The 72,089-nt window shown below is 44.1% G+C and overlaps 1 protein-coding gene across 1 annotated transcript; it reads left to right on the top strand.

The window, feature by feature from the left end:
- Positions 1–11,991: 11,991 nt before the first annotated feature.
- LOC132657110 (grainyhead-like protein 2 homolog) lies at positions 11,992–63,783 on the top strand. The gene is made up of 10 exons (XM_060393329.1): positions 11,992–12,054; positions 12,952–13,116; positions 31,799–31,957; positions 39,984–40,071; positions 40,448–40,587; positions 42,816–42,847; positions 49,074–49,168; positions 52,130–52,215; positions 61,883–61,947; positions 63,669–63,783. The coding sequence occupies exons 1-10, from the start codon at positions 11,992–11,994 to the stop codon at positions 63,781–63,783; spliced, it is 1,008 nt and encodes a 335-aa protein (XP_060249312.1).
- The last annotated feature ends 8,306 nt before the right edge of the window (positions 63,784–72,089 follow it).

Here is a 72,089-nt window from a genome sequence, read left to right as displayed (position 1 = left end):
CTAAAATGTGATATATTACACTGTACAGCACAGAAACAAGTTTCTGACAGAAGAACAAAAACGCAAAACACTACTTTGTAAACTAAATCACGTGTGTTGCTGGCTCATTTAGGAATAAAGGCTATTGGAAATGTGGTATATCACACTGTACAGCACAGGAACAAGTTTCCAACGAAAGAACAGAAAAGCAAAGCACTACTTTGTAAACTAATTCACATATGTGTCACCTCTTCAATTATTATAACAGGAAAACTGAAAAGTGATATAACGCACTGTACAGCACAGGAACAAGTTTCCAATGAAAGAACAGAAAGGCAAAGCACTACTTTGTTAACTATTTCACATACGTGTTGCCTGTTCAATTATTATAACAGGAAAACTGAAAAGTGATATAACGCACTGTACAGCACAGGAACAAGTTTCGAACGAAAGAACAGAAAAGCAAAGCACTACTTTGTAAACTAGATCACATGTGTGTCGCTCGCTCAATTAGGAATACAGGAAAACTGAAAAGTGATATATCGAATTGTACTGCAAAGAAACATGTTTTCATCAAAAGAACTGAAACACAACGCACAACTCTGTAAACTAATCCACATACGGGTCGCCTGTTCAATTATTATAACAGGAAAATTGAAAAGTGATATAACCCTTACCCTAAATCTAACCCCCTTTTCCAACGAAAGAATATAAACGCAAAGCAGTACTTTGTAAACTAAATCACATGTGTGTCACTCGCTCAATTAGGAATACAGGAAAACAGAAAAGTGATATATAGCACTGTACAGCACAGGAACAAGTTTCCAACGAAAGAAAAGAAAAGCAATGCACTACTTTGTAAAGTAATTCACATGTGTGTTGCTCGCTCAATTAGGAATACAGGAAAACTGAAAAGTGATATAACCCTAACCCTAATCCTGACCCTGACCATGACCCTGACCCTGATCCTGATCCTGACCCTGACCCTAATCCTAACCCTAACCCTAACCCTAACCCTAAACCCCTAACCCTAACCCTAACTCTAACCCTAACCCTAACCGTAACCATACCCTATCCCTTACACTATCCCTAACCCTAACCCTAACCCTAACTTGTTCCCAGGAACAAGTTTCCAATGAAAGAACATAAACGCAAAGCACTACTTTGTAAACTAAATCACATGTGTGTTGCTCACTCAATTAAGAATACAGGAAAACTGAAAAGTGATATATCACACTGTACCGCACAGGAACAAGTTTCCATCGAAAGAAAAGAAAAGCAAAGCACTAGTTTTAAACGGAATCACATGTGTGTCGCTCACTCAATTAGGAATACAGGAAAACTGAAAAGTGTTATCTCACAGTGTACAGCACAGAAACAAGTTTCCATCGAAAGAACAATCAGTTCCCATCATGTAGAAATATAAATTATCACCAATGCACAATTTTTATCTTTATTCTTTCAGAAAACACTCAAAGGTACCAGGTTCTTTTGTGTGGTCCGTAGCTTAATGTTGTAGACTAGCAACAAAATAGTTATAAATTTAAAACTCTCTGAGTCATAGAGACCAGTGGGAAGTTTTATGTCCAGCCAAGTTTAGGTGTGTTCTTGTAACCCATGGTATATAAAAGGCTCATATGTATTTGCAGGTATATGTTTGTACACAAGATGTGAACTATCACTGATGTTCAAGTTTGCAGGTAAAGATGTGTGTGTGTGTGTGTGTGTATGTGTGTGTGTGTGTACTCGTGTGTGCATGCATGCATGTATGATCCAAAATCAGTCTTTCTGCTTTATATACTGTGCCCACTCTCTGGCCCCAGGACTAGAGCTTCAAATGATATTAAAAAAAAGAAAGCATGGAAGATAATAATAGTCTATAATATAAAATGTTTTTTCTTTTAATATTGTTATTGTCTGAAATCTGTAACTTTGTCCTATATAGTTCCTGCCCTAAAAAATGAGACCAAACACAAGATAAACATTAGGTTTAGTGCAAAGAGAATCCTAGAAAGGATGTCATTTTCAATCATACCAGGAAGGCTATTATAATAAGTTATGGAGAGTAGATAGCAATGACATAATTGATTGCTACAGTTTAAGAACACTGGGGGGTGGGCAGAAGGGGCTGGTGTGATGGCTCAGCTGTTAAAAGCATGTCTGCTCTTCCAGAGGTCCTAAGTTCAATTCCCAGCAACCACATGGTGGCTCACAACCATCTATATACTGGAATCTGATGCCTTCTTCTGGCATGCCCATATACATGCAAATAGAGCACTCATATACAATAAATAAATAAAATCTTTAAAATTTAAACTTCAGAGAGTCACTCAGTGTTGGTCACATTATATATTCATAATTTTACCCATAAACAATTTGGAGTGTGTATTGAAAAGGTGCACACTTGAAAGATTTCATGTCACAAAAAGCCAAAGGGGTTTGGATTGGTGTGTAGACAGACCTTTGTAGGTGCTGGTCACAGCTTGGCTTTTTGTCACCTAGTAAGGTGGTAGTGTTTTGGGTTGTAGGCTCATGCTTTAGAAACCCAGCCTCTGACCTCTGTGCTATTGTGTTTGAGGTAGGGATAGTTAGATGAGGTCATGAGTGCTTCTCTGATGCTGTAAGACAATAAAGCCTCTGAGCTGCCTTCTTCCCTCTGTTACCATGTGTCATCCACCCTATGATGATGTAGTAAGGAGGCTCTTACAGGCTCTTCTTTTGGGCTTCTCAGCCTTGAAAGCCACAAGTTTTTAAGCAATGTACTAAAGCATGTGGTATTTAGTTACACTAACAGAAAACAGACTAAGACGCACACCAAGTGGTAGAATTGGAGAGGTATGTAATGTGCTTATGTGTTTCTTACTCTGAGAGGCACGGCTTACAGACAAAGGTTTAGGGGTTTCTGCAGTATTGTGTGTATTCAACCCTGGGCCTACCTCACACATGGCTTTTAAGGGACCATGAGCAAGTGATGAAATGATTCGGTGATTGTCAAGAGCCAGCTCAAGTGTCAACATACTCAAGGACACCCAAGTTACTCATGACTTGTTAGAGTGCTCTGAAGAAGATAATGAGCTTGTTGGAAAATTCTTACATGAGTCACACAGGCTTTCAAATGCTGCTTTTTGATTTAGAAGAACAGGGAGAAAAATCTCAACACGTTTAGAAAGGTTTGTGTTTCTTCCATCTTTTTCAAATCAGAGTTGAGTGTTGCTCAGACAAGCCCCTCTCCTTTGTGAGTTGACCTGCCCAGGCTTGCAGATGTGGCACACAGAGGTTTCAGGACAGGTGGGTCAGTATGACTGTTGTCCACAATGGAGAAGCAGCTGTACATTCTTTAGACACTGTCTCTGATGTCAGAGGTAACTCACTGAGGGTCATGGAGAAGAGGTCATATGCCCAGCTAAAAGCTTCCTTCCTGTATCTATCACCCTGAGCATGGGCCTGTTGAATCATAGCTCCCAAACATATCAACCATGCCACATTCTCACAGCGTCTGATGAAGCTGATGTGGCTGTGCACAGAATTGGCACAGTTCCCAGATTCATCTCTAGCATTCCACCTTCATTATTTCACTAGTCCAGACAGAATCTATAGCTTCTAGAAGAGTGCCATCTTCTGTATTAATTATACCACACTGTTTAATCTCCAACAATATACATATAATAATTAAAAGCGGTAGTTATAATTCTCCAAGCACATGAGGCTTAATTAAGGTGCAGGAGCCTCAGCCTTCAAAAGTCTGAATTAAAACAAGACACCCAATTAACAGACCACTGATTATCTGCAAAAGATAAAAGCAAAAGATAGCAAAAGGATTCACTCACCATCATACCTCCTTCAAAATTAAAAATAGTTGCATCCCATAATTTCTATGTGAAATATAACTTGCAAGAAATGAGTAAAGAAAGCAAATATGTGGGCATACTCATCATTTTTCCACAGCACCAGTGCCTTTGGTTTTCTTAGATGGGCTAGCTTGACCTTCTCACTCAGCCTTCTCATGCTAGCAAGTTCTAAAAATATTTTCTTGTTGAAGAAAACATTTCAGCATTCCCTGCCAAAGTACCCTATTCCTGCCTTCCCTTGTAAGTAACTTCCCACAGTCCCCAAATGCCCAGTTTCCTTTCCTCCTTCACCATACATTCCCTCAGCACCTCATAAAGCAGTTGCCATTGAAGTATGTGCTTCAATATCTGCTGATGATTTATGGTTGAAATTGCAGTTAAAAATGCGGCTGTTGGTATCAGACAGAACTGAATTCAAATCATAGTTAATTAGTTACCAGATTTTTTGACTTCCATAAACAGTTTGGCTTCTCCCTATGAGAAAACATACTGATTGCTACCTCAGGAATTATTCCAAAAACAGACCTCATCATTGGCACAAGGCCTGTCCAGCATGAACATGTATGTTCTTAACTAGACCACAGTTATCATTCCAGGAGTCTTTGGGTCTGACTGCCAAGAGATGACAGTGGTTTTATCAGAAGGAAACAATATCTTTGAGTCCACTCTAGGTACAAGGATAGACCTCTTGGAGTGAGTCTAAGTGTTCCTGGTTAGATAAGTCCTCCGCCATTGTATAGCCTTGTGTCTGTTCATCAAGAAAAAAAAAGGTTTTTTTTTTTTTGTTTTTTTTGTTTTTTTTTTTTTTTTTTTGGTGGGGAAGAATAGACCATTACATGGACCTCATGAATAAAGACTAATGTATATATATATATTTTTTTACTTTTTCCCAAACAGGGTTTTTCTGTGTATCGTTGGCTGTCCTGGACTCTTTGTAGACCAGGCTGGGCTTGATCGCCTAGAGATCCACCTGCTTCTGTCTCCCTGAGTGCTGGGATTATAGGCGTGCACCACCAACTAATGTGCTTTCTAAGAGCATGGTGGTGAAAACCAGAAGTACCCAAAAGATCCATTCCATTTTACAACAGAGTCAAGACTTCTCAAGTGTAGGAACCCCACCAGCCCCACATGAGAGTTGGCAGAAATGTAGTCTTGGCCTCACTCCATGCTCATGACTGAGAATATCTGGCAGTGGCCTATGTCTCACCAAAGCCCTATGCTGGCCTCCAACATTTGAAAATGTGCTTCTCAGATAGTCTTTAAACCCCGAGAATCCATGAATTACCATACTGCTCTGGGGCATCCTGACACACCCTGGATGATGTCTGTGGCTGTGTATTTCCATACTACTTGGCCTGACTTGGATGTTCCACCTACTTGGATGTTCAGGACATGATAACCTCAGACTGGAGATGTGGCTTTATGGCTGGCACCATGGCATCAATGGGATTAGTTTCATTAGAATTACTCCTTCCCGTGATTCCACTTATTTCAACATGACTTACTAGCTGAGCATTTAGTGATTGTCCTTTTGAGTGTAAATTATCATAATTAATAAGAACTGCCTTCATCCTATTTTTCTGTTTTTGTTGGGTAAGAAATAGAGAAAAGAACATTCAAGACTTCTTTGAAAAATCAGGCAGATTTAGAATAATTATCTTGTTTGTTTATGTTTATGTATTTAGTTGTGTTCTATTTTCTATATTGCAAGAGCTATAAGACTAGGGGCCTAGTGAGGACATTTCCTGGCACAGAATGAGCATTTTGGTTGGCATATTTATTGGTTGAGTGCCATATTAGAAGACTCTGGTGTGTTTCTATATGACAAGTGGTATGAAATTCTTTTTCTTTTTTTCAGCCCTTTTTGGGGGAAATTAAAACTGGAAAAATGAAGCCTTGTGATGTAGGACTCCACAGTGTCAATCTAAGCACCTTTCTTGTCTTAACTTCTAGATGTGACATTTCTTCTTTACAGCTGATCTTACCTGCTCTTTTCTCAAACAACTATAAGATTATCTTGCAAGGGATTAGTGAAGAAATCATGGAATTCAAATTTAAATTTGGCTTTCTTCTCTCTCTCATAGAGGAAGCCTGCAGAAAGCACAGGTGTGCATTCGTGATCGTCCCAAACATAAAGCCTTTTTAGAAACTGTAAGGGGTAATGTTCTTTTCTTTTGATTTTCCCCCTCATTTGCCTTTGAGTATTTATTTTAAAATCATGACTACCCTAAGAGAAAAGTGTATCAAGAATAAAATTAGAAAAGCCAAAATAAATGAATGAACTTACAAAAATAAAAATAATAAGAAGAAATGCAAATAGCCAGAGAACAAGAATGACTATTCAATGCCTTTAGCAATCAAGGAATTTCAGATTAAAATAATGTTTTGAATATTAGTTTGGAAAAAAGACAATCTGAGAAGAAAAGACATAATTGCCCTAAGTGTAAATTGTTCCTCCCTGGACCAGTGTGGCAAAATTAATCAGCCTTAAAATTATAGCTGGGTCTAGTGGCTCAGATCCCTAACCTCAGCACTTGAGAGGTAGCAGCAGGCAATCTCTGTGAGTTCCAGGCTAGCCAGGAATACACAGTGAGACCTTGTTTCAACAGAACAAAACAAAGTAAGAAACAAAAAAACTTATTTCCGGAAATATGCTTTTTTAAAATGTCTTTTGTTTTAATGCTAGCTGTTGAGCCCAAGTTCTCCTAGCCCTTGCTCTACCAGCAAGCTATACTTCTGCCCCTGAGAATTTACTTTAATAAAATATAATTAAATTTAAATGAAATTTAGCTGTAAAAAGAAGTGAAACACTGGGGTAGAGCAGCAGACTGTCAGCTGTCAGCTGAGTGACCAATAAGAATAAAGCCATGACACATGGTCTGATACAATCGTATAATTTTACAGAAGGTTTTACATATGGAAGACACCAGAGATGAGCCAAGCAAAACAATATAGCAATGAAAAAGATGTTTATTAATCATTGTATAAAAATATCTACATGTTTGGAGAAAAGGAGCTAGATGAGAGATAAGAGCACATAGATAAAGTTTAAAGGCAGTTAATTGTGGGTTAGTAGACTGTGGTTGTCCTTAATTTTTTTTATTTATTCATGGTCTCTGACTTTCCTATGTTGAATATACATACTTTTATGCTAAAAGTTTATGTGCTTTGTTTAAAATATAAAGGTTTGGAGTTGGATATGACAGCTCAAACCTGTAATCTCAGCATTCAGGACAAGTTTAACCAGCTTGGGTTATGCTTGTGGAACTGTGTCTCAAGGCACAGAGAAACAAAACAATGCCAAAAAAGAAAAGAAACATCTTGCTTTGAGGTTTCTCTAGGCAAGACCACTGGAGTGAGTGAAAAGGAAATAAGTTAGCACTCTCCACAAGAAGATTCTAGGCTGGCTAGGTGCATGTGGGCAGATATTTGTATGTAGGGTAGATGAAATGAAGACACAGCATTCAGCAAATGGCTTTGAACCCCTCAGGGATCATAGAAAGCAGAGGTGATCCGAGAAAGAGGGGGAAATAGAATTCAGACTGAGGCTAGACCAGCCAGTGTTGGGAGCCGCCGCGTGAATGTTTCGCCGGCAGAAACGCACGCGACCACAGGAATCCTTCCGCAGTAAACTTTATTAGTCACGCGATGAAGAGGGGAGAGAGGCCGCCCTGCCACCTCGTGGGCGCGGGCGGCTTCCCGAGGGCCACGGCCCCGGGCGGGGAAACGGGGAAGGAAGAGATCGAAGGAGAGGGCGGTCCCCGGAGTAGCGCTGTTTATATAAGCCCGGGTCCACCTGAGTGACGTGTCAATACCCTGATTGGCTGCTCACTCTTACCGGCATGCCTACGCAATTCTTAGCGTGCTTACGCAATCTTTAGCGTGTATACGCATCTACGCATGCACCCTGGAGGTTTAAGTTTTGAGGGCGAGATGTCAGCGCCACCCAGTAGCATCTGAGTCTCGGCTCTCCACATCTCCCTTTTTGTTATAAATAAATGAAAACTGCCTAAAAGCCTATAAGCACGGTACAAGAGGGCCCTAAGCTCGATCAAGCAAACTCCTTCTTTGGGGAGTAAGCGATCAAAAGCTTTAGATTACTCCCTTACCCCACCAGGTGCAATGGAAACAAGTCCTCTGGGTGCAGGGGCTAGGGGAGAAGATTTTTAAAAGGAGGTGACACTCATTCCCGTGCAATGGAATAAAATTCCAGGGAGTGCAAGAGCTGTCACCCTCCTGTCTAGGTACCACATCTCAGAAAGGAGGTGACACTCATTCCCGTGCAATGGAATAAAATTCCAGGGAGTGCAAGAGCTGTCACCCTCCTGTCTAGGTACCACATCTCAGAAAGGAGGTGACACTCATTCCCGTGCAATGGAATAAAATTCCAGGGAGTGCAAGAGCTGTCACCCTCCTGTCTAGGTACCATAACCGTTTAGGCAAAGGCAACATTAACCTGGATCACTCATCGACTCAGTGCAATGGGTGAAACCCCTGAGGTGCATCGACTGAGTGTCACAGTCTGTTTTAATTTTTTAACATGGATAACCAAATTTTTGGGAGACGATCCTTGTTCCAAGGGTGCTAGTGCTTGCGCGATTGCGACCTAGTCACGTTTGTTTTGGGTATAGAGTTTGCAGAACAACCAGAGTAAAAAACACTAAGCCACGACACAATGCTACACCAAACATTCCGACCCCCACCCAATCTGAAGTAAGAAAAGGCAGAAGAAACCCAGGGTAAAGCCAGTCTGTGGGCAATGAATCCACTCGAGTAGAATTAGTGGTCCTCCTCGCTGTCCTTGATTCTTTCAGCAGTAGCAGGTGTGTCTGTTGGAAGATCATCTTCAGCTGTCACGAGCTTTCGCGTGAGGCGCTCTGGTACCCAGAATGGATTGTTTTCTTCCTGTGGAAAAACACAGACAGCTCCCCTGGATCTTATTAAAATAGGATCCGGGCCTTTCCACTGTCCAGTTAAGACATCCTTCCATATAATCATCTCCTTGGGCCTGTTAGGCCCTGAACAGTGGCGATCAGCAGCCGAATGGCCTTGACTGTCCAAATTTAAAAAATTGAGAGTGAAGAGTGCCAGTGAAACCGTCACTCGTGGCACTGAGGGCAGAGCCTCCTGGACTCCTCCCCTTTGTTTTATTAAATAGGATTTTAGGGTGCGGTGAGCACGTTCAATGATGCCCTGGCTTTGGGGGTTGTAGGGGAGCCCTGTGAGATGGGTTATTTCCATCTGATGACAAAACTGTTTAAATTTTTGAGAAGTATAGGCTGGCCCATTGTCAGTTTTTAGAATTTTGGGCTTTCCCCAGGCACTCCATGCCTCTAGGCAATGTTGAATAACATGGGCTGCCTTTTCTCCAGTCAGGGGAGAAGCAAACATAACTCCAGAGCAAGTATCAACAGAAACATGCAAGTATTGAAGTTTACCAAAAAATGAAATGTGGGTGACATCCATCTGCCACACTTGTAGTGGACAGATTCCTTTGGGATTAATCCCAACATGAGGCACAGGTAAGAACTGACAGCAATTTTGACATTGGGTAACAATATCTCTAGCTTCCTTTCTAGTTATGTTAAATCGATTACGCAATGTCTCAGCTGTAACATGAAATCTTTTATGAAACTCCTTAGCCAATTCTAAATTTGAAAGGAGGGCAAATGCAATCATCTTTGTGGCTCGATCTGCCAGGTCGTTTCCACGGGACATGGGCCCCGGTAGACCGGAATGAGCCCTGATGTGTGTAATAAAAACAGGGTATCTTCTGGTAATTAAGGCAAACTGAATCTTTTGAAAAATTTTTGCAAGCTTGCTAGACGCTTTAATTAATCCAGCAGCCTCTAAGATTTTGGTTGCATTTACCACATAACTAGAATCAGAAACAATATTTAAGGGACCTGGAAATTTTTTCAAAACTTCTAACACCACTAAACATTCCACAATTTGAGGCGAGGTCTCATGATATTGCTTAGAAATAACTTTATTATTAACCACATAAGCTCCTATTCCTGTTTTTGACCCATCTGTATAGACTACCAGTCCATCCCGAAGTGGCTTTTGGGACGTTACATGCGGGAAGACTACCTCCTGAGTTAAGGCAAATTGCAAAATAGGATGTTTTGGGTAATGATTATCAATTGAACCACTAAAAGAGGTAACCAGCACCGCCCAAATATCAGAGGTAGCAGTTAATACCTGAACTTGGTGAGCCGTATAAGGCACTATTAAAGACTTTGGCTCCCTCCCAAAGTATGTAATGGCTGTTTTTAACCCACGAAGTGCGAGTTGAGCGACTGCATCCGGATACCATTTAATAATTTTTGTAGGAGAGGCATTGAGATGAACCCACACTAAGGACCCACCTTGCCATAATACAGCAGTTGGCAAATGTTTAGTTTTAATGACACACAGGTCAAAGGCCTTAGTTTTATCTACACGTTTTAATTGGGCATCCTGTAAAGCATTTTCTACCACTCGCAGAGCGTGGCTTGCAGCCGGTGTTAAGGCTCTGGGTGAAGAAATATGAACATCCCCTTTCAAAATATCAAATAGGGGCTTTAATTTAGCAGAAGGAATCTTTAAATAAAATTGAACAGCACCTGAACAGAATGGTGGCAAACTCATAGCTTTACCCTCTTTATCTCCGGACCAGTATGGTGGCTGGCCACGTGTAACTGAACTCAGCTGGAAACCCTAAACTTAGCTGGAAACCCTAAACAAACATGGCAGCCAAACTACAGCTTTATGTGTCTTTAATTGCTGAACCATTATGGCGGCAGGCCATGTGTTAGCATTAGCAGGCTGCGACTGACAACACCAAGTACAGCCACTAGGTGTTGCTGATACAGTAAACACTGTGGAGCATCTATAATCCCCCACAACCAAAATTTTTTAATGATTAAACAAGCTTTAAAATTAACTGCTTAACAGAACAATTTTAAACTGTAAAAATTATTTTAGCCATATCAAACCTATTAGCTAGAATTTTTTTTTTTTTCTTAAAAGAGCATAAAAACATTTTGTAATGAACAATCACCAGTCTTTTAAATGAATTATATGGAGAGCACATGGGAGGCAGGGGCCTCCTAGCCTGAAATCAAAGATGGCGCCGGCCACGTGGGGACCGCTGACATACCCAAGGTCCCGCCCATTTTTCCCAAAGCCAAGATGGCTGCGCCCAGTTGCCAGCCACGTGGAAGCCTCTGATGAAAGCCAAGATGGCTGCGCCCAGGCATTTAGCGGGAATTTTAATCTTATTGGATAAAGAGGCCTTTTTATTGGGTTTTTTCTTTTTCTTTTACCTCTTATTACCAGGGCGTCCTTTCCCTGACCTCTCTCTTCCGTGGCTTTAACGTCCACAGAAGGGCCTTTTTTCTTAGAGACGTCCCTATCTCTATCCATTGGGACCCTTAACCTCATCTCACGTCCTGATTCTGGCATGTTGTCTTGCAACCCCCCTATCCTTAACCTTCTGTTACTCCTCTTTCTCCCGAGGCAGTCCTTGAATTTGCACGAGACCAAAAAAAGGAAAGCTATGGCGGCTATCACAGCAGAGAAGGTCATAAGGGCTTCCGCTAGCCGAAATGAGAAACGGGATAAGTCGAGATCGAACATGTCTTTCAGGACAAACCTTAATGTTGCGGTTCTGAATTCCTCCCCGCTAAAGGGGGCCCTCCTTACCCAGCAATGTTCCGGGGTTTCAGCACCAGATGTTGGGAGCCGCCGCGTGAATGTTTCGCCGGCAGAAACGCACGCGACCACAGGAATCCTTCCGCAGTAAACTTTATTAGTCACGCGATGAAGAGGGGAGAGAGGCCGCCCTGCCACCTCGTGGGCGCGGGCGGCTTCCCGAGGGCCACGGCCCCGGGCGGGGAAACGGGGAAGGAAGAGATCGAAGGAGAGGGCGGTCCCCGGAGTAGCGCTGTTTATATAAGCCCGGGTCCACCTGAGTGACGTGTCAATACCCTGATTGGCTGCTCACTCTTACCGGCATGCCTACGCAATTCTTAGCGTGCTTACGCAATCTTTAGCGTGTATACGCATCTACGCATGCACCCTGGAGGTTTAAGTTTTGAGGGCGAGATGTCAGCGCCACCCAGTAGCATCTGAGTCTCGGCTCTCCACAAGCCAGCCTATCCCAGGGAGTCTGGAGAGCATGAGGTGGGTTTTCCTGCACCATTCCGCTCCCAGCAATAAGGAATCTTCCTGCAGTGCTGAGGTACCAGTTTCATCATTGGAGATAAGCAAATTGGGCTTTTCTGTGTAGCCCAACATGCCCATAACAGTACACAGCACCCATGCTGATCTCTATTGACTCCATGGGGAGTCTAATGGGATGACAGGGAATAGCTACATACCATAAGGGAATAAATACCTACTCTATAAGGGAGTCACTACATACTGTATGAGGGAATAGACACATACTATAAGGGAATAGATAACATATTGTGTAAGGAGTGACCATAGGACAGAGCCCAAAGTGGTCAGGTGATGACAGCCAAGTGAGATTAATGCAACACTCTGGAGTACTAAGATAAGTTTTAGAAATGTCCTTCTTTGGCATGGGGGTGCCTCAGTGTAGTGTGTGCTTAGTGTGTGTTTGATCTCTATCACCATCACTGCTCATGGAAAGCCTTCACTCTACTGCAGTTCCTTTAGTGACATCACCTGACTGGCAGAATATTTTGCTTCTAAAAATTGTCCCTGTGTGTGTATTGGGGGAGCGGGGGATGGCTGTCAAAAAAGTGGGAAGTAGGAAGGTGAACAGAAAAAAAAGACCTAATAATCAAATCAGATAAAGACATGGTTCACATAGATTTACTCTTAATAAAAAGACGTGAGTAAATTTTTTTTCAGCCGTAGAATTCTGTAAGCAGAAATATGTAGCTTGTCACACTGCAAAATAGGCAAATCCAAAACTTTACCATTGACAAATAATGTGTCATCGAGGGACTCTTACTTTAGTGTACAAGCATGTGTACGTGCATGGGTGCATATGTATGTGTGTGGCGTGTAAGTGTTTTGAGCCAGGGTCTCATGTACTGGCCAAGGCTGGTCTCTGTTACAAGGATGACCCAGAACTCTAGATCCTCTTGTCTTTACCTCCCGAGTGCAGGGATTAGAGGCCTGTGCCTCTCCTCCTGGCTACCACCCTGCTAAGCCCTTTTTCTCTTTCACTGTCATAGCTGACTACAAGGAGAGCTTCAACACCATTGGAAACATTGAAGAGATCGCGTACAATGCTGTTTCCTTCACCTGGGATGTGAATGAAGAGGCAAAGGTTAGTGAAACCTACCATGGCTCTTAATGAATGAAGACTCTTGTTCAAAACCCTGTGTAGTGTTTTCCTAGAAACTTGAGTCAAAAAGAAGAAAACGAGCATGGTCCCTTTCTTATTTTATTTATTTATTTAGTTATTTGTTTATCTATCATCTGTGTATCTATCTATGTATCTGTATGTATGTATGTATCTGTCTGTCTATTTTGGTTTTTAAAGACTGAGTTTCTCTGTGTAACAGCCTTGGTTCTCCTGGAACTCTCTTTGTAGACCAGGCCAGCCTTGAATTCACAAAGATTCAACTGCCTCTTCCTCCCAAGCACTGGGGCCCTGCTATATTCCCTTTTAGAGGATTCATGCCTTTGTCCTTTTGTTGTGGGGTGTGAGCTTCTGCTCTGAAAAAATGTGATGAGCTGCCATGTTGCCCCTCCTCAGTTCTTCAGGCCACATGTTCCAGTCTAGAACTTGCATCTAACACTTGGAGTCTCGTAAGCCCCCGGCTTCTCTATGCCACCATCAGGAAGCTTGTATCTTCACAGTAGCGACATACAGCTTCAGTAGGTGAAGGAGCAGAGCTCCAGAAGTAGGGCTTCCAATCACCTTCACCATGATGACTTTGAAACACTTCTTTGTTGACTGACCCTCTTCTGTTTCTTTGGGTGTAAGTGTAGCTGAGACATGCAGGGGTAAGTAATGTCTCTGACAAACAGGCATCAAGGACAGATGCCTGCCCTACCTTGGTTTGGATAAGGAAGTGTTTCCACAGATAGCCCTGTTTGCTCTCTAGCCACAGGTCTGTTTTGAAGGCCCCAAAGCTCATTCTGGGTCTCAGTGTCTTATTCTTCAGCCTCATTTTGCACTTAAAGGATGTTTCAGATAAAACCTAAGCTTGTTTTCTGCTTCAGTTGTGTACCTGTGTACCGGCTGGAGAGTGTTAGAAGACTTTGTCTTTCATCTCAGGAGGAGGTCAATGTAAACAAGGCTGTCAATGCTTCATTGTCCTCAGCGGGAAGGCTGGGTGAGAGAGGAAACTGGCTGGGAGTTTGCAAGCAGGCTTTCCAGAAGAAAATGAATTGCTCAGTGTCTCATTCCGCTCATGTATAAAACAATGTAGGTGAAACTGGCTTTAGGCCCAAGAAAGCTGACCCAAATGGGCATTCAGTGACAAGTCAGACGTGCAGCCTGGAGAATGTTCCAGAGAAGGGAACAGGCCCTACTACAAGATGCTTCACACAGAACTTCAGGCAAAATGTGTCTCTGGCATGCCTGCACACACCATGTGCTCTTGGCTGCCTGAGACCTCTCCAACTCTCTCCCTACTCCTGAGACTGTCACAGCTTACTGAGGTTGTCTGCGCCATTCCACGGCTCCTGCCACCTATCTTTCTTTAGCCTGTGCTGGCCCCTGCTCTTTATGTTTCTCTTTGAGGCTAGACTATTGCACAAAAGGGGTTTGTGTTAGGGCACAGTACTGGGATGTGCTGGAATCTCTGGCAGTCAAAACAAATGTCTCTACAGGCATCTTACTAGGCTTTGGGGGATATCGATCCAGCAAGGGATCCAGTAACCAATCAGCAGTGTGACCAGGGGGAGGCCATATCCACTTCATGGTTACTGAGAAGAAAAATGGGATTTTGCCACAGAAGACGTCCTAGAGTGTTAAAGCTAGCTCTAAACATGCACCACAGTCCTCTCCGTATTTTCAGTATTACAGTCTGCTGTAATGGATGGTAGAGACAAGTGAGTTAAGGGCTGTTTCAGTAGGGACCTTTGAAAGAGAAGTGGACATCCCAAGAGACAGGCTCCATGGAAGCTGATGGAATAGTTGATTTGGGGCTACACTAGCTGATCTTGCAGCCAGTTCATTCTACACCACTCACTTGCCATATACAAGTGCTCACTTTATGTATGCATGGATGGATACATGTATGTCTGTGTGCATGAGTGTGCACATGTGTGCCTGTCTGTATGTGAGTTTGCACATATGTGCACAGGTATACTTCTAGGCACACATACTGGTTTTCTGTAGACATTGGCAAATGGTCTTGGACAATATTTTATGATACTTCCTGCAGTAGTGTTTGTTTTATTTCCTTAATACCTATTTTTAGTGAATGTCTTTTGTTTTAAGTGATAAGTAAGCTTTTTAATGTTACAAATGGTTATTACTGATTTTATAGTAAGTAGACTGCAAAAGAAACACTAGGATAGCAGTTGTGGGAAAGACTGTCAGCTAAACAGGGAGAATTGGTGATATCATACAGAAAATGTTTTCTTTTCGGGGGTTGCTGTTACGTTTATACCCAACAGATATCTGCAGGCTTCAGGAGGGGGTCTCAGCAGCTCAGTCTATATCACAGGATGTTTGGGATTTTTTTTTTGGTGGCCAGAAAACACAGACCTATGGTCCACAAAGCACATGTGTTAATATTGTGCATTTATGAATTATTCTAAATTTTAACATTTTCACCCATGTTTAAAAATAAAGAGTTTTTAGTTTGTTTGTAACATTTTTTTTGGAGATAGGGTCTCCCTGTGCTACCTTCTGGGGTGTGGTATTATAGGCCTAAACTATAATACCAGGCTTCATCATTATCATCATCATCACTATTGTTGTTGTTATCATTATTATTATTGTTATTATTATTATTATTATTAGATGCAGGTTTTTTAATTATTTTGATAATTAAGAATTCTAGAGGCACTGGGCCTAAGTTTGCAAGGTTGTAAGTGGCTTTCATGATGAGTGACATTATCCTAGTGCTATTCTGTTCTGGAACTTTCTCTGCCCAGCCCTGGGTATACATTTGAATTTTTACGCACTATGGCATCCACCCGAGGTTCAGGTCTTTGTTAGCTACCACTGTTGGGAGGTAGCAACACAATGAGATTTAAAATGTTTCTCATGTGTATGTGCCAAGTACTTTACCCACTGGGCCTTCTCCTTAGCCCCTCTTCTAATGTTGTGTTTATTGTTTGTGTGTGCGCACACTCCTGTGTGGTCCTTAAAATTGACCCCAGGACTTCCCATGTGCTAGGCAAGTGCTCTGCTTCTGAGGACCTTACACAGCCCTGCCTCTTAGCCCTGCATCTATCTTTCCTCTGGAGCAAGCAGGAGAAAGGAGAGGACACCAACACTGAGTTATTTAGCTTCCTTTAGTAATGAACAACATTTGGCCAGGAATGTTCTCAAGTTCTGTGGTGGTCCCAGGCTCTGGCCATGGTCCCAAGCTGGCTGCCTGCTTCAGGCCTAGTGGCTGCAAGGTTCCACCTCTCAGAGCCGGTTTTTCCGGTTGTGCCACAGTGGCTTTCTGTTAGGTGACTCAAGCAGGCTAAATAGTCTTGGACAGGACCTGTTCCCCTCGGGGTCTGTGCAGTCTGGAGGACCATGCACTGTGCATTGTCTCAGGTTCTTGGTGTGTAGATGGTGGAGTTCTGAGTGTCCCCACTGCCCCCACAGGTGGGCATGGGTGCAGGTGCAGGTGCAGCAGAAGGCACCTGCAGTGAGGTACAGCTGTGGCCTAGACCTGGCACCAGAGTTTCCAGCATTTGTGTTTATTTTTTCTGGGGACAGGGGTGGTTTTTAAGCCAAGCTGTGTGGCCCAGACTGGCTCAGAACTCACAGCAATCCTCCTGTCTCAGCCTTCCAAATGCTGGTATTACAGGCATTGCCAGCTTCCAGCATCTCATGTCCCCTTCCTCAGTTTTATTTGCTGAGCTGTGGAATGGTGGGGAGTCAGGGTAAACACTCCACAGATGCCTGAGGTCCCACCCAGAGGGTTATGATGGGACAGCTTCTGAGCCTTACTTTCTCACATGACTCTCATCTGCAGGGCATTCCGATTTTAAGTTTCTCTTTAAAGTCAAACACTGGTACTAGAAAGCAGGTTTGCCAAGCACAAATTTCCAAGATGGTGATTTTTCACACAAGACTGTTGAGTCATTCAAGAGTAGTGAGCTTGGAGTACTGGTTCAGAGCATCTCTGCGACGGTGACATCACCCACACGGTGCAGCCCTAACTGCAGCTCTTTCTCAGGTTTCCAGGGAGAGTTCAAATGCCCCATGCCTCTTCAGTGTTGCTCTCTCTTCCATAGTGATTCCAAGGTTAACCTAGTCCCTGAGTGCTAGGATGTCTGTCATGGAGACCATACAGGAGACCAGCGTGAGCATTAGAGTGCTGCAGAATTCCTTGCACTCTTTGCCTTGTTACCATATTAGGAGACCAGCACACTACACCCTTTGTTTTGTGTTTGCGCCTTCCTACTCTAGCAAATGCTAGGATGAGGGAGGTCACCCCCTCCCCAGTCTTTAAAAAAAATCCCTCTTCAGCCAATATTTTAATTCAGTAAAAAATATTTCTCAATAGGGATTGAGCATAGCAAAAGTCCTCCCTCTTGATTAGTTTCTTTAGGTGTACAGATTTTAGTAGGTTTATCCTATATTATATGTCTATATGAGTGCAATCCCTATCCAGAAAGGCAAAGAGGATGAACATCAGAAGAAGGAGAAAAGAGACCTCTGAAAGGCTCTGCCCTGTACACTATCAAAGCAGATACTGAGACTTATTGCCAACCTTTGGGCAGAGTGCAGGGAATCTTATGAAGGAAGTGGGAGACAGTAAGATCTGGAGAGGACAGGAGCTCCACAAGGAGAGCAACAGAACCAAAAAATCTGAGCACAGAGGTCTTTCCTGAGACATACTCCAACCAAGGACCATGCATGGAGATTACCTAAGACCCCTACACAGATAATAGCCCATGGCAGTTCAGTGTCCAAGTGGAGTTCCATAGTAATAGGAACAGGGACTGTCTCTGACATGAACTGATTGGCCTGCTCTTTGATCATCTCCTCCTGAGTGGGGAGCAGCCTTACCAGGCCACAGAAGAAGACAATGCAGTCACTCCTGATGAGACCTAATAGAATAGGATCAGAAGGAAGGAAAAGAAGACCTCCCCTAAGAGTGGACTTGGGGAGGGGCATGCATGCAGAGGGGGGAGGAAGGGAGGGATTGGGACAGAAGGAGGGAGGGAACCACAGGGGGGATACAAAATAAATAAAGTGTAATTAATAAAGAATTAAAAAATATTTCTCCTTCACCACCACTAAAGACGAGTCTATTACATCTTTCTTTAGAAAAATTTTTGTTTACTGTCTATTATTATTATTAATGTGTTTCTCTGTGTGAGCCTGGGTGCACAGGAGTGAGGACATGCATATAGAGCTCAGAGGACACTTTCCCAGAGTTGTATCTCTCTTTGTACCTTGCTCTGAGTCAGGGTCTCTTGTCTCTGTCACCCTCCACAGTCCAGGCAGGAGGACATAAACTTCCTGTCTCTGCGTCCCATCTCTCAGGAGGACTGTGGGATTACAGACACTCCAGCATCCCTAACTCCCTATCTAGGTTGTGGGAACAGGTCTCAGATTGCCAAGCTTGTGTGGCAAGTACTTTTGCCCACTAAGACATCTTGTTGGCCTTTCTTTTGACAAGTCTTAAAGAAAAACCTGCCAGGCTGTGGTGGTACATGCCTTTAATCCCAGTACTGGGGAGGTAGAGGCAGACCGATATATTTATGAGTTTGAGGACAGAGCTAGTTCCAGGAGAGCCAGGGCTAAATGGTGAAACCCCATCTTGAAACAAACAAACAAAAGCAACCTAAAATAATTCAGTAATATTAAGCTGGCATAGTAGGGTATTCTTTGCTGCCTTTGGATTTAGCGTCTCTGCCTGTCAGGGTAGAACAAGGCTTCCTGTTTGATGCTGTCTGTCCTGTTTGCCTGAATACCTTCCACTAGCTGCAATTAAGGACTTGATGTGTCCCATTCATCCCTTTATTATTAGATTACCAGTGAATGTTCTTCCAGTCTCAGGAAGAGAGTTTCAGAAACATGTCTGTATCAACAGATGTTTAGGATGCAACTGGATGTACAGGGCTAAGAGATGTCATGGAGGACATTTCTCTGCATCTCAACTTCCAATTTGCATCCCAGTCCTGCAAGATTAGGTAGATGGAAGGGCGGATGCTACCCTCAGGCTCCTGTCCTACCCATCCTCATGGAAGCAAATCATCCATTACAATGAGACCAAAAAAAAGTGCTATAATTTTCCTTTTCCAATAATTGCAGAGTGCAACTTACACGGGCCCAGGAGGGAAGATGGGCATCAGCTTCGCCTCCTCAGCAAAGCGGATTAAATGACTCTTCCTGCTTGGCCACAGGCCCCATGTTTAACATCCTCAGCCCCACAGCAGCTGGCCCCCAGAAAAGCTGGTGTGCTGTTTTAACACTTCAGAGCCCAGAGCTTTCCTTATCCTTATGCCCTGGAGCATTACTTGTTTGTATCATAAAAACCATTGTTAATCCCATCACTCAGGAGGCAGAGGCCAGGTGGATCTCTGTGGTTTGAGTCCAGCCTGGTCCACATAGTGAGTTTCAGGATAGCCAGGACTACACAGAGAAACCCTGTCTTGAAAAACCAAAAAGAACTACCACCACCAACAATAACAAAACCCCAAACCATTGACCAGAATGGACGTAGCTACTACTTCAGATATTTTGCTCTCTTCAGCTGAGTGCTTGTATGTGTGTAGACTAACTTGACATCAACAATCTCTGCTGAATGTGTGTGTACGTGCCCACTCACACATGCGTGCTCTGAATAGCCTAACATTAGCGGGTCTTTCTACTCTGTACACACTAAAGAGCAGCATTTCCCAAGACTGCAGTTCTGAGGTATTTAACTGGGTTCTTTCTACCTTTACACATTTATTCTCTATCTACTCACCTCTCTAGCTCTTTCTCTGGTATCCTGAAATTTATTTTCACATTTATGGGCTTGTGTTTTTCTTTTATACTTTTTTCCTGTCATGAATAGTAGAGACTTTTTGTTCTTTTCCTTTTGTTCAAAACCATGCAAGAGGCCCAGCATGTAACACACAAACAAAACTAAGATGGAGATTATTTTCAGAGAAGATGAAGGTATGTGCAACTTAAGCAATCAAATAAGCAAACACACTGCAAGTTGTTCTGACCTTCACACACACCCCACAGGAGAGAGAGGAGGAGGAGGAATGGAGAGAGAGAGAGGATTTAGAATAAAAAGTTGTCTGTAAGCTTGTACCTGTAGAAACCCATCAGGTGATTGTGGCCATGGCGTGCTGACATTTCCCCTGAGCCCTGCTTCCTTACTAGTCTACTTCTAATTAATGTTAAGTATCTGAGTTTGCTCTAATATTTAAAAGATGTCATCTAAAGCTGAGGCTGTTTTTTGAGGAGTGGTTGTTGAGATGGCTGGCTGATGACAACTGAAGATAAGAGGTCTTCATCCATCTGTAAATCTGTCTCTGAGGAAGACGAAAGCCAATGGGAAGCAGTGCCTAGCAGCACCTGTACTATAGGGTAAGTAGGCAGAGTCAGTGTGTAGAGATCTGAGGACCTGTGTCCTGTAGAGCAACTTCCCTTGTCTCTCCTCCTGTGTGTTGGTTTCTTCCTTCAGGTGCTCCTCTCTCAAGGTGCAGCTAGTGGTGAGCAAGCCCCGCCCAGTCCCTGCATGTGAGCCAGGAATGGACAGTACAGTCCCTCTGAGTTTAAGAGACAGCTTGTTAACAGAGCAGGTCTGTGATGGCAGTGACATTTCACTACAAGAAAGCAGTGAATTGGGGAGAACAGAATTTTTTAATCTTGTACAACTTTATAGTTACTTTAGGTGAGTGAGATTATGCTAATTAAAAGCTATCCTTAAACTCAGTACCTATCATGTCTCAGGTTTGCTATTTCTTTTCTTCCTCCTCCTCTTTCACTTTTTCATTTTAATTTTTATTTGGGTGTGTGTGTTTGTATGCATTTCCCATAGAGGCCAAAAGAGGCTGTCAGATTCCCCTTGAACTGGAGTTATAGGCAGTTGTAAACTTCCAAACATGGGTGCTAGGAACCAAGTTTGGATCCTCTGGAAGAGCACTGAATGTACTTACTTGCTGAATCATTTTTCCAGCCTCATCTAGCTGTCTCTTTTCCAGTATTTCTTTTTTCATCTGAGATGTCTAGCAGGTGCTGTTGTTGAGTCAAGCTTTCATATAGCAGAGGCTGGCTGTGATCTCTTGATAATCCTGCCACCATTGCCCAGTGCTGGAATTACAGGCTTGTGCAATCACACCCTGCTTTATTGGTGCTCTGTGTCAAGTACAGTGCTCTTAGAAAGCTAAACTTCTGGGTCTGGAGATGACTTAGTGGTTAAGAGCACTAGTCTTGTAGAGGACCCAAGTTCTATTTCCAGCACTCACATGGTGGCTCACAACCATCTGTGACTCCAGCTTTGAAGGGTCTGATGCTTCTAAACTCATAGAGCCTGGGCCATGCAAATGGTATACATACATACATACACACACACACCACATACACACACCACACACACACATGCAAAACACTTCTGTTCATAGAATAAAATGCATAAATCTGAAAAGTAATTTACAAAAATCTAAATTTGGTAGTCATGGTGTACCTTCCTAGGGCATGCTTCTAAATGGACTCTCCCTTGAACTCTTCCTTGAACTCCTGGACACCAGAGGAGGGGACAAGATGTGCAAACATTGGTTTTTAGAATGCACAGAGAGAGCGAATGGACTGCCTAAAGGATGCCATAGTTCCGGGTGAGCAAGGTTCATAACTTTGCTGGTTCCCTACCCCACAGCATCAACAGGAAGTTGATGCCTTTTCTTAGGGAGCTTCTACGGCAGTTAAAAGATAAAGCCGTTTGTGCAGAAGTTACCATTCACTTAGACTAAGTTAGTATTTTGCTTAACTTAGGCCGATTTTAAGCAGGTTATCTGATAGAGAATATTATAGGGCATCCCATGGTCTCAAAAGTAAAGAGAGCACTGGGAGAGGCTCCTGGGAGAGGTCTCAGAAGGATTGAGTTACACACAGCCGAGCAGGGCAAATGGCGTTTTTCTGTGTTTGCTGGGGCATGGTGTGGGCAGAGGGAGCTTTAAAAGGGAAAGACAAACATTTGCTGGAGTCTGTGGTATTGAACTTAAACAAAGCCTTGCCTTTGTTCCTCTTTTATAAGGTAAGGGCTGACAGGAAAACTGGAGCTAATGCTTGTGAACAAGGAGTAATCTTTGGATGGCATCTCACCGAAGATATCAGTTGATCTTTTGTTAGTGTGGAGCAGCCATGGTCTCTGCCCTGCATTCTACTTACGGCTCTGAACTTCACAGCTATAAGCTATTGTGTTGTGCAGAGAATTGGATTACACACTTGGATTTCATGACATAATGGTGTGTGCCTGTGTGCACAATGACTAATATTTGTTCAGCAATTACTATATATCAGGCACCCTGCTAGGCCTTTATACGTATTATCCAATTATTCGTGTTTCTAAGCAGGTGACAGCTTTCATCTGAGGAGTGAGTTGAAGTTAGTAGTTTACCTCAGTAACACAGCAAATGCACAACAGAGCCAACCAAGTCTAGGCTGAGCACAGTCCTTCCATAGTGCTGGTCTATGTTGGGAGGACTGTGAAGGAACATCTCCACTCTCACGGCCAGGGAGACAAGGGTATATTTGAGGCAGCAGATGAGATACCAGTTTTGAGAGATGGGATTCCTGGCCAGGCACAGGTCCTGCTCTCAGAGAAGCTAAGACAGGCCTGGAACTAAGGTGAACTTCCAAGACTCTTGCCTCCACCTCCCAGCACTGGTATCACAGGCAGGAACCACTGAGGCATGGCTTTTTCTTCTCCACTTTCAGCTGGAGAAAACAACTTAAGCAGCAAATTTATGTTCCTGTGTACAGTTGTATACAAAAACCACACAGACATTCACAGTGGCATTGGTTATAAACTAAAAGCTGGAAACAGCCTAATTGGGGGGGGGGGATTTCTCATTCTATATGTAAGCATTTTTAAAGAGACACAGCTATCAGATTTCATCATTATGTGGGAAAAGTGAGAATTGGGAATATGTGTTCTCTTCTGCCCTTTGCAGAATAGGACAGAACTCACATTTGCATAGTACACTGAGGTACTTGACTGGGGAGCAAGGGCGGGAGAGTGTTTGCAGTTTTGCTTTTGGTGCCTTTTGAGTTTTGTATTGGATTAGAGCATTACAAAGTTTTTAGATCTGGGGATGTGGCTAAGTTGCTAGGCTGCTCACCTAGTATGTGCAAAGCCCAGGTTTTGATCACCAGCCACACACATACCAGGAATATATGAGGCCCTATCCAGAGAGGGTGTGATAGAGAGAAAGAGAGGACAAGAAAGCAAAACCACCAAAAAGTTGACTGAATTTACACTTAAATTCCCACAACAGGGAGCTTGTCAATGTGTGAAGCAGTCACTGTTAGGCAGTGTCCAAGGCCCTCCTCATCCTAGTATGCTGCTGTGTAAGATCCAATGGGGTGGCAGAGCTGAACAGTGAAAATTGGAGATGAATGGACTCTCTGGCCTAGACATCCCTCCTGCTAATGCTAAGTTCTGTGGAGAAGTAGACTTAATCATTTTATTTTATTTTATTTTATTTTATTTTATTTTATTTTATTTTATTTTATTTTATTTTTTGGTGAGACAGGGTTTCTCTGTGTTGTTCTGGCTGTCTTGGAACTCACTATTTAGACTGGGATGTCCTTGAACTAAAAATCCCACCTTCCTCTGCGTCCCAGTGCTGGGATTAAAGGCATGCACCACCAGTCAGCCGATTTGATATTTTAAAAATAAATTTACCTTGATTTAATGTTTGTTTAATCATTGAGGCTTATAAACTGGAGTCATCTGAGGTTGGCTTTAAAAACTCCCTGAGGAAAAATTTGGCCAGGATAGGGTAGTGTCCCCCTGAAAGAGCAGGGTTGGGGGCCCCTGTGGTGCAGTAGAGCTACCTGAGCAGTGCACAGGGGTGGCCTGCTTGACTGCTCTGGCTCTGAGGAAGAACAGTTACAAAGATGAGCATCATGGAGGTTGGCTGTGGGCTGTGGTGGGTGGCGAGGTTGGGGAAGCTCCTTACTTTTGCTTGTATGGCTCCTTTCCGGTTGAAAAGTATGGCCTCATTTAAATACCATAGCACCAAAGTGGGGATTATTAGAGCTTCTCAAAAGACAGGGTCTGCAAGAAGGAGGGCTGGCTGAAGGAGCTTCCTTCTGCTCCTTCCTTCCTTCCTTCCTTCCTTCCTTCCTTCCTTCCTTCCTTCCTTCCTTCCTTCCTTCCCTCCTTCTCCCTTTCTCTTTCTTTCTTTTTTTCATTCTTTCATTCTCTCTCTCTGTTTTTGTTCAAGACTTTCACCCTGCTCTCAGCTGTAGAGAAAGCTGGCATCTTCTAACCCCCTCACTGCAGGTGACCCCACTTACCACATGCATTGGAGGTTGTAGCCGAAGCCTCTGGCTCCCTGGGGAGCCCTGTGCCCTTTCACTACTAGCCTGCCTGGCCCAGGTTCGTCTTACATTTTTAATGTTTCTCTCACCTACTCTGGAAGGGTGTGAACCCTGCCACTCCGGAGCCCCACTGCTTTTCTCAGGTCTCACTGGGCCTCTTACTGGGTACTGTGGCCCACACCTACTTGTCCCACTTGACGCATGACACACAGGCCCCAGGGCAGCTTCGACACTGATTCCAGGGATCTCCGCATCCCGCAGCCTTTGTTCTCACCCCTGATTCCTACAGGAAGCCTTCCCAGTTAAGCTCTTTACTTCTTTGCAAGTTCTCATAGCAAGTATGGTTTGTATTGTTCAACTAATTATGCTTGTTCCACAACACTGACTAGAACTGGGCATGAGCAGTGCTCTTGTCCCAGGAGCAGGGCCTGCTGTTAGAGAGCCTCTGTGCTTCTCATCTGTAGCCCTTCCAAGGGTGTGAGCATGTGTGGATAGGGAGGTGGTTAGCTGGACGGACAGACAGACAATCATGCTGAGTATGTTGTTGGTCTTATCGTAGCTATACTGCTACCTCAGTCACTAGGTAGGTAAATGGGCACGCAGACACGCTGTCAGGTAGCTTCAGAGGGTATATCCGGTCAGCAGTGACCCACTGTGTTGTCTTGACAACTTCAGCTACTCTGTCAGTCTCAGCTTCTAGGTACTATTATGAAAGCACGATTGTGCATAAAGGAAAAATGCATATTTGGAAAAAAATTATGTTTCTTAACTCATTGAGTAAATACTTGATGAGGAACCTGATGAGCAACTTGATGAGGAATACTTGATGAGGAGCCTGGCAGAATGAAGCTGACCTGAGACAGAGAAATGGCCTTTTGGGCTTTTGCCCTCATGGAACAGGTAACTAAACACATTAAATTCAAATACTATTCAGTGTATGAAGAAAACAGAAAAGAGAAATGCAGTCAAGTATGCCTCTGGATGGGAAGGAGAGAAAAGTAACTCTGGCTTGTGTGTCTGAAGAGTTAGTATTGAACTGAAGTCTCAAAGGGGGCGGGGTAGTCGTCCAGTCGTCCAGTGTGGATCTGCAGAGACAGCAGACCGAAGTGCCCTGAAATGGACCAGATTTGACGTGCTCTGAAAACAACAACAAAAAACACACTGGTGGTGGAAAAACAGAAAAACCATGGCAGGGTAGAATGTGAGAGCAACTCAAATGTTCATCTGTGTGTATTCAGACGCACTTGTAGCATGTGTAAAAAATAAATACATTGTAAGAATGAAAGATAAAACAAAAAAAAAGAAATACAGTAATCATATCTACAAGTGCTGTATAATCGGAGGCTTCAGGAAATCCTGAACAAAACAGCAAAGGGGCCTGAGAGCAGGTGTGGGGGCTGGTCTTGCCTTGCTATCCTCACCTCTGAGCACACTGCCAGCACAGGAGGATGCTTGTCACTGCTGGGTGAGTCACAGCGTGAAGTGAGCGATAGCTCACATTTTATTATGTTCTTGCTTGGCTAGAGTTTACTCTTACTTTTTTTGCCTGTTTCATTTGTCATTCCATCTGCACTCATGTGGAAGAAAAATGACAAAATGTAAGGAAGCTATCTAAAGGTCTTTAATAAGAACCAAGAACTAATCCCAGCACCTGGGAGGCAGAGGCAGAGGCAGAGGCAGAGGCAGAGGCAGAGGCAGAGGCAGAGGCAGAGGCAGAGGCAGAGGCAGAGGCAGAGGCAGAGGCAGAGGCAGAGGCAGAGGCAGAGGCAGAGGCAGAGGCAGAGGCAGAGGCAGAGGCAGAGGCAGAGGCAGAGGCAGAGGCAGAGGCAGAGGCAGAGGCAGAGGCAGAGGCAGAGGCAGAGGCAGAGGCAGAGGCAGAGGCAGAGGCAGAGGAGGCAGAGGCAGAGGCAGAGGCAGAGGCAGAGGCAGAGGCAGAGGCAGAGGCAGAGGCAGAGGCAGAGGCAGAGGCAGAGGCAGAGGCAGAGGCAGAGGCAGAGGCAGAGGCAGAGGCAGAGGCAGAGGCAGAGGCAGAGGCAGAGGCAGAGGCAGAGGCAGAGGCAGAGGCAGAGGCAGAGGCAGAGGCAGAGGCAGAGGCAGGAGGATCTCTGAGTTCAGGACAGCTAGAGCCACATAGTGCGATCCTGTCTAAGGAAGGAGAAGGGGAGAGAAGAAGGAGGAGTGGTGGGAGGAGGAGAGAGGGAGAAAGGGAAAGAAGGAAGGGGAGGAGAGGGAGGAAGAAGAAAAAAGAGGAGAGAAATTGGCACCAATACACTTACTTATTTATATAATATTTATGAAGGGAGAATGGGTTCTAGTGTTAAACTTATTTCTTGGTGCACACCCTACCTGTGGTTATTGCAATAAACCTGTGTGATTCTTTAGATGAGTTCTTTAGGATCCTGAGTATTAGGAAATACATTAATATATAAATAGCCTTTAGCCAGAAAGATAGTACAAGTACAAAATTCAATTTGTATGAAGTCAAATAAATCCATGACACTGAATCATGGTTGTGAGGATTTAGTTTTAAATCTTAAATTGCTTTCTAAATTAAATCAATTAAAGATAGGGTTGACTGTTTCTATTGGAAAGCCCAAGAAACAGTGGAAATTAACAATGAGATCATGGGTTGGCTCTGAAGCTCCCTGCTGTGTTTATTTTAATAAACTGTCTTATTTGCCTGGTGTGCAGCTGGGGTTGAGACCTCTGCAAAGTCACTTTTATGTTCGAAGCCACAAAAGGGGAATTGTCACTCACATGTAACAAGTGATTTTATTTTTAAAAAGTCACATGCTTTAGACTGCTTTTTCTGGGGAAGGTGTCTAAAAAATTATCTGCTTCACTCTGAACATGTGAGGAAATTGAAATGGTGTCTATTATTTGCCTGACTGCACAAGATTTAATTAGTCTTCCTGAAGAAGGAAAAGTGTGCTTCTAGAATTAGAGGAATCCACCTGAGGTTTGGGAAGGATGTAAGCAGAGGCCGCACAATTGTGTGTAACTCAGAGACAGGTCAGCTATGTACCGAGTCCATCTGCTCTTTGCATAGCCTGAGCTCCTGTTGAAGCTAGAAATAACTTTCTGTGCTTGACATTTAGATGAACATTCAGGGGGTGAAATCATGCTTTGTCCTCAGCTCTGCAACACATTTACGTTGGGTTCTTTGTAGGTCAACTTAGGGGAAAGTTGCTCTTGTGTTTGCCTACTGCTGATGGAGCTGTGGGACATGGTTGGGTTTGCAAAAAGAAGCAAATGCTTATCAGCTCCTCGGCCAAGGTTTCAGTTAACAGCCTTCTGTGCCGCCCCACCCCCACTTCCGTTAAAGTGCAAGCATTTGAATTTTGAGTGTGGCACAGCCAGGCTGTGATTGATGCCATCAGACCCTGAAACTGCTTTCCAGGAGGTGGCCAGGAGAAGGAAGCGCTGCTGAGCCCAGCACAGCACCCTGCATGCTGGGCTGACCCGAGAGATGCCAGCACAGAAGGCAAGCTCCTTTTATGGGATCAGGCTGCCTTGAGTCTGAGCCACTCTGGGCCTTCTGTGGAGACCTTTCTCTTTTAAGAGCATTAAATCTAAATATCTCCCTGTTGAACTCTATTGGCTTTTAAGGACCTTGTGTACAGGGTGATTGACTTTTATGGCTCCTCCAAGGATGACTGAGTCTATTTATTGCCAGTGAGCATCCGTTATCTCATTGGCTCTAGATGACTAGGCTACTTAAGTGGTCCTTGTAAATAGTCATGATCTGTTGCTCTAGCTCTCTTAGGTCAGACTTGGAGATGACAGACCATAGCTTTTCTTCCTAGCTATCATTGACCCTCAGTGAATGACATGCAAATTAGCAAGCCAGTCATGTAGGAAATATCCACCAGAACATTGTCTTCTCTTCTACTAGGCAGACCTATAGATGGAGTCTGGAGTGATGGTGGATTACATCAGGGAGATCTTTGTGAAATGCAGGGCCAGAATTAGGGACAACCACTAGTTCAGCAGAGTGAGCATTTTGTTTGCTGATACAAAACTGCATTCTGGCCTAGATCATCCCATTGGCAGCAATAGAACAAGTCAAGTGTGCCTAGAAAAGGACGCCTCCTTCCTGACCATCACATCAGTGGTCACGTTGCTACTGTAATCTTTAAGACACCAGCACGTATCTCTCACCCCATCTCACCCCTGCCTTCTGTGGTTGCAGGGCACAGAGCTTGCATATTTGTGTTGCTGCAGCCTCAGGAAACTTAAGATGTTTGAAAACATTTGCTGCTTAAGTGAATGTTAAATAAAATTTCTCTGTCATTTAGGGACTCTCCAAGGTAGCATTTTCTGTTACTGTGACTGTTATGGACAGAATATTTCTACGCTGGAAGTTTGGAAGATGCATCCTGCCTGCCATAGTCTTCATTACTCAGGCATTTGCATCTTCAGTTGATCTCACCCCCCTGCCCCCAGGCTTCTTTAGATTCTGTGAGGCCCCTGCTCAAATCTAGAGTATCTGTGGCTTATGTTTCACTAGTTTCCTCCAGGCTGAGGACTTTGTTCTGCGGGACCTCTGCTAACACCTCTCTTGTACTCGACCACTGTATGATGGTCATTGCTGAACACTGGTTGCATTCTCCTTGAATTGTTAGCTTCTGTCTCTTTCTAAGATCCTACACCATTTAATGCATTGTGTGCTTCACTGTGTGCTTCCATGGATACTTATAGACTGAATAAATGAATGAAAAGAATGAATGAGTGAAATGAATGTATATATTTAAAAGTATCTTTTCTTTATTTTTATAATATATAACATGATATTACAGGGTATATAAAGAGCAAAGCAGGGAAATTAAACTATGTATTATACAGTTATTCTTTCCCTTCCTGTGCACATGCACCTATGCCTGTGTCTGTGTACAAAGCCGCTAAAATTTATTGTACACCATGCCTGTAATTCCAGCTCTAGAGAGCCTTAATCAGGAGGATCACCACAAGTTTAATACTAGCCTGGGCTAAAGAGGGAGCTTCAAGTTTCAGGTGACCTTGAGCTGCCAAGGGGACCCTGTCTCAAAGACAAACAGATGGAAAAACATTTCTTTAACACAAATCCAATGTCTCTCAGAGTACCCACACATTAGATCTCTAGACGTACAGTGAGACAGAGTACCTTTAGTATTTGTTTTTGGGTTTTGGCTAGAAAGGTGGGAGCTAGTGGCACAGCTGGCAAAGTTGTTGTAATTAGCACATCATTGAAACTTGTCAAATGTCCTTAGACACTCCTGATGGGCATAAGGAGGAGCTCACAGGTAAAAGGATGTGTGAAGAGGTGAAGCACTGACAATTAGATGCCTGGTGGTGTAAATTACTAAAAGTCTACAGGGTATCAAACAGATCAGCCCAGTACCTAGGAAGAACTCTGTGGCCTTCATTTTCCTTCAGGGCAACTCTAGGCACTTTCACAGAGGCACAAAGGTTTTGACATCCATCAAAAGCCCACTTTTGATGAGATAACACTTTTGAAACTTTGTGTTACACATAATAATATATGTCCTGGTCCACCCCTGTCCCTGCTACCCTTCCTCCTAGTTCTTGTCAGTGTTCTTTGCTCATTCCAATAAAAATCACTATTACATAGTGTCTATATTAGTTTGTGTCACAATGACCAGAGCACCTGTTAGAAACAGTTTAGTGGAAGAAAGGTGTTTTGTTTTTCTTTCTTTTCCCAGAGTTTCAGAAGGTCCCAGTGCATTGTGGGTGGGAGGCATCATGGTAGGAGTGTGTGGCAGAGGCTGTTCAGATCACGGTGGACCTGAAGGCAGAGAGCATGCCAAGAGCCAGGGGCTGGCTATATAACATAGGACCCAGAGACAGAGTTCCCAGCCAGGCCACTTCCTAAAGCTTTCATAGCCTCTAACAGCACTCATCTCTGGGGGAATTGTAGATGCAAACTATGAAAATGCCATCTTTTGGCTGTGACCCACCATTATGTAGAACAGGGTCATTTTTAGCTCATTTACACTCATCCTCTGTCTTTACCAATCCTTTACAGTGAAACTTGTTTTTTTATTCTGTTAATCAAATAGAACTCTCAAAAACTGATTAGAGTTTCTGTCCTGTTGGCATCATGTCATTTCTATTGTATATTTTTTGTTTGTTTGTTTGTTTTTTAGCTTGAAGGTTTTAAAAGTTTTTCTATTGCATTTCCTGATGCCACATGTTATAAGATGAGGATTTAGTTTGTTCAGAATCTTGCTATAATTCCCAGGTTGCACTGGTCCTCATGATCCTCCTGACTCAGCTCCCTGACTGCTGGATTACAGGTGTGTGCCACCACTTCCTGTTAACAGGAGGAGGTTTATGCTGTTATTTAATCCCTCCTGTTTCGTTTCTTGCCTTTGCCAGCTCCTCTTCTTCACTAATGTGGAGTAGGTTAGCATTTAGATTTTCTTTTTCAGGGAGAGGGCTTGCAGGCACTTTAATGGGACCATTGAACATGGCAAGTATTGAGTGACATGTATGAGGCCCCTTAGCTGGTTAATGCTACTAGAGGCTGAAGTCGGGGCTTTTGACTTGCAATCTAGTGGGATTCCTGTAAGTTCAGTTATCTAATGCTTAGTGAGTTCTTTGCTAGGCATTGTATTAGGTGCCAGGTCATATTAAATAATAAGAAATTATTCCAGACAAACTTCACGCTCCTCAGTCAAGGAAGGAAGTTTTACAAAACATAACTGGGTTTCAATGCTATTCTATTAAAAAAGAATAGTTATCTAATTATTATTATTTTTTATCCTGCAGGTCAGAGGTTAGGGAAAGTTATAACTAGAAGTGTCAACTTCTTAGATTAATTGACTAATTTAGTACGTGGGTGTGCCTGAGTGTATGTATGTGTGCCACGTGCATCCAGGAGCATATAGAAGCCAGAAGACGGTCTCAGATCCGCTGGAACTGGAGTTACAACAGTTGTGCACCACCGTGTGGGTCCTGGAAATCAAACCCTAGTCCTCTGCAAGAGTAGCAAGTGCTCTTAACTGCTGACACATTTCTGTAGCCCCAGAAGTGGCGATTTTAATATACCAAGAAAATAACCTAGTTAACTCATTTATAGTGATGTGCTTTCTAGACAGTCATTTAAATTGTCTATTTCAAGTTCAAATATCAAAGCAAATTGTTTAGAAGTTTACAGCCATATAATGTTTTGTGCATCTGGCAGGATTCTATGGGAGAGTATTGAACAGTTATCAGTTGTCCTTATAGGTTTGTGTAGGATTTTCACTTCACATGCCTGCCTGCCTCCCTCTTTGAAGGTCCTCTGCATGGCAGTTTGTGAACTTTCTTCTTTTTCTGCCTCCTTCAGATTTTCATCACAGTGAATTGCTTGAGTACAGATTTCTCCTCCCAGAAGGGCGTGAAAGGACTTCCTTTGATGATTCAGATTGACACATACAGTTACAATAACCGCAGCAATAAACCCGTTCACAGAGCGTACTGCCAGATCAAGGTCTTCTGCGACAAGGTGAGTAAAGACAAATTTGTCAGAAAGGTTCTGTTATGGCTAGATGTTCTTTTTAATGACATTTCTCCCTTGTCGCTGTTCTCGGCCAACCACAGAGACATGGCAGTCTTTTATTCTCAAGTCCTGTTAGATATTTAGGGAGTCACCAATCCACTGTCCTTTGTCTTGGCTCTTGCTGTTTTCAGTATTTTTACCATTAATTTAATGACTGGCATTGCCCTGGGGCTTAGTTCTCTCAGGCTGATAAAACAAAATACCTGAGGCTAGGTGGTGTGAGCAATAGAAATGTACTTTCTATGGAAACCTCAGCGCTATGAGTTCAGTCCCTGTGAGGGACTTCCTGGCTGCCGGTAGGCATGTTCTTTCCTTGTGCTCACATGGAAGAAAAAGAGAAGAGCTCTCCTGTGTCTTTTCACGGGACACTGTCACATCAGGGATCAGCCTCATCACCTCACCAGCGTTAAGGGCTTCGCTTCAGCACATGTCGGGTGAAATGAGGGAACCTTCAGTTTGTAGCATACTGTGCTTTGGTCCGAGCGTGCAGCTGAGATGACAGATCTGGAATATCCGCTGGGTGTAGACACTACTGTAGAACACACATTGCAATCTTGGCCATTTGTTGAGTTGCATGGGGCCTCACCTAGAACTTTCAGGACTAGAAACCTTGCCTACAAAATAAGTTCATCATTTCTTACACAGCACACAGTGCTTTCATCTCCATGATTGCTACTATAAACTTTAACAGAATAGTTAGAATAAGAAAGCTTCAACCCTGAAGGTCAGGTACAAGAGATGGTCACAGGTGTGAGCACGTGTACTGATCATTTGACAGCCTGTGTGAGGTCAGCCTCTGTGAGGGCAAGTAACGGAGCCTAAGGTACTCGTTGGAAAGCACCAAGGGGCCTTCTGAGGACAGGGTGTGAGGTGGGCTGGGGGAAAAAATTCTAAAGACCCTAGCTGGCTGGTGTGTGCAAAGGGACTGACATTGCTATGTTGTTTTGCATGAGAAGTTACAATGTAAAGCCCTGATCTAAAGGGAAAACCCTGTTCTGGGCAAAACTGGTAAGAGTAAAATCAGCTGCTGGAGTGGGCAAACAGGTGGCCGGGAAAGAAAAGCACAAAAGAAAATTAAGATAGGAAGGGACACTCTCCTGGTTAGTTTTTGCCACACAGCTGGAGAGTTTTCTCGTAAGAGAAGGGCCAACCGAGAAAATTCCTCTAGCAGATTAGCATGTGTGTAAGTCTAAGGAGCATTTTCTTGATTGATGGGTGATGTGGAAGGGCTTAGCTTACTAAGGGCTTAGCTTGCTAGCCCTGGGCAGGAGATCCTGGGTATATAAGAAAGCAAACTGAGCAAATCTTGAAGAGCAAGCCAGTACGAGACATTTCTTCATGGTCTCTGATTCTGTTCCTGCCTCCAGGTTCCTGCCTTGAGTTTTTCTCCCTCAGTGATGGCCTGCACCTGTAAGAGGAAGTAAGCCCTTTGCTCTCCAGGTTGCTTTTGCCGTGGTCTTTATTGTAACAATAGAAAGCACACAGAAATGTCTATCTATACTCTGTATTTATATACAGAGTAGGCCATCTTATAAAACAGAAGACTAGGGGCTGGCTCAGTCCTAAAGAACACTTGCTGCTCTTGAAAAGGACTCAGATTCAGTTTCCAGTAACTGACAGCTTTACAGCCATTGGCAACTCCAGTTTCAAGGGATCTGGTACCCTCTTCTGGCCTCTGTGGGCACCAGGCACTCATGTGGTGCATGTACACATGTGCAAACAAAACACTCCCCAAAATAAAATGAATAAACCTTGAAGCAACAATAACAGTGCGCTTCTTTGTATTACTGTGTGAACATTTAAGAAGAGGGATTGTAGGTTACAAGCCTCAGGGGAGAACTGTCCTGGCTTCTCATGTTGCCCAAAGTGACTCCGAAAATAGCCCCCCCCAAAAAAAAAAAAACGCATTTCATTAAAAACAAGATTAAGGTCAGACCAACTTCCTTATGAACAGTGAATGAACATCATGAAGCTACTACCACCCAGCAGATGAAAAACAGCCCAATATCTCAAGGTGAGCCAATGAATCTCGCTAACAGGAAGCTTGAAAACCATGTATATGAAGAATAGACCTATGCTTGAGCTCAGGCAAGAACTTGCAATAGAAGCAGAAATATTCCATAATGTACGAGAAGCAGCTAGTGGCTAGGCCAGTGACAGGTCATAAGGAGGTGCAGGTGGGAAAACAGCGCAGAATAGAAGGAAATTATAAAAGAGAGGAGTGAACATACCACAGACAAGAGCTAGAGATGACTGAATATTTGTAGAACAGTGGTCATTGAGAAGAACAAACCAAGAAAAAAAAACAATAAACTCCCAAGCAACAGAATACAACAAATGCAAAAATGGTACATCAGAACCATGGGAGAGTGTTTATACCGTGCTGGGGGAACTGGCTCAGGAAAACAATATGAAACAACAGCTATCAGATGGGCAGAGTGGCACACACCTTTTAACCCAGCACTAGGGAGGCAGAGGCAGGTGTGTGTCTGTAAGTTTGACCAGCCGTGTCTATATAGTGTGTTCCAAGACAGCCAGTGAGACTCTGTCTCAGGGGGTTAAAAAAAGAAAGCATAGCTATCAGACTTTGAAAAGATGAAAACTATTCTTTGGGCATTTAATTAAAGGAAAATAAATAATTAGAAGTGAATAGGGATATTTTTATCATCAAAAATTTCAACAGTAATACTATATCAGGAGAAAATAGTTATCTGAATAGAATAAAGTAAACCAAGGACTTTTTTTCTACCCAATTAACTCCAATGTAAAGAATATAGAAAAACACAAACTTCAAATAAAACATAAACGACAATATAACATCCCAATTCTGGTGAATATTCCTTCTCCCTAAATCTAGTAGAGAATAAACTCTAGACATGGAATGTGAAAGCACAGGTGTTATGCTGATGGAGGGCACACAGTTATCTGTAAATCGGAGAGTGCAGACATGTAGCCATCATGTAGCCATCAGTGTGGCCTACTACTACTACTTAGTCATAGGATGACTACTGAAAAGCTCAATAAACTGCAGGGAAATGGCTCAGTGGATAAGAGTACTTTTTATGTAAGCACAAGGCCCTAAATTTGAATCCTTACCACTAGTATAAAAATCTGGGCGTATTGCATGTGCCTGTAACATTGGGATTGTTTCTGAGGCATGTGGGTGTCCAGCCACTCACTGTAGCTTAAATGTCAAACTTTAGGTTCAATGAGAGACCTGTCTCAAGGCAATAAGTCAGGGCATAATAGAGGAGGACATTCCAAATGCTTCTCTGGCCTCAGAACACACTGAAGGACACTTGCACACAGCACACATACATACAAGTGAGGTAACAAAGACAGTGTAATCTCACTGGCTGCTTATAGGTATACACTGGTGACTACTTCAGATTAGATGATGGAGAAGAGAAATGAAAAGAGGCCCGTAGCTAATTCCATGCTACCCTTCATTCTTAAAGCTACACCAGTCTGTTTTAAATTGCCTGTTATAGCAATGAAATAGCACAGGGAGGAATGTGTCCCTGTGAGCCAAGAGAAGTGACAGCAGAGAGGAAATGGTTAAGAGAAGATAATAAAAGCCACTGGAATTGCACTGTAGGCACAGCTGTATAGCCCTTATAGAACCGAGGGACAGTTAGGTAGCCTCCAGAGCCCAGAGGCCATTTGACGCAACACTCAGTGAGTACATACACATGGGTCAAAGGCACTTGGCTGGACTCACGCAGCAGAGGAGCTGGGTCCAGACATAGATCTGTCTCAGTTCAGACTCCTTGAATCAATAGCTAACTTTATACACTGAATGTGAGAGTGACTACTGATCATTCAAAAAACCCAAAACTAAACAAACACACACACAAAACCCCAAACTTGTAGGGAGGAGAGTATTGCACTGTGGTTGTGAGCCTATGTCCTAGAGGAAAAGAGGCTTTAAGGGATAAAATGGGCTCATTATACCAGTTGTTTGCCAATTAAAAAAAAAAAAACAAACCTATTTTCATTCAGTTATTTTTCCTTTCAGTGAGAAAGGATGAGAAGGGGAATGTGTACGTTCCCTACCTGCCCCAAAGCTTTGTTTTTGAAGTCACATGGCGGGGCCTTAGGCTAGGAAAAGGTGGTTGGAAAAACCATTTACTTGTATGGCTATGATTTTAAACATTGAAAACCCAGAATGGATCACTCTCATGTACGCTTTGCCAATAAGAAAGGTCACATTCCTAATAGTTCCTGTTTTAAATGCCCTAATGAAGCATGATGGATTGGCATTTTTTTTTCAAGCAGTGAGTGATGACATAGGTTTCTGTATATTGCAGTGTTAAGGAGTGGGGAATGTCAAGAAACTCACATGAAGAAGAGTCTTAGGACCTTGTGGATGGGTTAACTGTAATTGCATCAGCTGCATCAAATTTGCCCTCTTAAATGAAATGGACTTCTTCCCTAAGTGTAGAAGTAATGTTTTCTGGAAGTTTTGGCGACAAGTACTCCTAGGAAATAAAGTGATGCAAGATCTTGGTGGAGGCAGATCTGTCTGTACTGAATGTGTAGTGCTTTTTTGGGTCTTACTGAAATCACAGCTTTATTTAGAAATGAGAATGACAGTTCCCCAAGAGTGTATAATGTGTTTCTAGTTCCTGAAAACTATACTGCACATATATAATTTTTTCCAAAAATACGCTTAATTCATTTTATGATCTTGTATAAAACCCCATATGTGGTAGCCACAGCTGGAGCCTAGGTCCTCTGAACTCTGGTGAGGGTTTTCTCAAGGTGGTCCATGAATTCCTGATGAGGTTATTTGATGAACACAGTCTTTCCCAGAGGTTCCAGGATCAAGAAGCTGTAGGACTTGGAGATGGCATGAAAGGTGGCCTTGATGGAGTTGCCCAGGGTGGCAGTGCAGCCCTGTCTTATGTTGGCGGTCATTAATACTGGCCATACTTAGCAGCTTTCTGGACACAGGAGCAGAGATGATGCCAGTGCCTCTCGGTTGGGGGGGACTCAGCAGTGTGGAACCACAGCTTCCTGTCACTCTGCATGGAACAATGTGGGGCTTGCCAATCTTGTTCCCCAACTAGCCTTTCCATACAGAAAGAGTGGAAAGCTTGGCCAAGATGATAGCCCCTCGGGTTTTGATTGGCTATATCCTTGGACCACTTAATACCAGGGCCAACATAACTATTCTAGTCCCCAATAGCAACTAAAGCCTTGAACTGGGTCCTCATTGCAGCATCTACCCTGGCAAGATCTTCAGAATCTCATCTTTTGGGGATGCTCTCAGGAAAAAGCTGATGGTCTAGGATTCCTTAATGGGTGGGGAGAAGAGGTAAATTGTCTCCAGGAATTCTATTTTCAAGTCCTTGACCAGGTGGCCCAGCTTGGTGACAGGGATCCACTCCTTGTCTTTGGCTTTACCTCCAGAAGCCTCATAGCTTCTATTATAACCTCAGTCCCCAAGGCTACTGCCAAGTCCTCTGCAGAAGCTGTTGTGGCCTTCCAAGCCTGGACCAGAGGTATTCTGCATCATCCACTGTTTGCTGTTTTCCTGAAGAGGAGGATGATATAGATAATTCTTAAACAATTCTTTCTTGGCTATTCTCAGAAATAGCACAAATAAAACCATTCTTTAAAAGTAAAATTTCTTGGGCTGTACCCATTTTTATTGGTTACTTTTCTCGTGCTAAGATAAAATGCCATATGGGTCCAGAGGGTTGAGTTTATCATAGCAGGTGAGGCATAGCAGTGTGAAAGTAAACATGAAAGTAGGAGCAGGAAGATGAGATGCAGGCATAGTGCAGAGAGAGAAAGTGGAGTGAGGTTTTAAACTCTCTTAAGCCCACCCCCAGTGATGCACTTTCTCCAATGAGCCTTTCTCCAATGATGCCAGCTTCCCAGGCATCACCACCAACTGGGGACCAAGTGTTTGCATACCAGGCTCTGGAGAATGTTCTCATTCAGGTCATTGCACTATCTGTCTGAGTTAGCCGTCTAGCACTGGGATAAAGCCCATGACCAAAAGCAGCAGGTGGGAGAGTGGGCTTGTTTCGTCTTATTCTTCCAGGGCACATCACAGAGTGAAGGCAGGGAAGGAGCTCACAGCAGGAACCTGGAGGCAGGAACTGAGGCAGTGGTTATGGAGGAGAGCTGCTTACTGACTTGCCCTGCTCCTGCACACCCCCTCTCCCCGGCTTGCTCAGCTTGCTTTCTTAGATCCAGGAGCCTGTGCCATGGCTGACACCACTGCCAGCAGGCTGGGCCTTTTCTCATCCATCAAGAAAATGCTCCACAGGCATTTTCTCAGTTGAGATTCTCTCCTATGACTTTAGCTTGTGTCAAGTTGATCAACAAACAAATAAAACAAAGCAAAAACACAGCAAACTAACCAGGGCAATATTCAGCATGATGAGTGTTTTTCACATGACACTAATACTTAAAAATAACACAAAATTTGACAATGAAAAAATAATTTGTATAATTTTGGGATGTGTCTTGAGTGAACTATAATTTATAGGGGTAGAAAATACATATTTGTATGGAATACTGAATTACACATAGCTTCCAACACATGGCAAAGTGCTCTGTATGTATCTAAGAAAAAATGTTGCCATTTCCCACTCCAAACTTGAAGTTGGTTTGAGCAAGGTGTTATTGGGGGCATTTAGAATTGATTTCTCTTTGTTTAAACACAAAGGCTCTACAAAAATCTGTGTTATTTTGATGAGATTTTTGTAGCCGGTGTATCTATATTTCTCTATGTTGTCCCTCTTGCTGTGGATTTCCATGGCCTGTAAGTATCAATGACACCTCAAAATTTAATGTAAAATAGCATAAGAACCGCTATTTCTTTGGTAGTTTTTGGTATGAAAGGTGCATTGTGATTGTCTGAGTCCCATCTATGGAAAACAGCAGTGGCCCATCCTTCAAGAACTCCCTCCAAAGCCATGGTGCTCTTGCTGAACCCAAGTCCCCACTGTATCCTAGTCTTGTCTGGCTTTCTGCTCTAAGTCAGTAAGACCAGTAAGAGTCAGTGTGACCAAAAGTGTATTTGGTTTGTCTGAAGGGTGCAGATTACTGGGTGCTTTATGTGGTGTGTGTCACTGTTTCCTAAACAGACTGCAAGAAAAGAGACTGTTAACATGGACCTAGGAAGCAGGTTTGGCTTGGTGTCCTGTGAATGTCACCTGTGAATTGTGAATTCATGGTGTACTTGAATTCTGCTGAAGCCAGAATGGAGGAAGCTGTGCTGGACGCCTTTCTGGGATCAGGAGAGGAAAACAGGTTAAGAAATGGCCCAAAAGAAATATGAACAGCAAATGATGCTGACACCAGGGGCAGCTGATCAGGTAGTGGAGCAGGAGAAGGCCTTGAATTTGGCTAATAAGAAGTCAAATTACAAAGAACAGGAGCACAGAAGTGAGTGAATGCATGTTTCTCCTACGTGGTAGAGTGAGCACCATCTCTAAGCATACAGGGAAATACGATAATTTCATGTGCAGAGTGATCCCGCATCTTTGTGTGGCTACAAAAATGCCCCCTTTATTTCTTCCTGTGATGATTTTTGAAAAAATTCATAACCATAGGCAGAGGAAAACTTGCCCTGGGAAGTGGCACTTGCCTGAAAGCTGTCTGTGCCTAGGAGCGGACGCCATGGGCCAGTGCTTAGGCTGTTCTATTAATAGCACTGAGCTACCCAGCAGGTGACACTGGGCCAGAGAACTCAGCCTGTTCTTTCCCCATGGATTCAAAAGCCAAGTTCATGGAGTAGGCATGAGACAGGAAGAGGCAGCAATCCGATGAGCTGGCCTTACAGGTCAGAATGTAGCATGAAGATCTGTGAGTGTTCTCATTTTGCTGAGGCAGGAGGCTTCCTGGCTTCCTCTTCCCATCTTCATGCTGTGTGTGAGAGAGAGAAAGAAAATGAGAATATTCTTTTATGCTCTGAAAACATACCTTGCTTGGTCTCTGTTTTCCCCATCAGGGAGCAGAAAGAAAAATCCGAGATGAAGAGAGAAAGCAGAATAGGAAGAAAGGGAAGGGCCAGGCCTCCCAAACCCAGTGCAACAACTGTAAGTCAACCCCTCCCCAATGCTGATTGTAGCCAGCAGGGTCCTTTGAAGAGACAGAAGAAGCTGGCTACAGGGGAAGGTATGAAGGCTCCAGGTGTGGCCTGCTTTGCCCCTACAGTGCAGACAGGGGCAGTGTTGACATGGAAAGCAAACAGAAGTCCTCCGCGGTATACACAGGACAGCTGGAAGTGGAGGAGCCTTCTACCCTCATTGTACTTCCCAGAATCCCATGCTCTTTTTGTTTATTTGGGCCTGGGGAAGGGCATTTGAAGCATAATCTAGGCTGCTGGGAAAGCTTTGGGGGAGGATCATGGACTTGGCTGACAGTGTTCATGTGTGCATAGCCCTGTTCTGTGGTTGTTGTGGTTTCGTGCAGCCTCTGACGGGAAGCTGGCCGCCATACCTTTACAGAAGAAAAGTGACATCACGTACTTCAAAACCATGCCTGACCTGCACTCGCAGCCCGTGCTCTTCATACCAGATGTTCACTTTGCCAACCTGCAGAGGACTGGACAGGTACTACTTTTGCTCACAGCCTCCTACTGCCCTCCTCAGGGTGTGCTGGTGTGTACGCAGAACAGGCCACAAAAATAAACTCAAGCAGCAGGGGAATGGCAACACAAAAAGTAGGTTTTTACAGAAAACATTGTCTTGGGAGGAAATACTGGCATGCTAAGGCAAAGAAAGGTGTGAGCTGTTATTAGAACATTGTTGACAACAGGACAGGAGAAAGCTCCTCATCTGCCTGTTCAAGTTGTGGTGTCTGTGAAGCAGACTCGGTCAGTGCACATATCGCCACCTAGTGGTGAGAGGTAAAACTGTTTCATACATTTCATACATACATTTGCCCAGAGGAGAGAAATTAAGATCTTGTCAACAATTTTTTCCTTAGCAAATTAGTAGTTCTCATTGAGTGGATAAATCATTAGTCATCTGAGGGAAAAAGAGTGTTAGATCTTCCTTCAAAAACACAATAGCCAAGTCCTATGGTTATATCTACAAATGAAATGAAGGATTGGAAATCAAATAAATATTCAATAATCAAATCATTATGACAGCTTAGTTTTGTGGAAGATTATGCAGACACTGAAATTTAATGATGAAAACTATGCATCCACAGGAGAATTAATTATGATTTTGTTCAATAAAAACTAAAAGGGTACTGGTGTGCTGGGTCTAGCACTCCAGTGCTGACGGAGCTAAACTGGAACTTGCTCAGGGTTTTTCCTGTGCTAACTGAAGACTGGTCCTCTATAAGGGAAGGTTTACAGAATTCTCGGGTGATGCTGATGTTATTTCCTTTACTCTTTAAGGTTACTTCTCCCAAGGGAGAAATGAAAACTGGAGAAGAAAGAAAAGATGATTCTTAGCATCAGCCCGAGTTTGTTTTGGCCATACTAATTGGGACTTTAATTTTGCCTCGTTTTGTTTTCTTTTGAATCCAGAATCCTTAGCTGAAAGGATTGTTTTGAGAAATAGGAGCATTATGACAAACTCAAGTCCCCTCACATTCTAAGTGCTGGGACTTGACATCAGCCTGATTTCTCAATCTTGCAGCTTCTCCTTTTTCTGGAGAATGTTTTATATAGTGACAAGGCAGCTGTACAAGCAGAGGATCATGGTGTGTGTGGGGGGGGGTTGCATGTGTGCATATGCATGAGTGTGTGTTTATTTGTTTCTCAGTTCATGATATAATATGACAATAAATATATTCATACTTTTTGCATGGAGTACATTTCTACTAAAATTCATTTTAACATTTCTATCTTGTCTTATTACATAGGAACCAATATATAAGAGGAAAGAATATGAATATTGTATCTTTTCCAGAAAAGACAGCCAGCAAGGCTGTGTGTGTGAGAGAGAGATGGTTGCCTGCATGTGGCACCACTGTCTGGCACTGTCTGCAGGATACTTCAGTTTCTCTAATTCTGATTGTGCTTGCCACTGCTCGTTCCTAATGACACTTGTCCTTGGAGATCTTCCTTTTGCCACATGACCTTTAGAGCATGAAGAGAGTTAATGAATGAAAAACTGAAATAAAAAGAGGAAGATGTGGCTCCCCTTAAAGTGTGGAGATTTTTATTGTATATGTAAAGGACAAAGCAGGCAGAGGGAGGAGTCCAGGCTGAACATGGCCAGCTGACTAAACGGGCAAGGAGAGAGAAGTAAGAGAGAAGCCAAGAGCTGCCACCAGGTTCAAGAGGCAAAGAAAGCCAAAATGGCTGAGTTACATGCTGTTGGAACAGGAAGTCCAGCCAAGAGAGGCGTGTAGGGGAGGGGTTGGGGTGAGGTATGTTGAGAGGAGCCACAGGTCCTGAGGGATGCTGGCCCGATTTGATATGTGAAATAGGCATCCCAGTTAAATATTTGTCCACCAGTTTCTTTGCTGACAGTTTACCCTTACATTTCTGTGGTGATGGGAAACCAGGGTAAGCCCCCTTTGACGAACAAACACCCGGGAGCCAGCACAGCCTTTCTAAAGAATGTGTTTAGATCTTACCAACAGATTTTCTTATTGTCAGGAGCAACATTTGGCAGAGAGCCAGAGTAACCTGATCAGATCAGACCAGCTTAAGCTAGAAATAGTCACATTTCTGAATTTACTTTATAAAATCTAACACACACACCATTGCTAATCAAATGTATCTTTTTTCCTCTTCACAGATAGTTTGTACAGTCAGACAACTCATTCAGATTTCTGTTTTATCCTGTCTGACATGAGCCTCTTGTTTTCCCCACAGGTGTATTACAACACAGATGACAAACGAGAAGGGTAAGAGCAGTCCTTCATTCTAAGCACATAATGTTTGTTTGTGGGGTGGCAATGCACCTTCCCAGCCTGGGCCACCCTGGGCAGGAGATGGGACCTTCCCGTGTGCTGTGACCTAGAATGGAGAGAGGGGCAACAGGTGGTCACCTTTTCCTGCAAGCCCATCTTCTGTGCCTTCCCTTTCTCCCTGTGATCTGCCTTTGACTAAATGGTAATTTTGCAAATGTGGCCCATCCCTTCTAGTGCACTGTTTGTTGAAATCTTTCTGATAGCTCTTGCTTCCCATCGTTTCATCTCAGCACAAGATCTGGTTGAGAGTGTAAAAGCCTTTCCTGCTTTCAAAGCTGCCCGAGACACAAACAGCTCCTGAAGCCTTACTCAAGGTGTTGAATGGGGCCTGAGTAGATTGAGAACCTGTTCACTGCCCTGTGGGTTTGGGGTAGGAAGTTGTCTTCTGTATCTTCCAGATGTGTCTCTCTGGCCCCATCTTTGCAGAGAATATATGCCCACCTATAAATGTTTAGGGGCAGCTAACTCTTCAGTGTAGTTTCTTTCCTTAACTCATTTTATATACTCAGAAGCTTGCAGGTATGAAAGGGCTGTTTTAAGGTCACGAGATGACTCTTCTCAGACACAGTAATGTTGGTAGCACATTCTCATGGGGTAGGTGTTGAGCTGCCTTCTATTTGAATATTGCCAGTGACGAATGCTCTCTGCATATGAGGAAGCTCATTATATTATTTCTAAGAGCTGGGTGGTTTCAGCTTTTAGAGTTTAAAGGAGGAAAACTGTACTTTGGCTTATTCTTTTGGAACAACATAGGGCAGAGGCAGGGGCAGATGCCAGAGCTGTTCCTCTGTGGCCTCTGCCAGTTAGAGAATGTCATTTAGGCTTCCAGTCTCTTGAATGACACTGCCTATGTTTAGTATGATCTTCTCTGGTTAATTAATTCTTTTTGGAAACATCCTGACAAACATACCCAAGAGTGTGTTTTACAAATCTTCTTAGGGTCTCTCATTTCATATTGGTTAACAGTTGAGATTATCATAGCACGTTCTCTCTGATAACAGTGTTCAACTTCTGTTCATTCACTCCTGCTCTGTTCTCTGGATAAGCCTTTTCCACCCTCAACATTCAAACTTCTATTCTTCCCTGAAACTGTTCTTAGTTAAAATATAATTTTATCTTTTAATATCTTAATTTCTCTCATGGGAGACTACTAAATTTATACAACAACAGCAAAAAAGGAGCATTTTGCCTCTGTGTAGGTTTGTGTACCAGTTGCATGCCTATTGCCCATGAAGGCCAGAAAATGGCATTGAATCCCTGGAACTGGAGTTACAGATGATTATGAACTGTGCTATGGATGCTGGGAATTAAACCCAGGTCCTCTGGAAGAGCAGCCAGTGCTTTTAACCTCATAGTTCTCCAGCCTGACCACTAAGTTGGTTTTGTTTTCTTTTTATTTGCTTTTGTTTTCTGAATACATGTGTTTAGAACCTCCTGAATTGCAGATTATGTTGGGAACTCTCTTATAATCCAAAGGCTATATTTTTCTCTTAAAGCAGGCTAAAACCACATTCATTCCTTAATACGTATTTTATGCTTATTGTTTGCATTAGTTGTGTATACCTAACATCCCAAGATAAATTTCCTACAAACCATAGTCAAACTTTCCCATTCCTATGTAAAACACTTCATAATTGGTGAAGGAAGTATAGCTGATATTGCTGGCTTTATTCCTGAAGCAGAAGTTTTCAAGTGACAGACCAAGGGCCAGATCTTCTTTTGGTGGGGGTGGGGGTGGGCAGGGTCTCAGTCTGTAGCCCTAGCTGCCTGGAACACACCATGTAGGCCAGGCTGGCCTTGAGCTCACAGAGATCTTCCTCCTGAGTGCTGGGATTAAAGGTGTGTACGCCACACAGCCTCAATCACCCATTTTGAATGGTCTACAGACTAAGATGGTTTCAATAGTTTAAAAACCTCCAGTGAAGACTGGCATTACATGATCAGTGATATGAAGTACACCCGAGCCTCTGCAAGGAATGTTTTTCTGGAACACAGCTGTATTAGTTCCTTCATGTGTTCTCTATGGTTTCTTTGGTGATACAGCAGCAGAATTGAGTGTTACAGTAAGAATCTGAAAAACCTTTGCTGCTGGGCCCTTTTTAGACAAAGTTTGCCACCTTCCATCTCAGAGGAAGACACTCTCAAAGGAATTAAATTAAATAACCCCCAGGCTGCTTAGGACTGGAACTTGTCCAGGACCAAATCTCTAAAATCAGTTGTAAATCCTTTAAGTATTGATTAGAAAGACAAGCATAGTGGCTCATGCCTCTAGTCCCAGAAATCAGGGATCTGAGGCAGGAGGATCAAACGTTTTGGCTAGCCCAGTCTGTCTAGAAAATAAAAACTCCCATTTCAAAAACAGAAATGGGTAGTTTGTTTGTTCTTTTTATCTTGGGACAGAAATACTCAAATTTCAGTTGGTTGGAACAAACAAGTGATTAGACCTATGAATTCTAATCTTTAAATCACATATTTTATAAAGAGACAGCATGGCATCATGAAAAGAATTTGGCTTGAGCTCAGGAAGCCAAGTCCATCCTCTGGACTGTTGTTTATCCACATGAAGCCTCATCCAGCCTTCCTGTCCCTAACCTCCATGTCCTCAGGTCTATACTGAGGGTGCTGTAGAAGGCTCTCTCTCTTACATCCCCAGCATTTGGCATTTTGCTTAGTGGTATTCCTGAGATAAAGTTCACAGGGAGTGTTATAAAGGGGAACTTTAGGAGAGTGTGAAGTGATTGTGCAGACCCATCAGCCTGTCTTTTGCAAGCTAAGTGGCCAGTGACCTACCTGTCACTCCACTGGTCTCTCCATAAGAGTTGCCTGTGTTGTTGCGTAGTCATCCATTCCAAGGACAGCCATGTCCTGTACTTCCATACATCTCTGATTGAGCAATGTGGGCAGGTTAGTGCCTCTGTGTTAATGCATGCTGGGTCCTTGGCTATTGCTATATGTTAAAGTAATAGCACTCCCTGGATACCTTGGCTAGGTTCTGAATGCTTTTATGTGTATTCTTTTCATAATAGGAAATCTCCCAGATTTCCTATTATCTCCCAGATTTCCTATTATCTGCCATTAACAGTGAGGAAAAAGGCCTTGAGAAATTTGGAAACTTCTTCAAAGTTGTCTAGCTGGTACATGATAGAAGCACAGGTTGAGCCAGTGCCTACCCATAATTCCCAGCACTCACCAATGTGCCTCCATTGCCCTGTTTCCTCAATTCTAGACCCATGCATGGCTGAGGGGAAGGCACAGGGGTGGGGGCTGGGCATATCCTATTGTGTAAGCTTTCTGGTCTTTACCAAGGCCTAACCTTGTTTCATCTCATGAGCTCTCCTGGCAGGGCAGACAGATCTCAGAGCTCTGAGGACACCGTGTGTGCTCATCTAGCCCTGAGGAGGTACTAACATCAGTGGCATTGTCACAGCAGCCATCAGGACGATGGATCAGGCCAAGCTTGTGATTTTGAGTTAGCTTCACTGTTTGCGGTAGTTAAAGAGGCTGGAGAATAACCCGCAGAGCGTGTCTGTGCCTTGTGCTCTCCAGAAGTTTCACCATAAGTCCTGGTAGCTTTGTAGCCCTCTCCATCCTTGCTCTTGTATCAGACCTAACATTTCTCAGGATTTTTTGGATGAATCTTAATATTGTTTGTTGCTTCCAAGGGTCTTGTTTTCCTTGTGATTAACCCCACAAGCCTATGGCTGAGTATGCTGCTGGCCCTGGGTTTTTCTAACTGATGGCCTCGTGATGGAGATGATGTCAGGGAAAGCTCTGCTCTGTTGCTCTCTGATCCTTTGAAAATGATTATATAGTGTCACTGAGCTGGGCACAAGAAGGCCTTCAGCCTGCATTCTTCTCATTAGAATGCGGGCAAGTCATAGCTGCCTTGTTTGGTTTTGCTTTGAAAAATAAATGAAACTACTGGATTCATAACATATAAAACTTACTGACTCCTACTGGGTTTATAGATTTGAAAGTGTTTGGCCTCCCAAGAGAAATGTGGTTTATCTGAGATACTATTTTAATGACAAAGCCTGCTGTGGCTTGGATTAAGTTGTTCTCAAAAGTCAACTGAACTGGAAAAAATATAAATGAATCTTACTTTGTGAAGCAGCTTGACTCACACAGCATGAGAAGGTATCTGATAACATTTCAGGCAATTTACCAGTTATTAACCTAATAGTGCCTGGCTGCTATGTGTATGGATTTTTTTTTAATCTTCTAGTTCTAAGTTCATGGTCACTAGTTCATGGTCACTACTATTACAGTTCTAAGTTCTTGGTCAGTTCCAAGAGGAGACAGTATCATGCCTGCTTTTATGACAAAGCAGCAAGGGCAAGGCAGAGGCAGCAGTGTTCTAAAAGTTCTTTACTGCCTTCAGGTGAGACCTGAGTCGTAGTTTTTTCCTTAGCTGTTTCTACTGTTTGACATAGAGGAAATAAAATAAGATGGCTCTTGATAGGCTATCCTCAAAAGCATCTCAGATTTCTTGGGTAGCTCTTTCATGAGATGGTTCCCTTGAAGGTGGCACATGCGAATAGCCTTTTTTCCTATTAGCTGAATCACAGTGTGGAAGGCTGATAACACATTTGAGCCTTCTGTCATTGTGGACACAAGGGCTAAGATTGTTCTTATTCAGCTGCCTCAGAGTGCTCGGGACGTAAGTGAGCAAGGTGGAGATGTGTGTTAAGAAACTCAGTTGGCTGATGCTCCCTTTGGAGGTAAATTAAGTACCGTTGGTTTTAGTGATATAAGCTTCCAACATGGATAGGAATGTTTTCAGACTGTCCCAGGTAGTGTGCATGTGCTTTTATAAGCTGGGTCCCTACCAACCCGACTTGCGAAGTGTTGAATGGCTCTCTGGTGGCAGGAAGCTCACTCAGGCAGGAGTCACAGTTTTGTGTTACCCGCAGGACTGGGGTTAATTACTGTGTCCATCTCCTATGTGAGACCAGGAGGTAGTGAGCTGTTTGCTCTGGGTGGAAAATCTAGTCTTCTCTGTTCTTGCCCTCAGCCTGTGATCATCAGCATCTTCATTGTCTTCATCTAGCACTTTGGTGGTGCTTCCCCTCAGTCCCCAACACTCATGGAATTCTCCCGGGAGCCTCCTGTAAATTTAGCATTTTTATTATTTTTTAAACCATGTGTGCATTGCATGTGGGTATGTACACGTATGTGCAGGTGTTAGTGGAGGTCAGATGCATTGGATCCCTCGGAGCTGGAGGACAGAAAGCTTAGCCCCCTGCTATGGTGCTAGGAACCTAACTCTGGTCCTCTACAAGAGCAGTGTACAGCCTTTATTGCTGAACCACCTCCCCAGCCTCCTTTTAAATTGTATTAAAGTAATTAATTTTATTTGCACATAATATTTGTACTTATTTATCTGGTGTGGTACGATCACTTGACAGTGTAAATAGTGTATACTGATCAATTTGGTGTAATTAATACTTCTAGTTCCTCAAATATTATCATTTCTAAGTCAACAGCCTCCTTTTAGGAGACTGAGGAGCAGGGAAGTTGAGCAACATGCCAAATTTGTACAGTAATAAACTACAAAGCAGGGATTTTAAATCCATCGAGGTGGTCTGACTGCTGAAGTCCTGTCCTAACCATTCTGCTAAGTGATTGCTAGACACTGCCTCATGGGCTAGTCTTCAGAGAAATGATCATTTTCTACAAGTCTGCATCTACGCCTGCGACTAAAGAATTGTAAATCTCCACTTTTCTGATTTCTCTTCTAATTCCCTTAGTCTGTCTGGAAAGCATAAGAACTTTGAAAGCAAATGCAGAACTGACTCCAGAGAGAATGTTCTGGTCTCAATGGAGTGGGTTGAACCTTCACTGTGGCAACCAGGAAAGGGAGAACTGTAGGAAGCCAGGACAGTCTTCAAGAGAGGTCTGTTGAAGTGGCCTGTGTTGTCTCCTGTCGGGAGCTCACCGTGGATGTGAGAGGCTGCTGCAACTTGGGTGCCATCAGCTTTTCCGTGGTCCTGACCTTCTGAACAGAAAAGGAGAGGCAGGCTCAGCAACCTCCCTTTTGTGGCTCCATCTTTCTCCCTCAGTGGGGATGGTGGTGTAGAGCCTGCAGGGGAGGACAGGTTAGTACCCTGTGGTGTGACACTCTCTGATGTATTTAACCATTTCTGCCTGTCTTCTCCAGCAGCAGCGTCCTTGTTAAACGGATGTTCAGGCCCATGGAAGAGGAGTTTGGTCCGACACCGTCTAAGCAGATTAAAGAAGAAAACGTAAAGCGAGGTATCTCTCCTTCCTGTGTGCCACTGGTGTGAAGGTTAGGGAGTGTCTTGTCAAGAACTCACTCCCTGAGACTGAACCATTCCCAATCCTGGTGGGCTTTCCCTCATATGGGAGGTTACAGGCTTTTCCATTACAGGCCTTGGAGGAACGGTTATGTGGCTCCCAACTCCTCCAGCAGGGAAATACATAGTTCAGAGGACATTGGCTCTGTGAGTGCGTCTCATGAACCAGTGATTCAGAGATATTCAATAGATAAAACAATTAACAACAAAAGGTTGGGCACGGCCATATGAGATGGTGGCTCCCAGTTCACCATCACTTGTTTTCACCTCCATTCCTTGGTGTCTTTTCCTCCCTGACTTTACTTAGGAATAGGGCAGAGTCATAGGGAAACTAGGAGTCACACTGGTGTGTGGAATTATATTTACAGCCTGGTAGCTGGTCCAATAACTATTTTTCAAAGCTTGTGAAACTGCCACCAAAATTGCCACTACAAATTGTATTGGCCTATAAGTAAAAGTTAAGGTATGGCTTCTGAAACTTTGAATTCAGACACAGAGGGCGCTGTAACCTACCAGCGGTAAGAACCACCTCCACGCTACCTCCAAGAGCTTCTCTTTGGAGAAGGATGGAGACATCACTGGGCCCTTGCTCTTAGCAGTCGCTCAAGAAGAATGGTGACAGTTAACAGCAAAGCCATCGTTACAGGTTGTTTTTCCTTTGCAGCCACTTGTCAGGGTAACTGGGTCAGAGTCATTTTGGGGCTCCACAAGAGGCTGCCTGCCTTTGGCTGTGTGATGTCTGGGATGTTCAGTGCTGGTTCCTGTTGTGGTTGGCAGGATTGTTGCCATTGGTACACCCCAGAATAAATCTAATGAAAACTGGCTCTGTGGGCAAGCCCTCTAACGGTCTGGAGCCCAGTATGGCCTCTAGGCTAGCTGTCAGCAAGCCTGACAGGGGAAGGCTGAGACTGCCCCACCTGCTCAACAAAACAGAACAAAATGAAGCACCTGAGCTCTTACCAGCCACCCCTGAGCAACAGGAAAAGCAATGGTTCAAGCTGAGGCTATTTATTAGTAGTGCTAATTTTAATAGAATGTAATCTCTCTAGGGTCATCCTGATGGAAGTTGCTCTTTCCCTCTCTTTCTGTTGTTGAGAGCTTCAAGAAGTTACAGAATTTCCACCAAGTAATAGCTACCAGTATGTCTTCCTCTTGAGTTTACTCTTCCTTATCTGGATGTAGCCAGGGTCCGCATTCTAAGTATTTTTCTCACACTGTTCACATTGCCTCCTTTTCTGATAGCCTTTGGGTTCTAGGCAGCTTAACTGACATGGAAGTGATGCAGGATTGCTTCAAGGGACTAAAGTTGTAAACTTGTAGGAAATGCAGTCAGTCTGCATATTTACTCGGCACTTCTGTTTTGATGTTTGATAAAGAAGGCACCAGTGCCCAAGTCTGCCTCTCTCCTTCCTCTGCCTCTCCTCCCGTTACCACAGTCACCGCCATCTAGCTGAACATTCACAGGCCACAGAAGGGAGTTTGGGCAGAACCCCTGTCAATGTGGCCTTTATATGCACAGCTTTAAGAAAGCCTTTGGGACGGAGGGGGAGGGGAGACATGGAGTTTGGATTTGGCTGATTTCATTTCCCAGTCCTGCCTATGTTTTTCTGCCGATGGTGATGGTAGCTAGGTGGATTTAAGATGATAGTTGAGATGTAGGCTCACCAGTGTTTTGCTGTTATTGTTTTTGCCTGGGGCAGTTTTCCCTAGTGTGGACAGATGAGGGGTTTCAGCTTTTTCTTCCCTTGGGTGGGAAGTTATGCTGCTGCCAGAGGATAAAAAGAGTAGCCCTCTGGAATGCCGGACTGCACCTGAATGACAGTGGCCAGTTTTTTGTTTGTTTGTTTGTTTGTTTTGTTTGTTTTTGTTTTCTGGAAGCTGCCCTTTCAGCATGATTGCTGGAGTGGTGGGCACAGGAGGAGGACTCAGTGGTCAGGGGAAGCAGAAGCAAGGGTGACCATGTTTGTGGGACCCCACAGGTGCATCTTAGCCTCCCGAGGTCCATTTACATTGCTGAGATCGGCAGTGCCTGCCCATCTTAGCCTGCACACTCCCCAGTTCAGAGCTCTTACAGAGAAGTGAAAGGAAAAGCTATGCCCTCGCTGGAGGGCACAGGGGCCACACCTACTTCCTGGTTGCTTCTGTAGGTTGAAGACTGAGCCTCTCTGTGTGCTGGGCCTAGATGAAGCCTACCACATGGACCTTATTTCCCAGAACTGGCAGCAGGCACCTATGTGCTGGATGCTAGTGTCCTACTTCACAGATTATCCAGACAGGGAAAGATTAAGTCATTAGGGTCACAGCAGGGGCTGAGCTGGACTTGCACCCAAATCTGTGATTCTCTGCATCCTAAGTTCTTCCTGGACTGTCCTAGGTGCTACCCTGTGCAGGAGAATGTCTGCCTGACCTTCTCTTCTCCTGGTGTCATTCCTTTCTAGATTTGGTGCTTCTATGCTCTTCACAACTCAGAGATACTTGAGTATCTTAGCCTTCTCCCTCACTTCACCATGGTAGGAGCTGTCTGGAAAGCATCCTCTTTTTGGCTCTTTCTTTATGACTCTCACAATGGTGTCTAGGTCATCTGGTACCTGCCTGTCTCTCCTAATGGACCATAAACTCCCTAAAGGCAGAGAATGGGGTCTATTAGCTCTCTGCCTCAACCTCAGCTCTTGGTATATACAGCCTATGGCACCCAGGAGCCTTCAGTGGTATTCACTGAATGAGCACAGGGAACAGTAGTCATGAGGAGACTGTGTGCCTTTCTTGAGAAACTAAAGTGTGGATCTAGGTGTCAGAGCTGGTACATCCCAGTAGTCATTGGCCTTTTGGCAGAGCAGGTGGTGTCAGCTTGAGACTCCCATGTGACAGGAGTCACGCTGGCTGTCCCCTTCTCTTGCAGTGCTTTTGTACGTGCGGAAGGAGAGTGATGACGTGTTGGACGCCCTGATGCTGAGATCGCCCACAGTGAAGGGCCTGATGGAAGCGGTAAGCCACAGCCCCCTCAGCCTCCAGAGTCCCTTCCCTGCCACCTGGGCAGAACTTAGGTGGCTCCAGAATCAGAAAGAAAGTGAAGAGTCGAGTTCTTTGTAAATATCCATGTCTGTGTCAGCCTATCAGCGTGTTAAGACAGACTTTTGGAATAACAGCCAAATTCCTATTGGTTCCAGACTAATCATCCCAGTCAGATGCTTTGGAGGAAGGATAACATGGGGCTTTTGTTTATCTGTTTTAATAAAACCAAATTAGGTGCATATAGTGTACAAATAAACACAAACCAAAAAATGTATGGTGCCTTGTTGGCTTGGGTAGCGTATTCCAAAGTGGAGAGAGAACATGTTGGTTATGGGGAAAGATCTGCTGCAGAACTGCAGTGGTTTGAGATGATTCTCCCCTTCTCTCCGCTGCCCTAGGCCAGGGTTAGCAGCACGACCTAGGGAAAGCTGTGTTTTATTCACACGCTGTTCACCTAGCTTTGACTGTGCCTCAGTATGAGCAGTTTCAGAGACAGCTGTGCAGTAGGGGATAGGCTGTGGCAGTGATGGGGACCAGCGCTGCCTCTCACCTCTCCTGGGGGCTGCTGGTCTGAGAAATGCATCGGATGGGATATTTGGGCTTATGGCTGAACACTGCAGTACGTGAGGAAGTTCCTATGTGTAGACCACACAACACAGTGGCCTGAGATCACTTTCATTTGTACTTTTCCCTGGTGTGTGTCCATGCTAGAACATGCTACAAACCAGCGCTTCCTTCTCTTTACTGGCAGAGTAATCATTCACTGTATGAACACAACATACTTCATTCTTTTTTCATTCATTCAGCTGACAGGTCCATGTGCTTTTCCTTCTTGAGTTGCTCCTGAGAATGCCCTGCTGTGAATGCTCATGGGCTACTTTCTGTTTGGACATCTGTTTCCAATTCTTTAGGAGTATATACAGAGTAAAACTGGCAGGAAGACACAAAATGCCCTCTATTACACGATTTAATTTATCAGTAATGTCCAGAATCAATGACTTCTGGGAGAGAGAAAGCAGGCAAGTTTGCCATGGGTTGGGGAGCAGAAGGAAGATCTACACTAGTGCATTTCCTGTGGAAGTGATGAGAATGTTTTGGAACTTGAGAGAACAGCTGTGTGATATTGTGAATGTATTGTGAGTGTCTATCTACAGTTCTGAGTAGTAATCAGAAAAAAATTAGAAGAATGTGGCCACGGTGGGTTTCATACTGCTCCCACCCTGGCATTTCATGACCCTGGTCATTCTGAGCAGAGCAGCACTGTCACTCTCCAGAAAGCGCAGGAGGAGGCTTGGCAGCTTTTTATTTGTCGTGACTTGTGGGGACTATTGATTTCTATTCTACTCAGAGCAGAAACAAATCCAGAAGCAAATGCAAGAAAGACTATGGAACTTCTAATGAACTATGATTTTTGTTGTTTGTTTTGTTTTGAGACAGGGTCTTACTGTGTAGCCCCAGCTGACCTGCAATTCACTGACTGTATAAGCAAGGCTGGCCTATATAATTCAGAGATCCACCTGCTTCTGCCCCGGTAGTGCCAGGACTAAAGGCTGTGTCACCACCATCATGGGCTCTGAATTTTAAACTGATTAGAAAGAACAGATACTACAAAAGGCCCAGAAGGGATGGACCAAGATTTTTTTTAATGACCTTGAAATTGCTGAAGGATGGATAAATGGTCTACAAAATAATGTAAAATAGTCAGATTTCTCTGAACATCATTGTCCACTTCCATACCTTAGTCTGGTTTTTAAGAGCAGATAAAATAATTGTTTATAGGAGTATCTAGAGGTTATTTCAATGCACATTCTTAGTCCTTCCTGCTGAAGAGGCAATGTTGCTGAAGATTCAGGCTGACCTGGATTCTTGCCTCACCTTTCTGAGCACAGGGATTATGGGACTGTAAGCATATACCACGAGGCCTTGTAGGAATCCATATTTAACCAACTCCTAGAACAGCCTGAGGGATGGATACCACAGATCTAGAACAGGTTTGAACTGCTGTGCTATGCTGGGATCCTGCTTTGGTCCTTGGTGTCTTTTTTTCCTTCTGTAACCTCTGTCTACTTTCATAAGTACCCTGAAGATGTGTTCACACTGGACCACTGTGGAACAAAAGGTCACTTCACCTACTCAACAGCAACTTTTCTAACTTTTCAGCCTCCCTTCAACTCCTGTGTTGTTTTGGTAGATGGTAAATGGGGGTGAGGCAGGGGAATGGGTAGAGAGAGCTGCAAGCCTTGGAAACTTCAGGTTCCCTCCATGGCTTTAGTCATAGTCTTCAGGCAATTCTGGCTTCATCTTCCTTTCAACTTGGAACAAAAAAGTTTCCTTAACGTTTAACACAAACTACCTGCTTGCTTCTGGAGTGTTACAAGTGGGAAAGGTGGTCAAGAAGAGCCTTTTCAGGGTCCACAAGTGGGCTGGTAGTGATCTACAAACCAAGTTCATTGACCTTAGGGGTGTCAAGACCACAGGCTCTGTCGAAGGGGACCATCAGCGTGTGATGGAGATGGTGTCTTTTGAAGAACACTAGAGCTTACTAATGTAGTTCTCTTTTTAAAAATGATTTATTTGTTTTATGTGCATTGGTGTTTTGCCTGTATATATGTCTGTGTAAGTGTGTCAAGTCACTTGGAGCTGGATTACAGTCAGTTGTAAACTGCCATGTGGGTGTTGGGAATTGAACTCAGGTCCTCTGGAAGAACAGGCAGTGCTCTTAACCACTGAGCCATTTCTCCAGCTAATGTAATTCTATCCTGAGTTGATTTGTGTCTCTGTGTGAGGTAGGAAAACTGACTGGAATGTGGATCCGCCGAGAACCAGGATATTTTATTATACTCACATTTACCAGTACATGTTTGTATGTTATAATAAATATGTACATGGGTATATAATATGCATGTGTAATGTATGTGTATTCCTATATATTGTAATATGTATGCATAAAATGAATACATAAATTTATACATCATCTCTCCATATCTAGAATTTGTTTCACAACTTTCCATAATACTAAACTTCATGAGTACTCAAGTCCATGTATTTTATATAAAATAGCATATTCCTACGCAACTTCGGCAATCCTCCATCTGCTTTAAACCATCCCTAGTTACACTACCTGATGAATGTAAAAGCTATGTAGATAACATTGTTTAAGAAGTAATGGCAAAAAATATCTATACATATTCAGCACAAGCACAACTTTTATAAAATACTTTTGATCTTTAGTCACTTAACCCTGTGGGTGCTGCTTGCAGTTATCGAGGGCAGACTGTATAGATGTCCGTATTGTTAGTGGCATAAATATGGGTGGGTGATATGTGTTTGTGTGAAATGAATCCACATATGTAAACGTGTCAAGAGTACAGTAGAGTGGTCAGTATTCCCTGTCTTCAGCCATGACTCTGTTACTTGGATATATGTTCCCTTTTACTTATTTTATTGCAGTTTTGTCATTAGCATACAAGACATTAGATTAAAACATTTTTGAACAAAGTGATTTTTAGTACACTCTCCTCCCTCAGTCTTCCCACCTCTTGTCCCCAACCTCTGGCAACCTCCTTCAGTCTCTTTTCTTCTTTCATGTCATACGTGCCCTCGTTTTTTCTGGTTTTGTTTTTAAAGTAGTCTTTTACTTTTTAAAAAAAGAAAATAATTATTGACAGTGATGAAATGTGACTCTGTCACCTAAAAAAAATACAACTGTGTTTCCACCCTTCCTTCAGGTGTGAACTGGTATTTGAATCAGAAGGTACCATATCAGACAGATTCATGAACAGTTCCGAGGTGGTGACTTTCTGTAGCCCACATGGATGTCCTACAGCCTGTGAGCCAGGCCACATGATGGGTGCAGTAGCTCGGTTAGCTAGAAGGTGGTATGCTCACTTTAAAAAAACTGGTGTTTGTGTGTATGTGTGTGCACATGTGTTTTCATCAGTGAGCATGGGCTGTGTCATGTGTGGAGGTCAGAGGACAACACTGAGGTCACTTCAGCTTCCCCCTGATTGAGACAGGCTCAGTCTCTGCTGTAGCACCTGCTGCAAGTCCATGGGAGCTCGGCCATTGCAGGTGTGCACTGCAGCATCTGGCTAAACGTGCAGTTTGGACATCCAGACTCAGGTCCCCATGCTGTGTGGCAGGCACTTTAACCACTTAACCACTGAGGTGTGTGGGCTTGCTGTTTCTTGAGACTGTTTCAGAGCTTGCCTGGCTCTTACCACAAGCATACACAGCAGCAAGCAAAAGATCATACCTCCTAACTGTGCTACTTCCTGTGGGCCAAGCATTCATACACACTAGTCTAGGGGGGCCATTCCTGAAACCACCACATAGTAACCTTATGAAGAGTGAACTTTGACCACAGAACCTTGGAGCTTGTTCTGGAGGTCAGTGAAGCCACTCAGACCTCAGGGCTCTTGCACATGCTGTCCCCTCTGCCAGGATGCTCTTCTTTCATATCACGATGTTGGGGCTGCTTACCCCCAGCTCGTGGGGCCTGTCAGACCACTCACATAAATAACACCTCTTCTCTGTGTGCCTCCACCTGCTTTATTTTATTTCAACCTGGTGTCTTGATCAGTTTTTATTGTCAACTTGACATGACCTAGAGTCACCTAGGACAAGGGACCCTCAGTTGAAGAATTGCCTGAGACAGACTGGCTTTTGGCCATTTCTGTGAAAAATTGTCTTGACTGATGAATGATATGGGAAGACCCAGCCTGCTGAGTCAGCACTGTCTCTAGACGGCTGAGCAAGAGCCAGTCAGAAAACCAGTAAGCAGCTTTCCTTTCTGCCTTTCTGCTTTACTTCCTGCTTGAGTTTTTTAGCTTCTCAGTAACAGACTGGTATTTGAGGTATAAGAGGAAATAAACTTTGTCCTCAAGTTGCTGATGGTCAGAATGTTTTGCTACTGCAAGAGGAAAGAAGCCAGACCACCTGGCATACCTAATATTGGTTGGGTGTTCCTTCCTTCTTTTCTCCAGTAGAATATGCAGTCCCGAGGGGTTTGTCTCTTGCTGTCAGTTGCATATCCTCAGGCCTTGGGCACAATGTTTGTTGCAAATGTTTGCTATTCGCAGAGTATGTCCCAACATGCTGAGTGCTACAGGCTCCTTTTAATTATTGTCATACTCCTATGAACATGGCATGGAAATAGCATCATCACCATTTTACAGATAGGGAAAATGAGGCTGGAAGACATAGGTGCCTCTTTTACCAAGCTCTACCCCAAATGGTGGCACCACCCTAAGCTCTCCATCAACTCAAGTCTAGGTAGGCAGATGTCCATATGTTTACATAAAAGAAGAATAAACAATGCCAGTCACACAAAGAGTAAAGGGAAAGCAAGAATCGATAATAAGCATCTGGGAAAGAGGTGGGATAGACAGTTGATTGATCAGCCCTTTGCCAAGTACATGCTTTGGAGAGTGGAGAGCCTAATTACTGAAAAGAGGAGCCAGGAATCGATTCCTTTTTCTTTTAGAAAAAAGGGCGACTGAACAGACATGAGACTACTGCTGTTGAGTAAGCAAACTTTTTCACTTGAAAATTAAAAAGAAATTGCAAGTGACACTAACCAAAGCCAAATCTTAGAAGGCAACTGAGTGAGAATAATTAGGTGAAAATACTGGGGACTCCATCCTCCCCCTCCCCCTACTCCCAGCACACGTACACATGCAGCAAGCACTATGCACAGAAAGGAATGCTATCCAGGGCTTCCTACATTTTTGTGCCATGGGTGCCTTTTGCAATTTCAAATCCATTGACTCTTTGAGAGTGCTTTTAAGTATCTAAACTAAAACAGAATTACAAAGAAAAGCAATGGCATTATGAAAGGCAGTCACCAAGATGGTAGAAAGTGTCTGTGATGTAGGATAGTGCATCAGATATGATGTAGGGATAAGATGAGTAGCATCCAGTGCGGTGGGTGAGTGCAGCCCATACTGTGAAATGCATACAGAAATTTTTAAAGATTCATTATTTTGTGTGTATGTCTGTGCACATCTGTCCCTACTGATGAGGAAGTAGTAAACATCCTTGTGGAAATAGAACCCGAGTCCTTTGCAAGAAGAACAAGTGCTCTTGGCCGCTGAGCCAGCTTTCCACCCTGCAGGCCGAATGCTAATGCACCACAAAATATCCGTGATCCACACCACCAAAAAACAAGCTAGTTGCTGTGTGGGAAAGGCATAGAAAGGTTCTGGTTTGAGGCTAATTTAAGTATGGGTGTATGTATGTTGTCCTATCCGAGTTCTGTGCATCGTCTTGCTGTGGCTCTGGCCAGCTATGCTGAGGAAGTAATCAGGAAATAATGTGGAAGCAGGCTGCTCTCAAGGAGTTTCTGAGAACTAGTTCTGTTCACTGAGTGGTTCTAGATCCCCAGTGAATGAGTAAGGAAGTGAGGTCACTCTTGAGAGCCTTGCCATTTCAGCAAGAACTGAATTCAGTTCAGAGCTCAAAAGACAGAGCTAGCTCACCATACCGGGTTCCTCTCTCTCTCCCTCCTCCCTCTCCCTTCTTCCATCTCTTTCTGGGTCTCATGTGTCCCAGGCTGCCTTCAAAACTTGCTATGCAGGGGAGGTTGACCTTGAACATATGCTCCACCTGCAGTGCTGAGATTGTACAGATACCCTTCACACCCAGTTTATGTGGTCTTGGGGCTCAAACCTAGCCTTGTGTATACTAGGAAAGCACTCTTATCAACCTGTCTAAAATGGAAGTGGCTCCCTTTTATTTGCATATGCAAATAGGACATCAAGGGGCTTGCTAAATAGTGTAGGGGCCTCAATGGGAGGAAGAGAGAAGAGAGTAGAGGCAATGTAAAGTATTCCTGAGAGGCTTAACATTTTTTATTAACTTCTCAACTTTTTATTTCTCATTTTATTGAATTATGGTTCAATTGTCTTTGTTACACATTATATGACAGAGTATCTTTGGGAAATTCAGTATGTATGTGTATATGCATTTACTATTATATAAACTAGACCAACCGTGTCATTGTAATTTATCTGCTAAATTTCTCCAATTCTGAATTAAGTCTTCCACCATGCGTGTGTGTTTTTGAGACTTCCTGTGTCCATTCATTTCCCTTAGCTTTTGCCTCTCCAGCTGCTACTCATCTGCTTCTCATTTTATCTGCCTATTTGTTTGTTTACATTTTCTGCAAACAGGCCCTTCTAACACAAGGCCTGTTTTCTTTGCTGCCTCCAGGCTCTTGTGAGAAATGTTGCCTTTTCTATTTATTTGCACGTTCATGTGGAAGTCAGTAAACAACTTGCAAGAGTCAAGGTTCTTGCCTTCCACCTTGTGTTTCTGGAGTTGAGCTCACCTGGCCAGCCTTGGTGGTGAGGGCCTTTACCCACTGAGCCATCCCACTGGCCAACAAGTGTGTTGTTTTGTTTTGTTAACTTTTGTTCATTGGGCCTTATTGTGGCTGTGGGGAAACCTCATCAGGACCACCAGTGATGTGCCCCACGCAGGCAAGAGGATACTTGTCTAGTCTGTCTTTATCACCCTGCCTCTCTGTCTTGCTTCTGAGTGTACATATGGTGAAGAGGTCTTTCTGCCCTGTGGTAGGGATGGAAAGGCAGGAACCTAGGGTTCTCTGGAACAAACTTTTCTCAGGATCTCAGCTCTCCCCTAGGGTTCTGCAGCCCTTTTCTAACCTGTGCTGCACTTCCTAAGTCTGGGTCCCAACCTTACCTGTGAGCCACTAGTGAGGGGATGGCACATAGTTGGAGTAGATCTTTCTCGAATACATCTTGCCACTTTGTACTTACAAAAATGACACAATCATAAAAATAAGCACTGTGGAATTATACAAAGTAAAAGGGAGCTTGAATCTGACCATTTATCAATGTAGCTATCATTAATTGCTATGTCATTTAAATATTTTATATACATTTAAATATATGTAAACATTAAAAATTCAGATAAGATTATACTATATTGACAAATTTTCACTTATTTTCCCCTCTAATATGCTAGCAATTTTTAAAGTGTAAGTGAAGAAAATGTCAAGATATTTAATGCATATTTGTTATGACTTTCCTCTGTTATGAACAGGTATGTTCCAAACATGTTTGAGCATGAGAGTATTTCTGTATGTCCGATTACTAGACATGATGTCAATGGCTCATATTCACTTTTAAAAACTATGCTTCTGTCAAACTTCTTTTCCAGGAGGCTGAGGGTCACTATTCCTTATATAGAATCTGAACACTGCTGTTTCCTCATGCTCTGACCAACATTAGATTATGACTTCAGTTTTGTTTCGTTTTAGATTTTTTAGATTAATTTTTAATGTGTCATTTGTCTGCCGTGTGTGCAGGTACATATGGAGGCCAAAAGAGGGCATCAGATCCATCAGAGCTGTAAACCAAAAGCAGAAAATGTTTAAACCTGCTGGATCTCTCATTCCCTTCCTTCCCCCTGCCCCCCGCTTGGTTTTCCAAGACAGGATTTCTGTCCTGGATTCACTTTGTAGACCAGGCTGGCCTCCAACTCACAGATCCACCTGCCTCTGCCTTCCAGAGTGCTGGGATTATAGGGGTGTGCCATGGCACCTGGCTCATTTGCATTTTTGATAGTTAAATTAAAAGTACTATCCTATCATTATTTTCATTTGAAATTTTTAAGTAAAAGTTCAGTGCAGTTTTCATATGCTTATTGCCTGATTATATTCTTCTTGTATATAATTTTTCTGTTTTTTTTCTTTCTTCTCTGCCCTGTTCCCCATCGAGTTCTTTTTAACGAAGCAGTTTGCTCTGTATATATTGTTTGTATTTTAAAATGCTTCCCAGCATATTATTTTTCTTTGTGGTATGTTTGAGCTACTGATATTTCAGAATTCCACAGTTATTACTATTCAGGCTTGTTTTGCAGGTGTCATGTCTCCCAGAAAAACTGTACTTAGGATGATGGCTATCTGAAGAATGAACTCATGTTTATCTTTTCCTGTGCTTTCATGGTCTCAGTGGTCTCATCTTTCATATATAAATCTTTTATCCACCTGAACTTTTTCTCTCACTACCTCTTGAGGTTGGTCTGGAGAGCATTCCATCGCTCATGCTGACCTCAGGGCTGGGCTCACAGGGGTGAACCACTGCAAGTGGCTCAGTTGAAATGTGTTTTGATGCATGGCTACCTATTTAATCCAACATTGTGAGTAGATGTTTTTTTTTTTCCAAGGGATCGGAAATGCCACTTTTATCAAGATTGTTTTGCTGAGTGATTTAAGATCTATCCAAAGGGAGAATCAAAATTGGGATGGCACTAGACATGGGCTCTGACACACTGTGAAGCATGAGCTGCATTTCTCTTCCTTCTAAGGGCAGAGGAAATAATGACTTGGTGAAACTAGTCAGGGCCATAGTTAGTGAGCTGTGACCCTGTGGCTGCTAATGTGGATTGGGGCTCCATTCACTTCTCTACGCCTCATTTTGCTAATCTATAAAGCCAGTGGCTTGGGCTGAATGGTCTCAGCAGTTAGTGCAGGGAAAGTGTTCATCATGAGATTTCCTGACGTGTCTCATTAGGGGACTGTGCTGTGCTCAGATGTGAGGTCTGAGCTGGAATGCTGTGCATCCCAGTGTGTCCCTGATCTCTGCTGACCACTTTCCTGTTATTCATGTTTCAGCTGTCTGAGAAGTATGGGCTGCCAGTGGAGAAAATCACAAAGCTTTATCAGAAGAGCAAAAATGGGTAAGAAAAAAGCTAACTCAGCTAGCTGCCCTGTCTGCAAGGTACATTTTTAATATAGCTTTACCTGTTGTCACATCCGTGGCCCACGATGCTAGCAGTTCAGGCAGGGAGACCCACAATGCATTTCTAACATGTCACCCGAGGTGCTTTCATCTACTGACAGCCTCACATGGGCGGGAGTAGTCTAGAGGTGGTGGGACATTGGGGAAAATGACGTTGCAGAACTACATGTAGCTCTTCACATTGGCTTCTGAGTGACACAGTACGGACAAAAATTAGCTGAGGCTAAAGGAAATTATTTCAAGGTAATCATTAATGAAATCTCAAATGGGCGTCAGGCTGCTCGCCCACATGGTAAGGAACAGTGAACAGTTAGTCCTTCCTGGTTGGGTGGTGAGGAGCCTCTGGGTTCCCTGCTCCATTTCCTCCTCACAGGCTCACTGAGGAGGAATGAAGCCCAGGGCCTGCTTAAGTATTTGCCCCAGGTCTCACTTTCAGTAAACAGAAAGCATATTCAATGCCTGCAGGGAGGTGGGCCGCTTCAATGGCCTCAAGGATCAAGTGCTTCCCTCTCCTCTGCCCCTCTTAAGACCTTTCTAAGGCTTCCTCTTTGGGAGTAGGTACCATAAAACTCTTCTGGACCCTTTTCATAAAGAAAATATGACCTGGGTTCTCGGGCTTTCTGATTTTGCAGTCTTTGGCTGACGGAGCATCAAACTTGAACTCCTGTTAGACACTCGGTGAATGTGTGCTGCAGTTCTTTCCAAGATCAGTGCAGTAGGCTGGGGATACCACTTTGAGTGAAGCCTCAAGTCTTGCTGGCTAGAGAGCTTCAGTGTGGACAAACACACTGCTGATAGCACTGCCTTTCAGCACTGGGCCTGTGAAGGCCTATGCATAAGGCTTTTATCCCAACATCAGCCCACTAAGCGTGGGTGCCTTTTAATTCCGTAAAAGAACAAACTGAAGGTATGGCAGCATCCCTGATGACACCACTATAAAGTGATTCAGGGAGTCATTCTTTCTCAAGTGGAAATCTCTTTGGCTAACAAGAGTGAGACAGGCTCAGGCACTTCTCAATCACAGATAGAGGTGCTGGAGGGACACTTTACTGGTTAAGAGCGTGTGTGGCTCTTCCACAGGACCCTGGTTTCATTCTCAGCACCTACATGGCATCTCACAACTACCTGCAATTCTAGTCCAGGGGATTAAATTGGTCTTCAGAACTCTGAGGGTACCATGCACAATGCACACATACCGTACACAGAGATGCATTCAGGCAAAACACTCAAATATAAGACAAAAACAAAATTTATATAAAAAAAATCACAGATAGACTCTGGAAGTTGGTTTTCTTGAAACCAAACCACCATGGAGTAGGCAGCCAGGAAGAGGTGAAGTAGCTTGGGGTGAGGCAAAGCCAGCTTTAGACCCAGCTCAGGCGTTCATTGGCTGGGTGAAGTTGGAGAGCCATTGACCTTACTGAGTTGTTTCTTACTTGCAAAGCGCTGCTGATAAAACTTGCCTTTATAGTTGCTGTAGAGTCATATGTAACTTTTACTGTACATGTGTGTTCAGCCAAGGGCAGTTGAGGTTTGTAATGAAAATACAGAGGGGCCTAAGAATGTGATTAGTCAGTAGCTTGAAGGCTGCTCTTGCATAAAGCCCTCTGTTCACTGGCTTTGTTTCTTACCCCACCCCATCTCACCCAATTTCGGCAGCATCCTGATGAACATGGATGACAACATCATTGAACACTATTCAAATGAGGACACCTTCATCCTCAACATGGAGAGCATGGTGGAAGGCTTCAAGATCACGCTTATGGAGATCTGAGCACTGGGCCCAAGTCCCCTTGACAGGAGCTTCCGGTGCACTCCTTCCTGGGAGAGGTGGGCTCGCTGCCCTACAACCTGGAGACCCATCTCACCCATCTCAAGTGACTGTTACAAGACTGCTTGGAAGGGGGCAGGGCCCAAGGCCCACCAACAGACCAACAGTCAACTCTTCTACTTGCTTGGAGCTGAAGCCTGTATCCCTCGGCTAAGTTCTTTAAGCCTGTCAGGCCCTTATTTATTGTCCATTTTTTCCCCAAGAGCCTGGAGTCCAGGCCCTCCAGGACTCTACAAGTTACTGATAGCTCCACCTGAGACCTCCAGAGTTCCCCCTTCAAGGGAAACACAGCTAGTCCATTCATCTCGAAGAGCCTGGGGAACTGCGATGCCTTTTTTCTTACCTCTCCACATTTCTTGAGTGGATGGACAAGATGAGCTGCTTCTTGGCACAGTCGTCATGGGTGGGGTAAAGAGGACACCCATTTTCTGGCCTGGAACCTTCAGGTTGCTCTGAGGAAGGTCATTTTGCTTAAATACCTCCAGGGGATCTCAGCAAATAGCCACTGGGCCTTGTTCAGGAAGACATTCCGCTACCATGTCAGTAATAAGGAGCACAAAGTATGATTGACAGCCATGTACATAATTTGTACCTAATATTGCAATAATATATTTTACCTGTGATATGTGGGCATGTTTACTGCCATTGCCCTGGAGGGGACATACTTGGAGACTCAGAGCATTCTGCTCTATCTGAGAGGAGGCTAGGAAAGAGGCCTTTAAGGTATCATGTGACTGGTGAATGCCAAGATGGACTCTCCACTGAGCCATGCTGAGGACTTGTTTCCCCAAATGGAGCCCTCTCCCCTCAGACATGACTCTCCCTTGAGGCCATCACATTTTGTCTCATGGTGATCTGTTGTCTAAGAGTGTCCTTTGAGCTGTTCAGGAAAGATCATGCTGTCAGCGCCTTCTTTAGCACTGGAGTGAGACACCTTGAAGCTTATGCAAAGTTTCCGCAAGGGTTTGCACTGGGGTCCTATCCCTGGGGCCTGCTGCAGAACTGCTTGGCTTACAAGGGATGGACACAGTAGTGGCTCATAGTTTACAAGCATGTCCTTCATCTCAAGTGGCCCCTTTGCGAAGCGAGCCAGCAGCTCAGCTGGGCTGTGACCAGCAGACATTGCTTCCTCTGGCTTCTGAAGATGGGAAGAGGTGAGGCTGTCCACCCTGGCTGTGGAAAGTGTGGGATTTCTGGAACTTCTGAGACTGGCTTTGAGAGGCACACTGGAGAGCTAAGGCTGTTTCCTCCTCTCCTGGCCCTTGGGAGGGCAAGAGAAAAAGGCTTTCCTGAACAGCATGCCCCATGGTGGGCCTCAGTTCTCTTTGAGAGGACAGGTTGGTAGTTTGGGGATTTTTTTGTTACACTGTGGGCTGAGCACTAGTTCGGATAGTCAGGCACATCCCACCCCAAAGCCTGGATAATGGGGCAGCTTCCATGGAAAGGTCCAAATTTGTCTATGAAGCACTTTGATGTCTTACCTGGAGGCTCTGTTCTCCAGCTCCTGCCTTCTTGCCCCACCTTCCCCTGAGAGCCCGAGCAGCCGAGGCTGACTCTAGCCTAGCTACCCAAAGCTGCAGAGGAATGGGCTGGAGAGTAGGTGCTATGACCAAGAGGATCCAAAGAATAGCAGGGGCACCTTTCTGAGAGCCCACTGGGCTCCGAATCCCTCTGTGTTGCCAAAGGTTTGTATCCTGGGCTCAGCTCTGCTTAGTCCTCTGCTCCACCCCACATCACTTGCTGAACCAGCAGCTTGGGGACCCTCTAGGGCACTAGCAGGGCTCTGATCTAAGGCAGACAAACTCAGTGTTGGAAATATATGCTCTATGCACTTCCCATGCTACAGCACTTGGGGTTAGCTCCAAACATGAATGGCAGACCTTAGGGTGGCTCAGGATTCCAGGGAGACAGATCTATAGTGATCTGACAGGCTCCCAGCTCTTCTCTCCAGTTTCTGGAAAACTGACCATCTCCCCCGAGGCAGAGGACCAGCTGGAGATGGCTTTGCCTTTGTCCTGAGTCACTACAGTCCTTGTGGTAGCCAGAACAAGGGACATGAAGCCAGGACCACAAATAGGGGTACAGCGGCAGGTCCAGGAGTGTCTGTTGGTGGACTTCTCTGCATCCATCCCTCGCTGCATTAGCAGAGCTTTGCTGAGCATCATTTCCTGAACAAAAATAGCAAGATAGAAAAGCTTGTCTTTCCTTTGTCCCCGAATTAACCGCACCCAAACTTTTTTTTTTTTTGTAATCCATAAAAGGTTGGGGAACACATGAAGCAGGTGTTTTCATTCTATGTCCCCACTGAAACTTCCTCAGTGTTTAGAAATTGGAACCAACAACAACAAAAATATACAATGGGCTGCCATCTTGAAATCAGTTCCTAAAAGACTAAGACATGTCCCAAAGCAGAATCCTGGGAAGCATGAAATGAGTTAAAACATTTATTTTTCATGCAACAGGAAAAGAAGGTTTGTGCCAAATTCTAAGAATGGCCCTTTCTGAAAGACAAACAAGGGGAGACTGATTTGTATACAATCTACTCCCACATAAAAAAAAGAGTAAATGTAACTTAATAGTTTTGTAAATGGAAGAGGGGAATCTATAAACTATAAATATGTTATTTTATTTTTTGTACATTTTTAAGAAGAAAAAAATAAATATTCACAATATGAGTCAAACAGCTATGTCTGCTGCTTTCTGGGCAGTGGCTGCTGGTGTGGGGAAGAGTCACCAGCCTGGGGTCTTGGCTGTCCCTGCCCCTTCAGTCCTTCATACAGTGGAGACTTGCCTACCAGTGCTCTCCCTCCTCCTTACACCAGGCTTGCAAAAGAAGAGGGCCAAAGGGCAACAAGAGGCCTCCAGGGTGGCTGCCAGCACAGCTGCCCTTGACTGGCCTCTCAGGTGGGTTCTTTCCACTCCCTTCTCTCTGGCACTTTGTGGTTATTTCTGCTTCATTAGATCTGTGCCAACCGCTACGGAGAGGCTGAAACTGCACGGCTCCTACTTCAGTTCCGTCTCCACACTCTCTGACCCTTGAAAACCCATACTGGGGCTCCTGTGCTAGCCACCTCATTATGCAGCATTCACACTGCTCCAGCTGGTATCGTCAATGATCTCCAGGAGCAGCCATTCCAAGAGGCAGAATGCTAGCATTTTCTACAGCACCCTTCTCTAAGGCACAGTACTAAAATCTTGCCTCAAAAAAGCCTTCCCTGGCCTCACCCCCAATGGGATCCCTGCCCTTTGTGCTCAGATCAGTGCTAGGGAAAAACAGGCCTGGGGTGGATGGAGAGTGTTTATTATGGAAAGTTCTGGAAAGATCATGTAATTAGAAATGGGCCATGGTCTTTTTTTATTGCTACCCATGTCCTTCCTCATCTTTGGGTCTGATTGTTCTTCATACCTGCCTGAATGGGTCGTTTGGGGGGATGTGAGTGTTATCACATCTTCCTTTCCCTGTGGACATCAGTGAACTGTGCTTATCCCCTCCTCCCCCCTCCCCAAGCTCCCCAAACTGGGGGAGATTTTTGGTGACATATTCCATCTATTCCAAAGGGTTCTTCAGCTCTGTACTCCTAAGCAACCCTAAATGGGTCCATGGTTAATACTGGGAAGTCAAGAATTTGAGGAAAGACGGTGGGGGCCTCTGATGAGCCAGAGGCAGAGAAGAGAAATGTGAAAAGACACCAAGGGTGAGCACCACCCATGTTCATTGGGCATCAGTATCCATCACGTGGTACTTGGGAAAGAACATTTCCCATTCGCCATGAAGTGTTTATAGTGGTATTTGATCCTGAGTTAGGTATTCCCCTCCAGCCATCTCCTTTGCTAACAAGGCCTCTCTAGCTCACACATACACTTCCAAGCCTGCCACACTTATGCTGACTGGTGGCCCCATCAAGCACTCAGTATGAATCCAGCCAAATGATGAGATGTTGCTATTGAGGTTCAGCGAGAGGTCTGACTGGCCATTTGCCTGTCTTCCTGGAGGTGGTGTGTACTGGTGAGAATTTTTATTAGCATATACTAATTTAGATATTTACACACATGTATGATTTGGTCATTTTCATACCTCATTACTCTGGTTTGTTCCCCTTCCACTCTTGCTGATCCCTTCATTTTTCCTAACCAGGCTCCTTTCACATGTCTCCCACGTTTCCATGTGCACCGTGTGTGTGTGTGTGTGTGTGTGTGTGTGTGTGTGTGTAGACTCAATGAGTTTAGAGTTGCTTATGTGAGCATGGGGAGAAAGTTATTTAGAGCATGGGCATGGGCAACTTAGTATCACTGTTACACCAAGTTACACCCCTAAGGAAAATGTCTCCCCTTCCTCCTCAGGGAGGGGTGGAGTCTCTTCCCTGTCCCTACCCCCTACCCCAAACCCCACCCATGTTAAAATGTCCATGGGCCCAATCTTGGGCATAGGAGGGAATATTTAACTAAGTGGGGTTGGCAAGTCCAGCTGCATTGTACCTTAGAGTGTTTTTACTGTTTGTCACAGAGAAATGCTAAAATATCAAATATTCCCTGGAAATTCATAGAGCTAAGCCTTCCCATGGCCTGGGTGCTCCAAGCTGCCCCCTAGTTAGCTCCTGATGGTCACTATCTCTGCACCCGAGGAAGGTCTGGAACTATGCACCACACATTAACACTCAGTACAGAAAGTCCTAGGCAACAGGCATATTGATGCTACAAAAGTGGGGAAATGGTTGAGTTGTAGGTATACAGGCTCCTCAGGGCTCTGGCCACATTCCCATCATCACCTCATCATCACATGTTGTGTTTCAGATATTGCTTACACACAGAGACTAACTGTGGAGGAGGAAAAGAGTCTCCTCCACATCTGTACCCCAAAGGTCTAGCTGGCCTGTGAGGAGCCTATTGTACCTCCTAATCTAGGGAGCAAGTTAGTAGCTCTTGTTCATATAGCATTAGCCTTTGGGGCTGTAGTCAAGGCCAGTGATAGGAACAAGACGAGAAAAGCTTGATGTGATGGCTTTGGGGGAACATTTAGTTATCTCTCCCACTAAATCTCCAACAGAGTGGGAAGGGAAAGGATTATATTGCTGTTGTATTTTTAGTTTGGTTGGTTTTTGAGACAGGATTTCTTTGTGTACCCTTGGGTGTTCTAGAACTCACTACATAGACCAGCCTGGCCTTGAACTTACAGATCTGCCTGCTTTGCTTCCTGAGTGCTTCCCTGATCCTACTGAGGAGTTTTTCTGAGTTTTGCTTTGGTGCTTCATGTTTGGAGAAGCACAAAGTGGGAGGGAGTGAAGGCCAAGCTGAGAAGGAAGTAAGGAAGACACACATGGACCAGAACTGCTTTCAAACTCTTCCACCCTCAAACCTGAAAGACACAAGACACTGTCAGCTGAGGCAGCTTAGTAAGAAAAAAATCTCATGCTCCAGACAATGATATTAAATAATAAACATGCTTTAATGCCAGGCAAGAGCTATACAATCAACTGAGAATGGGACCACTTCACATAATATGACATATATATAATTAAATCCATTTCCAGAAAGTCCCGCTGGGGAGTACCACACCGCCCCTTCTCCATCCTGAGCGAGGTATGAACAGTCAAGCACTCTGAAACATCCTCCAGTCCTGTGGACAGCACAGACTTCCTTTACTTGGAACAAAACAGGCTCTACCTCCACCAGAGGCCCCTGAACACAGCACAAACACTGCCTGGCCACAGGAGTGACAGATGTCTTCAGGCACTCGGCCCTCCTGATGCTGTGAAGTTCATTGGTCAAACATGCATGCATAAAATGACACCCAATGCCTTCCTGGGAGAGGTGGAGAAGAGGAGGAAACATACAGATAGGTCTGTTATGTCTGTGTGTCTAGCTGGTCTGGAGCTCTCCAGGCCTTCTGGGGACCACAGGGTTCATAACCTGTGCTCTTGAATTCTGAAGAGCTGGAGGCCACCTCTGGTTTCCATCCCAACTTGGGTTAATTTTGCTTTCCAAAAACAGACTTTATCATTTGGCTCACAGGATTTGGCAAGCCTTGCTACAAAAGGTAAGGAAATGACACTAGGAAATATTAAGATTACAAAATCTAGGTCACAAAATTTCAACCTATGGAGACACCATTAAAGTTTGAACTTCTGCCAGTTAAGAGTATCGCCATGGGGGGGGGGGACCTTCGGCCAGCAAGAATTGCCTGGGCATCATTTCTTATAGCTGTGTTTAACTTTTTGTGGCTTTGTTCTACAGGACGTGGCTACAGGCAGCAGAGACCTTCCTGACTCCTCTTAGGCAGGCTCTGCCACTAACATCCTTGAGTGTCTGGGCCTTGTTGATGCCACTGTGTGTGAGGCTTTGGTTGCCTGTAGCCAGAAGTTTTTGCTTTCCAACCCTTATTTCAAAGTAGTGTATATGAGGTGACCAGCCCAAGCAACAACTCAGCTTTGCTAGATTCAAATAACACGGTGAAAGGGAGTGCTGTTGGGACCCACGGTGGCCTCAGACACTGCAGGCTCCTTAGCCGGCACCTACAGTGGGTGGGTGAACTGCCTGGCTGGCCCACACCTCACTACATGAAAGATACCCGGGGGCAGAAAAAGAAGATTCTAGGCGTGGCTCCCCCACTGAGGATGTAGGTTACACTGTTAGGACCAATCTGCTTTTCCGAGTCTATGGAACATTCATCTGCTTAGAAAGACAGCACACCTGCACCTGCCGGTGCGCTGCTGGACCATGGCCCCTTCTCAGAGCTGCTGGTGGACAAGACGCTTGGAAACTGCCTTCCTCTGGCCACCTTGACTCTGTAAAACCATTCGAAATCAAAGCTGGGCCCTTGTCATCATTCTTTTGTAATTTTATGGAGTATATAAAATACACTTGTTGACTGGTACATTTGTGCAAAGACAGGACTTTAAAACAAGACACTGACATTCGTTGTAGTTGGCTTCACAATAAACTGCTAAAACAAGTCTTCTGTAGTAAGATTGCATTAGCGCTCACTAAACATGCATTTACAAGGCAAAACACTTAATTTGGTCTGCAATACCCAATATTTTATATACAGCAGTCTTTTTATAAATCACAAGTAGGTAGCAAGATGGGTCTGGTTTTAGAATGTTACCATCTGTGTTTGATTTTTCAAAGGGCCTCATATTAGCTCACCTCTGTAAACCTGTGGGGTGGGAGAACCGCTGAGTCATCTTTCCCCATCTCTGTTAATTTACCTTGTAATGTTCACAGCTTGGAAACTACAGCCTGCTGGGGTGGAGGGGAATGTCCCAGCTGGCTTTAATAGCTTTATCCCAGAGGGTAACCTGCTCTTAGAAAACCTAGCCTCAGGTGCCTGCCATAGCCCTGAGGGCATGCGTGACAACACACCCAGATTAGGAGTTTTGTCTTTCAAACAAAGCCCCTCAAAGCTTGCTGAAGGATCTCAGGGGCAGAATGGAATTCTTTTCTCTGGCCCCACCAGTCTTGGGTTTTAAGACAGACACATTAGAATCAAAGGGAAAAAAGTAATGATGATTAAAAAGTCATCCAACAGGGAACACCACGAAGTCTGTTCATGCTCTCCACAAGCGCTCTGGGCATTCACGTCCACGACGAAAGAAGCAAGGGGCAAGGGTGTCACAGCAGAGCACGTCTGACTGAAGAGGGGACAGCTTCACCATCAATATTGTTTGGCAAAAAATACAAATAAAATAAGTTTAAAAGCCAACTGGGAGAGACCCAGGCAGCTGTAGCGTCCTTAGGGTGCGGGGCTCAGAACTGGCTGGCGCTGCTGGGGTCACACTGCAGGAGACGCACTATGGATGGATCGCTTTTGGCCCCTCGGATGAATTCTTCCAGGGAGAGTTTTCCTAGAAGGCAAGAGGACCAGTGAGTGACGGCCTGTGGTTCTTTGCACTGCACACGGGGCACAGCAGAAGCCCATAGCTTCACCCACCAGAAGCCAGGAGACCATGAGGCAGGGACCCCAATTCTCTGTTTACCGTGGCATTCCCCCACCTCGCTCAGTGCACAGGGCCATTTAACAAGACCTCCAGGACAGGACCCAGGGCCTGGGGAGGGTACTGGCTTACCCTGACCTGAATCTTTGCCCTAGTGCCTCACCCCACTCCTCGAGCCCCTGTGCTCATGCTCAGCTTCTGAGGACTGAGTAGCCCTAGCTCGTTTGCGTGTGCCAGGCTCAGGCCCTTCAGCCCCTGTGTACTGCTATATTCTGGTTTGCAGAAGACTCCTCCCCCCACCCCGCTCCCAGTGGGCAG

The sequence above is a fragment of the Meriones unguiculatus genome, chromosome 10 (genome assembly GCF_030254825.1).
Source record: "Meriones unguiculatus strain TT.TT164.6M chromosome 10, Bangor_MerUng_6.1, whole genome shotgun sequence".
In the NCBI taxonomy this organism is placed as follows: Eukaryota; Metazoa; Chordata; class Mammalia; order Rodentia; family Muridae; genus Meriones; species Meriones unguiculatus.
The sequence above is the reverse complement of the archived record's forward strand: the minus strand, read 5'-3'. Positions and strand labels throughout refer to the sequence as shown.

Bases quoted from the DNA above. Each gene is read 5' to 3' on its own strand.
- LOC132657110 (XM_060393329.1), top strand. From the start codon at position 11,992: ATGAGGTGGGTTTTCCTGCACCATTCCGCTCCCAGCAATAAGGAATCT. The intron at 49,169-52,129 runs GTATCTCTCCTT...CTTCTCTTGCAG, and splicing joins AGAAGAAAACGTAAAGCGAG to TGCTTTTGTACGTGCGGAAG. The intron at 61,948-63,668 runs GTAAGAAAAAAG...CAATTTCGGCAG, and splicing joins TATCAGAAGAGCAAAAATGG to CATCCTGATGAACATGGATG.